This window comes from Heterodontus francisci, chromosome 10, assembly GCF_036365525.1.
Source record: "Heterodontus francisci isolate sHetFra1 chromosome 10, sHetFra1.hap1, whole genome shotgun sequence".
Taxonomy (NCBI): Eukaryota; Metazoa; Chordata; class Chondrichthyes; order Heterodontiformes; family Heterodontidae; genus Heterodontus; species Heterodontus francisci.
Window position 1 is genome coordinate 86,183,373 of NC_090380.1, and position 72,089 is coordinate 86,255,461.

Here is a 72,089-nt window from a genome sequence, read left to right on the forward strand (position 1 = left end):
GGAAAGTCTTCGCTCGAGTCGCTTTAAACAGGCTCCAGAAGCTGGCTGAGCGTGTCTACCCTGAGGCACAGTGTGGCTTTCAAGCAGAGAGATCCACCATTGACATGCTGTTCTCCCTTCGCCAGCTACAGGAGAAATGCCATGAACAACAGATGCCCCTCTACACTGCTTTCATTGATCTCACCAAAGCCTTTGACCTCGTCAGCAGTTGTGGTCTCTTCAGACTACTAGAAAAGATCGGACGTCCACCAAAGCTACTAAGTATCATCACCTCATTCCATAACGAAATGAAAGGCACAATTCAGCATCGCGGCGCCTCATCAGACCCCTTTCCTATCCTGAGTGGCGTGAAACAGGGCTGTGTTCTCGCACCCACACTGTTTGGGATTTTCTTCTCCCTGCTGCTCTCACATGCGTTCAAGTCTTCAGCAGAAGGAATTTTCCTCCTCACAAGATCAGGTGGCAGGTTGTTCAACCTTGTCCATGTAAGAGCGAAGACCAAAGTACGGAAATTCCTCATCAGGGAACTCCTCTTTGCTGACGATGCTGCATTAACATCTCACACTGAAGAGTGTCTGCAGAGACTCATCGACAGGATTGCAGCTGCCTGCAACGAATTTGGCCTAACCATCAGCCTCAAGAAAATGAACATCATGGGACAGGACGTCAGAAATGCTCCATCCATCAATATCGATGACCACTCTGTGGAAGTGGTTCAAGAGCTCACCTACCTAGGCTCAACTATCACCAGTAACCTCTCTCTCGATGCAGAAATCAACAAGCGCATGGGAAAGGCTTCCACTGCTATGTCCAGACTGGCCAAGAGAGTGTGGGAAAATGACGCTCTGACACGGAACACAAAAGTCCGAGTGTATCAAGCCTGTTTCCTCAGTGCCTTGCTCTGCGGCAGCGAGGCCTGGACAATGTATGTCAGCCAAGAGCAACGTCTCAATACATTCCATCTTCGTTGCCTCCAGAGAATCCTTGGCATCAGGTAGCAGGACCGTATCTCCAACACAGAAGTCCTCGACGCGGCCAACATCCCCAGCTTATACACCCTACTGAGCCAGCGGCGCTTGAGATGGCTTGGTCTTGTGAGCCGCATGGAAGATGGCAGGATCCCCAAGGACACATTGTACAGCGAGCTCATCAGTGGCATCAGACTCACCGGCCATCCATGTCTCCGCTTTAAAGATGTCTGCAAACGCGACATGGAGTCCTGTGACATTGGTCACAAGTCATGGGAGTCAGTTGCCAGTGATCGCCAGACCTGGCGGGCAGCCATAAAGGCGGGGCTAAAGTGTGGCGAGTCGAAGAGACATAGCAGTTGGCAGGAAAAAAGACAGAAGTGCAAGGGGAGAGCCCACTGTGTAACAGCCCCGACAACCAATTTTATCTGCAGCACCTGTGGAAGAGTCTGTCACTCGAGAATTGGCCTTTCTAGCCATTCCAGGCGCTGCTTCACAAACCACTGACCACCTCCAGGTGCTTACCCATTATCCCTTGAGACAAGGAGGCCAAAGAAGAAGAAGAAGGAAGAAGAAGATTCCATCTGCCATGTTCTTGCCCACTCTCTACGTTTCTCCAAATCCCCTTGAAGATGCTGTTCTTTACAACGTACATTCCCATCTAGCTTTGTGTTATTCGCGAACTTGGAAATATTACATTTGTTCCCCACATGCAAATCATTGATATATATTATGAACAGCTATGGCCCAAGTACTGATCCCTGCGATACCTTACTAGTCATAGCCTGCCAACGCAGGAATGACCTGTTTATTCCTACTCTTTGTTTTCTGCCTGTTAACCAATCCTCAATCCATGCCACTATATTACATCCTATACCATGTGCTTTATTTATTATTTATTTATTTATTCATGTGCTTTAGTTTTGCTGATCAACCTCCGATGGGGGACTTTATCAAAAGCCTTCTGAAAATCCAAGTCTATTACGTCCACTGATCAATTCTGACAGTAACATCCTCAAAAAAACTCCAACAAGTTTGTCAAACATACGAACATATGAATTTGGAGCAGAAGTAGGCCATTCAGCCCCTCGAGCATGCTCCGCCATTCAATAATATCATGGCTGATCTGTTTGTGTTTAGAATTCCACACTCCCATCTACCCTTGATTCCCTTGCCTAATAAAAAGCTATCTACCTCCGCCTTAAAAATATTAATTGTCCCCACCTCCACCACCTTCTGAGGCAGAGTTCCAAAGTCGCACAACCTCCTAATTTTAAAACAGTGCCCCCTAGTTCTGGACTCACCCACAAGAGGAAACATCCTTTCCACATCCACCTTGTCAAGACCATTCAGGATCTTATTTACTTCAATCAAGTCTCCCCTCACTCTTCTATAGTCCAGTGAAAACAAGCCCAGTCTGTCCATCCTTTCCTCATAAGACAACCCACTCATTCCAGGTATCAATCTAGTAAACCTTCTCTGAACTGCCTCCAATGCATTCACATCCTTCCTTAAATAAGGAAACCAAAATTGTACACAGGATTCGAGATGTGGTCTCACCAATGCCCTGTATAACTGAAGCATAACATCCTTACTTTTATTTTCAATTCCTCTCGTAATAAAGGATAGCATTCCATTAGCCTTCTTTATGATTTGCTGTACCTGCATACTAACTTTTTGTGACTCATGCACTGGATCACCCAGATCCCTCTGCACCTCGGAATTTGCAGTTGTTCCCTGTTTAAGTAATACTCTGCTTTTTTTACTCTTCCTGCCAAAGTGAACAACTTCACATTTTCCCACATTATACTCCCTCTGCCAGATTTTTCTCCACTCACGCAACCTATCTATATTGGTCTGCAACCTTCTTATGTCCTCTTCACAACATACTTTCCTACCTATCTTTGTGTCATCTGCAAATTTAGCTACAATGCCATCACTCCCCTCATCTAAATTTTTAATATAAATTGCAAAAGGTTGAGGCCCCAGCATGGACCCCAGATCCCTTATTATCAGTGCAACACCACCTCCTTTTTCTTTTTACCTGCCCTTCCTAAATGTTGAATATCCTTGAATATTCAGTTCCCAGTCTTGGTCACCCTGTCACCAATTTTCTATAATGGCAATTAGATCATATCCATTTACCTCTATTTGTGACTTTAAATCATCTACCTTGATGTGAATGCTGCATGCATTCAGGTAGAGTGTTATATATTGTTATACTATCTGTAAAGTGTTAGGAACTAATTAGCTAGGAACTAGTTGCTATGTGTAAGTGTTCCAGTGGGGGGGGGGGGGCCACATTTACTGCTGCACCGGGGAGTCATATTATATGTAACACATAAGCAGTTAAACCAGGTTCTCCAGTAGCCAGCATGGTGCTGTAATAAACAGACTGACTCCAGCCTTTTCCAAGTTTAAAGTGTGATCCTTTCCAACATCTGGGACCCAGAAAGACAACATAAAGATGTAACATAGAGTGCTCTTAACTTTGTCTTTTTGACATTATTCTGCATTCTAAACCTAGTTGATGCTTGCCTTTGTTTTGCCTGCCTTCTAACTTTGCTTGCTAATTTTCTACTTCCTGTTACCGGCGTTACTTACTTTCAATTTGAGCTACCCTTCAGGTTCCCATCCTCCTGACAAGCTTGTTTAAACCCTCCCCAACAGCAGTAGCAAATCTCGCTGCGAGGATATTGGACCCGGTCCTGTTAAAGTGTAACCTGTCCATCTTGTGAAGTCCCACCTTCTCCAGAGCCGGTCCCAATGCCTCAAAAATCTGAAACCCTCCCTCTTATATCAACTCTCCAGCCACATGTTCAATTGATCAATCCTCCTATTCCTATGCTCACTAGCATGTGGCACTGGGAGTAATCATGAGATTACTGTCCTTGAGGTCCTGCTTCTTAATTTCCTTCCTAACTCTCTAAAATCTGCTTGCAGAACCTCATCCATCTTCCTACCTATGTCACTGGTACCAATGTGGACCACGGCGGCAGAAGCTTGAGCTCCGCATTTCGGAACTTGAGTATGGCTGGAGTCACAGTTGCACATTTGTGAGGCTGAGGACTATATGGATAGCACATTTAGGGAGATGGTCATGCGAAGTTTAGAAGCATGCAAGCAGAGAGGTGACCGCTAGGCAGTCTAAGAGAATCAGGCAGGTAGTGCAGGAGACCCCTGAATCTAAGGATGAGGCACCAGATGATTCACAGAGCATGAGGTAGCTGGAGAAGTGGGGAGTGGATGAGGATGTGACTTCTTCACAACAAAGGTTGAGAAGGCTGCTTATGGCTGTGGAGTCATGGGACACAGAAATCATGTGTACTAGCATGAAAAGTAAAATGTTTGAGAAACATCGTGCCTCTGTGCCAGATCTCAGGTCATGTGTAGGTATCATCATACAAATTAGAAGCAGGAGTAGGACTCAGTCTCAGAAGTTATGTGGCAACTAACTCTTGAGCCGACAGCTCTCATTTTCAACAACATGCAGAAGCTTCATTGGAATCTGTAGCACACCTAATAATTGACTAAGGAGAAATTTGGTGCTTTCACTTCTAAGGAAGAACAGATTGACAGCTCTGGTGGTGACAGACAGCAGAATAAAGAACAACCTGCAAAGCAGCTTCCGGACCACGGCTGTCATGATGCATGCTGCTTCCCATATTTTTAGTTTGGTATTGGGATGTGAGCGTTATTGGCAAGGCCAGTTTTTATTGCCCATCCCTAATTGCCCTTGAATTGAATGGCTTGCTAGGTCTTTCGCGCAGTTAAGAGTGAACCACATTGCTGTGGGTCTGGAGTCACATGTAGGGCAGACCGGGTAAGGATGGCAAATTCCCTCCTCTGAAGGTCATTAGTGAAACAAATGGGTTTTTACAACAACCTGGTAATTTTATGATCATTACTAATCAGACTGGAGCAACTGATATCAGCAGATTCACTTTGTTCAAACACTATACCTTAACTTCCTGTCATGATTCAAAATAAATAATAAACCACACAACCCACATCTGTCCGTCACCTTGTTTTATTTAAGTTGGAAATCTTCTATCTTAAGAATTTCTACCCTTTTTGCCTCGGTCAAGGTCTTTACAGCTTTCCATTTAACAAATGTGTCAGCCCTTGAGTCTTCTTGTCTCAAAACACTTTCACCCAATTCATGTTCCAGCTTCTACCTATAATTCCTTTCACAAGCAAATAGAAATCAGTTTTCCGGCACCATTGTACTCAATTTTAACTAAAACTCGATTTTAACTCCCTGGACAAAATGCCGTTGAACAAGCAGCCTGTCTATCTGTGACCTACAGCAGGCAGGCTGGTCCGATTTTAATGAATGGAACTGATTTGCATGCTGTTTGCCAAACAAAATGGCTGCAAAGTCAGCAGCAAGTGGCAGTCTTGACATTAAAATCGTGTGGCAATAAGGCAGCACAGGAAATGGTCCCCTGCTCAAAGTAAGTGGATTGATGGGTTTCTGCAGGGTATTTGTTGTCCAGGGTTGGGGGGAGAAGGTGAGCCTGAGGAAAAGGAAGACCAAGGCTTCCTTCTGGAGCTTGGTGAAGCATTCCTGTTGCTCTTCGCCCACAGTAACCAAATAAAATTTCAAACATTATCTTCTGGCACTGGCTGCTGTACCTGGCAATGTTGAGTGACTGGGAAGCTATGACTGCTTTGCCACTCAGACCTTAGGTTAAGTTAGCAGATTGGGGCCAGTTAACATACTCAAAACAAAAACGATAGAAAGAAGAAACCACCGGCTTGGGCCAAGTGTCTTTGTTAAATGAAATTTAAAACTGCAATCAGCCAGATTAGGATAAGAAAGGAGTAAATGAGTTAAAAACAATGCAGCCTGTAGGGGGTCTACATTTGAAAAAAAGTACATTCATTCAAAAAGCATTTCCAGAATTCTTGGAGCTTGGATTGCAAATCATTTCATTCTGTCATCTGATATGGTCCTCATAGTTACCAAGTTAGATCTAAAACAGCATTTAACCCTTTTTCAAAGGACACACATATGAAAGAAACATATCTACTTCATTCTTTATAATGACTTGCCGGGGATGTAATTCATGAGGTAGGTAATGTGCTAGCGTCATCTCCCAGGCATCTACAAATGCCACATTGATGCCCTCAAACATCTTTCTCAGCACTAAATCGAGTTGATAGGAATACCAGTCACTGTTGTAGAGACTGATTCCCTGGTTTAGCCTCTGGACATTCGCAGTCTTAATTACAACCAGTGTATCTGGACTCCTATCCAGTAATCGTAGAATTGACCTGCGGATGTTCTGCAGCCTTCGGATGTATGGTTCAACTGGAAAAGTGTTGAAATGACACCATATGGTGAAGGCTATAACTGTGCTCTTTCCTCCTTTAATGTCATCCAACTTATTTGCAATGAATGGCAGGTCCTGACTCGAAATGGGGGCTATTCGGATTGGTTTGCCATGGGCATAATATTCCACCTTGATCTTATTGTCCATATCCAAAGCGAGATGAGGGCCAACTTTTATGCCATTGCCAAGATCAAACTTCCTCAGACCTAAAACAGAAGATGTCACATAATTTTAGCTTGATAGTGAGTTATAATTGTACAGATAATAATGAACAGGCATGAAATAGATAAATTGTTTAGAAACTCAGTACATCAAATTAGAGTCACTCTCATCCATTATCCTACTCCACTCTAGACCAAACCAGCTCTATATGAGGATGGGATGCCAAGGACAGCAAGCCAGCAGCCGGGACTGGCAGGTTGATAGCTGCACTCGGAAGCATTCAGGGCCAGCAGGCTGGCGAGCTAGTGGGCTGGTTAAGTAATTGAGGTGGAAGTAGCAGTTAAGGGAGGAAGCACTGGGATAAGTGAGTAAACAGAAGGGCTAAGAACCACTTAGGCTGCAACTCAGAAGTTACCGCGCAGGCAGCGCATAAATCGGACTCTTTAAGATACCACATGTGTGTGCTTGTGCAAAAAATTCTAAAGGTTCATAAACTTAAATTAATAGATCACGCAAACCAAAGAAAATTAGAGGTGCTGCTGGTTATCATATTTGATTGTTTGCCATGAAGATAAAATTGATGTGACAATTTTACTGTTAATAATCTTGAGTGCATAGGCATAAATATTAAGATGGGTAAAAATGCCCTTTAGCTCCCTCCAGCAAAACTTTTCCACTTTTCCATTTTCCAGTCATTTAATGTGTGTTGTGTAGAAATGCTGAGCAATGTTTAAGGAAGCACATTTTGCCTGGGGTTCTGGACAAGAATATAGGTAATACTAAAAGTAAATTAGACCAAAATACATAATATTAAAAAATAGCTAAGTTTGACCTGGTACAAATCCCGTCAAATATTCAAACCATTGGCGTATAGTGGAATCTCCAAAAATGTAAACTTTTTTTCCACGAAGACAATCTGTAATATTTGCAGGAGTGTCGAAGTGCCGAATGTCACAGCTTGTTGACATCCACCGATCCTGATAATAAAATCCAGATGGTGATAGCAGAGGCTTTCCAGGGACACATTCTCCAAGACCTGTGCCAGAAAATAAAGAGAAAGGAATTTAGATTCACAAATACCAATGCCCTGCACATTAGATACACAGTATCCAAGGCTTTTTTTTTAATTGGCTAATCACAGTTTCTAGGACAATGGCAAATCCCAGAGAAAGTTAGATAGAAAATACAAGAGAAATAGGGAAATGATAATATCGTGAAAAATATTCTGTCATTACTGCATCCAGTTCTGGTAACCAAAGCATAAGGGAAATTACTAAGCCCGAGAGGTAGTGCACAGAAGAACCACAATTCTGATCCCTAGCATCAGAGGACCATGTAATGAATAAAAGCAAAATAAAAAATAATCTGAAATAAAAACAGATAGTGGTAGAAATACTCAACAGGTCTGGCAGCATCTGTGGAGAGAGAAAAACAGAGTTAACGTTTCAGGTCAGTGACCCTTCATCAAAACTGGTAAAGGTTAGAAATATAATGAAGAAAGGTTGGAAAAATCTCAACATTTCTGGAATCATTGAAAAAGCTGTTAGTTGCTGTGATCGGGGATCACAATGGAAGGATGAACTAGACAGCCAGAATTGCATCCCTCATATTTATGACATATTCTGAACACAATTGACGCAATTAGGGATGGTAGTATTGGTGGTTATGTTACTAGACTAATAAAGAAGAGGTTTGGGTAAAGCCCCCTGCTATGAGTTTAAATCCCACTAACATAGTTAAGAGACTTTAAGTTTAATTAATTATAAATCTGGAACAAAAGTTTAGTCTCTTTAACAAAAATATCATGAACCTACTGGGTTGTTGAAAAAAGATCTGCTTTTTTAATGCTTTTCATGGGAGGATAAAATCTGCTGTCCTTACATGTGACTCTTGACCCACAGCCCTCTGAACTGGCCTAGCAAGCCATTCAGTTCTACTAAACTGCTAAACAAAAGTTGAATGATAATAAAACCAGACAGACTACCTGTCATTGTCCTAGGCACCAGAAGCAACTCTGCAAAGCCCTCCTCATTAACATCTGGAGACTTGTGCCAAAATTGGGAGAGCTGGCCTACAGACGAGTCATATTCACCAAATCATACCTGACAGTCAAAGTGCCAAACTCCTCCATTACTGTCCTGTCCTGCTGGTGGGACAGGATATATCCACCTGATGTGGTGGCACAATGGTATAAAGACCAGTATACAGTAGCCCTGGAGTCCTCAACATTGACTCCGGATCCTATGAAATCTCATGGCAGCAGGTCAAACGTGGGCAATGAAACCTCCTAATGATTGCCACCCTCCCTCAGCAAATGAATCAGTACTCCTCCATGTCGAACACGTTTGGAAGAAGCACTGAGCAAAGCAATGGCACAGAATGTACACTGAGTGGTGGACTTCAATATCCATCACCAGTAACACCACTTGTCTTGCTTCAATTGTATAGAACCTTGGTCAGACTGCACCTGGAGTACTGTGTGAAGTTTTGGTCCCCTTACCTTAGGAAAGATATTATTGCCATAGAGGGAGTGCAACGAAGGTTCATCGGACTTGTTCCCAGGATGGTGGGACTGTCCTATCAAGAGAGGTTGAGGAAACTGGGCCTATATTCTCTAGAGTTTTGAAGAATGAGAGATGATCTCATTGAAACCTACAAAATACTTAAAGGGATAGACAGGGTAGACGCAGCTAAGATGTTGCCCCTTGTTGGGGGGTCTAGAACCAGGGGACACAATTTCAAAATAAGGGGGAAGCCACTTAGGACAGAGAAGAGAAGAAATGTCTTTACTCAGAGGGTTGTGAATCTTTGGAATTCTCTACCCCAGAGGGCTATGGAAGCTCAATCACTGAGTATGTTTAAAGTAGAGTGTTACAACCAGGTGGGAAGGGGTCCAGAGGTTTCCTCTCAGCCTGTGCCTGGTTTAACCATAACAGGGTTTAATGTTAGAAATACTGTGTTTTTAGCTCCTCCTCAGTGAATCCTTGTTCATTGCTCCAATTGTAAGGCAAAGAAATCAAACAGGTTTCTTCAGATTTAAACAAGAAAGGTGGAAGTTTATTAATCTTAAACTCTAATCCAGTTAACGACTATGAATATGCAGCACGACCACGCTAGCATGCATATGTGATAAACACACAAGCAGATAGAGACAGAGAAAGTAGAAAAGAAAAGAGGGGAAAAGTTTGAGGCAATAGGCAATATTGAAATTATAATTACAGTCCTTTGATTTCAATGTGGAGTCTTTTGGTTGCTGGTAAGTCCTGCTGTTCGTTGGGGCCCAGTTCACACTTCAACTTTTTTTGATGGCGGAGTCTTTTCTCTCTTGAGGTTTATGTGTCTTCTGTGGGTCCAGTGGCTAGGGAGAAAGCGAGGGAGAGACCACCAGGAGAGTAACTTTCTTGTTCTAGCTTCAGTTGCAAACTCTTGTCTGTGCCTTTCTGTGCGGCACAATTCAACTCCAAGTTGGCCAGCGGGACAGTCATGTGCATAACTGGCTTAACCACTCCTGCGTTTGTGGATTGTATCATTTTAGCAGTCTTTGGTCGCTTCCTTACACCTTCAGTGTCTGGTGATCTAAGCCATTTGGGTTATTTGGATCAGGGAGTAATGCTTTGTTTTCACAAGCACCGTCTCTTAGTCTGCAAATGTCCTCCAAAGGTCTGCTGAGCTCTTTAGCAAGTCATTTCTCATTTCTTCCTCCAGCAACCATTTAAAATAAATGTTCATATGACAAAATTAATATGCCTCATTCTTGGCAGGTGGGGGACTGCATGACACCTCCACACCCAGTGGAATGAAATGCAAATTTTAAAAAGAGAATTTCATTAAAAGGGACTAGAGAGAAGATAAGGACAGGAAAACACACATGCATCTCTCTCAGTCATTCAGAACCCTAACAATCATTATAGCCTGTCTTTTCTTGGTAGCTGTGCTGCTTTAAACAGACCTTTTTGGCATCTTGCTGAACATATGGTTTTCGGGGAAGTTTTTCAGTTTGCCCATTTCCATGACAGCCTAGGGTCTTTTTGTTCTTGTTGAGGTCTGTAAGGGGAGGGTTAGATTTAATTAGCCCTCGGTGGGAGTTCTGCTCAGGGGTGGCGGCAGTAAGTGTTTCCACTCTGAACTCTCTTTTAGTGCTTTGATGAATCATGCAAGGTCTTTTTATCTTAGAGGATGGTTGGTTCCCTTTTCTCCTGACTGTGGGGCAGAATTATTTGCTAACCTTCCCTTTGTCCTCTGGGATAGTCTTGCTTGCAGCTTTTTGTCCAGATCCTGCTGCACTCTCCTGCAGCACTTTGACCAGGTGAAGCATCACCCTTACGGTTTCTCTGCCCTTTTGGGGACTTTCTTTGTCTCTGTGGGTTCCTGCAAATGCTGTTAGCCAATCTGGTGGGGTGCTTCCAGGGTCCACACTTACATAGCAGGATGTGGGGTCTAATTTTTCAAACATTTCTGAGTTGGCTGACCAGACAGTAGGCATTTCCGTTTGGTATTGTCCCAGACTTCCTTTAACCTGCCCTCTTGGTCCCTTTTTCCACATTCATTTCTAACCTGTTGCCAGCCTTGTGCCTGCCTGTCCCCTTTTGTTCTTGGCGACAGTCCCTTACAGTTCATTAGCCCTCAGCTGGAGGATCCTCCAAACACTGATACAGGACACAGAGGTGCAGATTTCATTGTAGCTTGGGGTTTGCCCTCAACCTGGCACATGTGGCAAGTCCTACAGTACTCTATCACATCTTTGTGGAGTTTTGGCCAGTCAAACTGTTGTCTTATGCAGGCTTTGGTTTTTCATATACCGACATGTACAGCCACTGCAATCTCATGGGCCATTCTTACTATTTCTCTCTGGTACCTCTGCAGCACCACTAACTGGTGAACTACTGTCCACTCCTTGCTCTCAGGTCTGTGAAGAGAACTCCATTTTTTCATCAGTACCTCATTCTTTAAATAATATCGGTCAGGGACTCCCTCTGCTTCAGTTTCAGACTGAGCAGCCTGTGCTAACTTTATCAGTACTGGGTCAGTTCACTGAGCCTCAGTTAGGGAAGATCCATTTAACTCATTCCCTCGGTCTTCTAACTTTCAAAAGAAAGTCTCAGACAGACAGACCTCACAGTCATCTGCCTGCAGTGCCAATTCAGTCTCCTCTGGGGGAACTGGTTTGATTATGGTCTGATCCACTACACATTCAGGGAAACTGCAGGGGACTGTCTCCTACCACTGCCGTATCTCTCTGACCTCCTGCGTTCTCTCTTTCACTACTGCGGAAGCTACCACCTTCGTCCCCACCAGATCATTACCTAGGAGCAGGTCAACCCCAGACACAGGCAAACTAGGGACACTCCCTACAGTCACCGATCCTGAAACTAGGTTGCACTCCAAGTACACCCAGTGTAAAGGTACAGGCATACACTGCCCTCCAATATCATTCACCACCATCTGGAGCTTACTGCACTCTCTGGGGGAAAGGTCAAGCCTTTTCCCAGTAAAAAGGATCTAGTGGCCCCTATGTCCCTAAGGATTACTATGGGCTTGCTTGACCCACTCGAGGGGTATGGGGTTACTCTCCCTTCAGACACAAAACCCTGATAACCTTCAGGAATACTATTACATTTTCCTGTGCTTGCAGCCATAAGCTTCCTTGGTCTCACTCTTACTGCAGTTAAAGCCACAGCTTGTTCTGCTGTGCTTTCCATCAGTGTCACTTCTTCACAGTGAGAGTGCCCTGATTAACTCTACAGGTTTTCCTTTTAGTTTCCAGCAGTCAGCTCTTAGATGCTCTGCTTTATGACAATGGAAGCACACAGGTCTCTGGGTCTCACTTTTTCTCACAGCACCTTCCTTTTTGGCTGGAGGAGGGACCCCTGTGTCTCCTGCTTTTCTTTCCCTCCCAGGACTGCTCGGGCTTCTATCACCTTCCCACCCTTTGTCCTTTTCAGATTTGTGTGGGGTGATTAGGAAAGTTTTTCCCGTGGGAGACTGACTTATAAATGAGAGCAAACTCATCGGCCAGGTTTGCTGCCTGCCAGGCTCTATGAGCCTTCTGTTCCTCTACATGTCTCTTTATGGAGAGTTTTTAAATTCCTCTAACAAAATTACTTCTCTGTGATTCTCATAGCTGAACTGTACTTTAAGAGCCCTCAGCCACTGGTCAAAGCCAGCTGCTTACTTTTCTCAAACTCCAGGTAAGTTTGATCAGCTTACTTCTTGAGGGTTCTAAACTTTTGGCAATAGGCTTCCGGTACCAACTCATATGGCCTGAGGATAGCATTTTTTGTCAGTTCATAATCTGATGAACTCTCATCTGGCAACATGGAATAAACCTCATGGGCCTTTCCTACTAGATTGCTCTGTAACAGCAGAGTCCAAGCCTCAGCTGGCCACTTTAACTGTGTTGCCAGTTTTTCAAAAGACAGAAAAATGCTTCCACATCTCCCTCACTTTATTTTGGGATCAGTTGGGAGAGTTTTAACAATTCTGTACCCAGCCCTGAATTATGCTGCTCCACATTAGCCACACTTTCACTGGAGTTACTCTGTCGCCCCTAGTTAACTCAAGTCACCTTAGCTCTCTCTCTTCGCATTATTTCTGGAAGGTTCTTTCTCTTTCTCTCTCCTCCCTCGCTTTGTCTTTAAATTCTTTCTGGTAGGCTCTTTCTCTCTCTCCTGACTCTCTCCTGACTCTCTCCTGTCTCTCTCTTTTACTCTTTCTTCAAATTCAAATTTCCTCTGTTCCAGTTGTATCTTTGCTAGCAATACCCTGCCGGGGTCTACTTCTAACCCTGTTTCTGCTTCTTCAAATTCAAGGGAAAATTGTTGGCCACTAGTCTTTGGAGTTCAGGCTTCCTAGCCTTGCCATGTACAGTGATCCCACACTGCTCAGCCATTTTCCTCAACTCCTCCATAGATAGTGCTTTTAACTTATCCCAGTTTACTTCACCCTGGCTTGGGAAGCTATTAGCTTCAGTAGCAGACATGTTAGTATTCTAGCGCACACAATCTTTTCTCTTTTTGATTGGGATCAATTTGGTTTCCCACTTCCAATTTCTCATTTGTCTGTGGGTCAAATCCAGGACGCCAGCCCCCAAATTTCTGTTACAACCAAGTGAGAAGGGGTCTAGGAGTTCCCTCTCAGCCTGTGCTTAGTTTAACTGTAAGAGGGTTTAATTTTAGAAACACCATGTTTTTAGCTCCTACTCAGTGAATCCTTGTTCACTGCTCTAATTGTAAGGCAAAGAAATCAAACAGGTTTCCTTAGATTTAAACTAGAAAGGTGGAAGTTTATTAATCTTAAACTCTAATCCGGTTAACAACTACGAATATGTGACGAGACCATGCTAGCATGTATACACAATAAACACATACGCAAATAGAGACAGAAAAAGTAGAAAAGAATAAAGGGGAAAAGTTTGAGTAATATTAAGATTATAATTACAGTTCTTTTTGAGTTCAATGCGGAGTCTTGGGTTGCCAGTAAGTCCTGCTGTCCGTTGGGGCCAAGTTAAGGCTTCAACTTGTTCGATGTCGGAGTCTTTTCTCTCTTGAGGTTTATGTGTTTTCCATGGGTCCAGTGGCTTGGGAGAAAGTGAGAGAGAGACCACCAGGTGAGCAACTTTCTTGTTCCAGCTTGAGTTGCAAACTCATGTCTGTGCCTTTCTGTGTCGCACAATTCAACTCCAAGTTGGCCGGGAGCTCAGTCATGTGAATAACTGGTTTAACCACTCCTGCATTTGTGGATTGTATCATTTTATCAGTCCCAGGAATGTGCTTCTTTACACCTTCAATGACTGGTGTTCAAAAGCCATTTGGGTTAATTGGATCAGGAAATAATGCTTTGTTTCCACAAGCACCGTCTCTTAGTATGCAAATATCCTCCAGTCAAAGGTCTGCTGATCTCTTTAACAAGTCATTTCTTCCTCCAGCAACAGTTTAAAATCAATGTTCATATGAGAAAATTAATCTGCCTCATTCTTGACAGGTGGGGGTCTGCATGACAAGAGATTGACAAATTTCTAAATACCGATGACATAAGGGGATATGAGGATAGTGTGGGAAAAAGGCATTGAAGTGGAAGATCAGCCATGATCATATTGAATGGCAAGGCAGGCTCGATAGGCTGAATAGCCTGCTACTGCTTCTATGTTCCTATGTTCCTGCTACTGGCCAAATCCTGGAGGACATATCTGCTGGACTTGGACTGCAGCAGCTCGTTAGAGAACCAACCAGAGGGAAAAACCTACTTGACCTCACCCTCATCAATCTACCTGTCACAGATGTATTGTCCATGACAGTATTAATAAGAGTGACCATCACACTATCCTTGTGGAGACAAAGTCCCATCTTCACACTGAGCACAACCTGTATTGTGTTGTGCTGCATTAGCACCATGCTAAATGTGATAGACTCAGAACAGATCTAGCAGCTCAAAACTGGGCATCCATAAGAACACAAGACCGTAAGAAATAAGAGTAGGAGTAGGCCATTTGGCCCCTTGTTCCTGCTCCGCCATTCAATAACATCATGGCTGATCTGATTGTGGCCTTAACTCCATTTTCCTGCCTGCCCCCCATAACCCTTGACTTTCTTGTAGATCAAAAATCTGTCTAACACAGCCTTGAATATATTAAAGACCCAGACTCTCTGGGGAAGAGAATGCCAAAGGTTAATGACCCTATGAGAGAAGAATTTTGTCTTCATCTGTGTTTTAAAAGGGAGACCTCTTATTTTGAAACTGTGCCCCCTAGTTATAGATTTCCCCCACGAGAGGCAACATTTTCTCAACATCTAACCTGTCAAACCCCCTCAGAAGCTTTATGTTTCAATCAGATTACTTCTCATTCTTCTCAACTCCAAAGAGTATAGGCCCAACCTGTTCAACCTTTCCTCATAAGACACTCTCTTCATACCAAAACTCAGCCTGGTGAACCTTCTTTGAACTGTTTCTAATGCAAGTATATTCTTCCTTAAATAAGGAGACCAAAGCAGTATGCAGTACTCTAGGTGCAGTCTCATCAATGCCCAGTACAGTTGAAGCAAGACTTCCCCACTTTTATACTCCACCCCACTTGCAATAACTGCCAACATTCCATTTGCCTTCCTAATTACTTGTTGTAACTGCATGCTAACTGCTAACTGAAGTGCTGAGAGCCATCAGCAGCAGCAGAATTGTATTCAAACACAATCTGTAACCTCATGGCCCAAGATATCTCTCCCTCTAGCATTATCATCAAGCCAGGGGACCAATCCTGGTTCAATGAGGAGTATAGGAGCGCACGCCAGGAACAGCACAAGGCATAACTAAAACTGAGATGCAACCCAGTGAGGCTACAGCATAGAACTGCATTTATGCTGAACAGTGGAAGAAACATGCTATGGACAGAGCTAAGTGATATCAACACCAAAGCTCTGCAGTCCTGCCACATCCAGTTGTGAATAATGATGGACAATTAAACAACTAACCAGAGGACGAGGCTTCACAAATATCCACATCCTCAATAATAGGGGAGATCAGCACATCAGTGCAAAAGAAAAGGCTAAAGCATTTGCAACCATCTTTAGCAGAAGTGCTGAGTGGATGATCTTCCTGACGTTCCCACCATCATAGACACCAGTCTTCAGACAATTAATTCATTCTATGTGATATGAAGAAATGGCTGAAGGCACTCAATACTGCAAAGGCTATGGACCCTGACAACATCCCTGCTTCAGAACTCGCTGCATCACGAGCCAGGTTGTTCCAGTACAAATACAACACAGCCATCTAGCTGACAATGTGGAAAATTGCCCTGGTATTTCCTCTCCACAAAAATCAGCACAAATCTAATCCCATCAGTCTACTCTCGATCATCAGCAAAGTGATGGAAGGTGCCAGTGTCAGTGTTATCAAGTGTCACTTACTCAGCAATAGCCTACTCATCAAGACCTCATAACAGCCTTGGTTCAAACATGGACAAAAGAGCTGAATTCAAGATGTGAGCTGACAGTGACTGCCTTTGAGATCAAGGCAGTATTTGACTGAGTGTGACATCAAGGAGCTCTGGCAAAATTGAAGTCAATGGGAATCAGGAAGGAAACAACTCATACCTAGTACAAGAGGAAACTCTTGTGGTTGTTGGAAGCCAATCATCTTCGCCCCAGGACATCACTCTAGGAGTTCCTCAGGATGGTGTCTTAGGCCCCAACATCTTCAGCTGCTTCCTCAATGACCTTGCCTCCAACATAAGGTTAGAAGTGGGGATATTCACTGATGATTGCAAAGTAGCCAGTACCATGCAACTCCTCAGCTACTGAAGCAGTCCGTGCCTGCATGCAGCAAGATCTGGACAAAATTCAGGCTTGGACTGATAAGTGGCAAGTAACATTCATGCCACACAAGTGCCAGGGAATGTCCATCTCCAGCAAGAGAGAATCTAACCATCTCCCATTGATGTTCAACAGCATTAACATTCCGGGGGTTACCATTGGTCAGAAATTTAACCGGACCAGCTAAATAACAGCAGGTCAGAGGCTGGGAACTCTATGGTGAGCAACTCACCTCCTGACTCCCTAAACCCTATCCACCATCTGCAAGTCACATGTCAGGAGTGTGATGGAATAATCTCCACTTGCCTGGATGAGTGCAACTCCAACAACACTCAAGAAGCTCAACACCATCCATGTCAATGAAGCCTGTTTAATTGGCACCTCATCCATTACCTTAAACATTCATTCACTGCACCGCTGCACACCATGGCAGCAGTGTGCACCATCTACAAGATACACTTCAGCAAATTACCAAGGCTCCTTTGACAGCATCTTCAAAACCTGAGACCCCTAGCACCCAGAAGGACAAGGGCAGAGGGCACATGGGACGTAATTTAATTCCACAGGAATGGAGGCCTGGTTGGAGGTGTGTGGGAGTGACATAAAATTGGGACGGATGATATTGGACCAGAAGTCTGACATCATGATGTCTCATTCCCATTTCATCAATGGTGGCAAACATAGAGGGAGCATTGTGGACATTGGCGTGAAGGACACGCAATTAAGTTAGTTAAGAGGCTTATTGACAGAAATTTTTCTCTCAGGTTTAAATTTTAATGATGGCACTCAGGAATCATGGGGCTTCAGAGCCTTGTCTGGTTGAGGGAGGTGACTTAGAGGCAGGAGCTCAATGCTCACTGCAAAGGGAGGCCAGGGTGAAAGGCAGCATCCGTTGCCAGGCAGGGTAGGGAAGGGAGGGCATCGGAAATCACCTGAGTGGGGCAAAGGTACCAGTACTGTGGGGGAACTCTACCAGGGAAGCAACAAGCAAGTGGCACCTCATCAGAGGTGACATGTGGAGGAAAGTGGGCATGGTAGAGGTTGGCAGTGAAGACCTTGCACATAGTAAGAGGCCACCTACTATGGGCCACATTTATCCAGCCTTCGGGGACCCCATGAGGAGGAGGTGCAGCAGAGCAGGAGGGAGGTCAGGGCACCAGAAGTAGCACTGCAGCGACTTGTATGCCCACAGAAGGGTTAACATTGGCCTCCAGATCATGGAGAAGTGTGCAGAGGGGAAAACCAGCAGCCTCCTCTGTGCAGAAGAAGCTACCCTGCAGTGAGAGTCTACCAGTCGAGGCTCAACTACTTGTAGATATCCAAAAGGCAGTACCAATGAAAACTCCGCCTCTCCAGGGAGGCCATCACTGATTTCTGCACTATGATGCAGAATGAACTGTGCCCCAGGGGACTTGCTGGAAATCCAGTGCCGGTGGCCCTGAAGGTCACTGTAGCACTGAATTTTTACGCCTTTTGATCATTCTAGGAATCCACTAGGAACATGTGTGGGATCTCACAGTCAGCGGCAGATCAGTGCATCAAGAAGGTGACCAATTCCCTTCAGAGGAGGGCCGATGACTATGTCGGATCCCAACTCTCAGGCTGAGAGGTCCATCAGGTTCGAGTCGATTGCAGGATTCCTCCAGGTGCAGGGTAACATCGACTTCACACATGTGACCACCAAGGCTCCTGAACACCAACCAGTGGCCTTCTCCAACAGGAAGAGTTTCCAATCCCTCAATGTAGAACTTGTCTATGATCACTGTAAACCGATCCTGCAGGTCAGGAAGTTTCCACGATGTCTACATTTTAAGGCAGTCCCAGGTGTCAGTGTTTCCAGCTCCTTGTGCGCCTTTAGGGATGGATCCTTGGAAACAAAGGCTACCCACTGAGGACATGGCTACTGAGGTCTGTAAGAAACCCATGTATAGATGCAGAGGAGAGGTACAACACATGCCATGTCGAGTGACCATAGAGAAGGCCATTGGTCTGCTCAAGATGAGAGTCAGGTGTGTAGATCGGTCTAGTGGAGCCCTTCAGTATGCAGCAGCGAGGGTCTCACCTAGTGTGGCGGTCTTTTTAAAATTTATTTTTTATTCATTCGTGGGGTGTGGGCGTTGCTTGCTCGACTAGCATTTATTGCCCATCCCTAATTGTTCTTGAGAAAGCTGCCTTCTTGAACCGCTACATTCCACATGGGATAGGTATACCCACACTGCTGTATGGAAAGGAGTTCCAGGTTATTGACCCAGCAACAGTGAAGGAACGGCAATATAGTTCCAAGTCAGGATGGTGTGTGGCTTGGAGTGGAACTTGCAGGTGGTGGTGTTCCCATGAATCTGCTGCCCTTGTTCTTGGTAGAGGCTTGCTTGGTCAGAGGGGCAAATCTCCTCTTCCTGTCCCTTGGGAAGAGGTCCTCCTGTGTTTCCCTGGCAGCCTGGAGAAGGCCCTGGAGGAAGACATCGCTAAAGCCTGAGGCCACCCGGGGTCTTCTTTTGGAATTATTGTGTTGCCTCTCTCCCCTGAAGAAATCATTGCAGTTGCCAATGAAACATTTAATTCAGGGCTGGCAGTGCTTAAAATATGGTGCTAGCACCTGCCCTGGCATCAGCTGATGCTGCCGTCTCTGCCTCTACCCGCAGAACCGTCCATTTCATTGGACAGTCCCCTTGCCTCATTACTCCTAATTGGTTGACTGCTGCATGATTGTGTGCAAACAACCACTCATGGCCCAAACAGAAGCCGCATCCACTCCAGATCCCGACAATGGGACCTGTGGCTTCTGATGAAAATCCGGCCCATTGGAACACCACCACCTGCAAGCTCCCCTCAAAGTCACTCACCACACTGACTTGGAACTATATCACCGTTCCTTCAGAGTTGCTGGGTCAAAATCCTGGAACTCTCTCCCCAACAGCATTGTGGGTTTTCCTACACAACATGAACTGCAGCAGTTCAAGAAGGTGGTTCACAACCACCTTCTCAAGGGCAAGAAGTCATGGTGAAAGTGGAGGTAGTTGATACAATGAATGGGCTAAAAATTGATAATGAGGAGGTATTAGATAGGCTGGCTGTACTTAAAGTTGCTAAGTCACCAGAACTGGATGAAACGCATCCAAGAATACTGAGGGAAATAAGGGTGGAATTTGCAGAGCTACTGGCCATAATCTTCCAATCATCTTTCAGTACAGGTGTAGTGCCAGATGACTGAAGAATTACAAATGTTACACCCTGATTCAAAAAAGGGCGTCAGGGTAGGCCCAGCAATTACAGGCCAATTAGTTTAACCTTGGTGGTGGGAAACAATAATTCGGGACAAAATTAATAATCACTTGCAAATGTGACATTTTGAAAACTCGCACTTCTCATTAAGTGTTAGGCCTTCATCCTGCAAACGATTCAAAACCACTCCGACCCTCAGGTTATGTTCTTCAATGGACTCACCGTGAACTAAGATGTTGTTCATATGGCATATTATACATTCAAGGTCCTGCAGAGTATTCAACATAGTTATTTCGAATATTTCTGGTGCTGATGTGATACCGAATGGTAGATGATTTAAACAAAATCTTCCAAATCAAGTAATGAAAGTTGGTCAATAACCTTGACTTCTTATTCAATGGAACTTGCCAAAAGCCACTATTTGCTTTGTGAAGACGGTACTTTTGGATAACCTTGCCAAGCTTTCATCCACTGAGGATATTGGATTAACTTCTAGTGCCACAGCCTTCTTAAGTTAAGTCTACACAAATACAAAAATCACCATTAGGTTTAGGAACTGGAACCATTCCCGAACACCACACTGCAGGATTAGTAACAGGAGAAATAACTCCCATTCTGGTCATGTCTTCTAGTTAATGTTGGATTTGCTTCATTAGTGGGTGTGGAATCTTTCTAGGCATGAAAAGACATACTGATTTAACACCTTTTCACAATGTAATACTGTATTCAGTCTTCAGTCTCCTGAGACTGGTAAACAATTTCGGGAATTCCTTTTGAAGGTGACTCCGGGATTCTTGTTGCTTAACTTCGTCCATTATCTTTATAAGCTGAAAGTTAATACAAGCTCTTCTACTTCAGAGAGAGAATTCCTGATTTCTTAGAATATATAGTGTTTCTAATATCTGATTTCCCTTGTACTGGAGTGCTGTCTGTACTTCCCCTTTACTTCAAATTCCACCCCTCCTAGGCCATGTAACTGGATTTCTGTTGGTTTCTGAAAATGTGTTGATAACCACGGCTCTTTGTCTGATAAGACCGTTACAATTGCTCCGGCGTCTAGTAAAAAACTAGTGATTTGTCCCATGACATACATATCTGCAGACCAAAATTGATGATTAAAATAATTGATCTTACCAAGAAAGTATTTTGATTGCTCTATTGATGGACATTGTTTAACTTCGGTAACCACTGTATGCTTGAATGCTTGTTCTTTTGAACTGGTGGGAGCAGAGATTTTACTTTGGCATATTTTACCAAAATGCCCTATTTTCTTACAGTTCTGCAATAAGCTTTGTTTGCAGGACACTGTTTGTGCCTGTGGGTACCTTTGGTGCCATATTGCTGGCAGGATTTAATGGCGTCTTTCGCTTTCCCTAAAAGTACCTGTATTTTTGGTGCTTCTTTTACAGCCCTCTGTTTAAGGAACTGTATAGTTGCTGAAGGTTTCCCAAACCAAGGTCATTCTTCACCTCTCAAGATTGCTGTTTTGTTCTTCCAGACCTCAGCTTATCTCACCAGGGTGAGGTCTTCTTTAGACTGCAATAAATCTGATAGGGATTCATCAGAAATAACATTTACAGTGCAGTCTCTTACTAATTCTACATTAAGGTCTCCATATTCACATCCTTCAGCTAGTCTGTAAAGGTCATTGATAAAAGCATTGACTGTTTTGCCTGGTTTCTGGACACTTTTTCTTAAATCTTGCTCATTCTAAAATTTTATTACTTTGCAAGTTGAAACAAAAATCAAAAGCTTTTAAAACTTCATTGAATTTGACAGATGTCTCATTAATGCCTTTTCTTGCAATAACATTATCTGCTATACCACAATAAGATAACTTGCTCTGCTTCAGACTGGCTGTCCTAAATTAGAAGCAATTCTGTATCTCAGAAATCTTTTTCACCAGAGTGACCAATTTTGGGTTTGATTTGGTCCCTCAACGTGTACAAACTTCTCTGGAATTGTGAATGGAAGATACATACCTTCAGTTTGTTTTACTTTCACTTTTGAGTTTTTCCCCTCCAGTATAGGAAGTTTCCCATGCTTTATCAGCCCGCGCTGATTCCTGCTATGGCCAGAATTTCTCCCTTTGAAATCTCAATGCTAAACTTAGAAATAATTTCCTCCTTGTAATCTCACTCCATTTAAATAACATGCTGCTTTACTATTCTTCCTTCCAAAGTGGACAAGTTCATATTTTCCCACTTTATACTCCATTTGCCAAATGTTTGCATACTCATTAAACTATCTATATCCCTTGCAGACTCCTTATGTCCTCTTCACAACTTACTTTCCTACCTATCTTTGTGTCATCATCAAATATAGCAAATATAACTTCGGTCCCTTCATCCAAGTAATTGATATAAATTGTAAATAGTTGAGCTCCCAGCACTGATCCCTGTGGCACTCCACTCATCACATCTTGCCAACCCAAAAATGTCCCATTTATGCCTACTCTCTGTTTCCTGTTAGTTAACCAATCCATGCTAATTTGTTACCCCCAATACATGAGTTCTTATTTTGCTTAGTAACCTTTGATGTGGCACCTTGTCAAATGCCTTCTAGAAATCTAAGTATAGCACATCCACAGGTTCCCCTTTATCCACATTGTTTATTGCTTCCTCAACAAACTCCAATAAGTTAGTCATATATGATTTCCCTTTCATAAAATCATGTTGACTTTGCTTGATTACATTCAAATTTTCTAAGTGCCCAGCTTCCTTACTAATAGATTCCAGCATTTTCCCTATGACAGATGTTTAGCTAACTGGCCTGAGGTTTCCTGCTTTCTGCCTTGCTCCGTTCTTGAATAGAGGAGTCACTTTGCTATTTTCCAATCTGATGGGACCTTACCAGAATCTTGGGAATTTTGGAAAATTAAGACCAATGCATCAATTAACTCTGCAGCCACTTCTTTGAACACCCTTAGATGAAGTTCATCAGGTCCTATGGAATTGTCAGCTTTTAGTTCTAATAACTTTTCAGTGATTGTAATTGTTTTAAGTTCCTCCCTCCCTTTCTCCTCCAGATTCACAATTATTTTTGAGATGTTATTTGTATCCTCTACAGTGAAGGCAGATGCAAAATATCTGTTCTATTCATCTGCCATCTCCTTATTTTTCATTATTCATTTCTCCAGACTCACTCTCCAGAGGACCATTGCTCACTTTACTTACTCTTTTCCTTTTTTAATACCTAAACTCTTATTTATATTTCTAGCCAGCTTTCTCTCCTTCTTTATGAACCTTTTAGTCATTCTTTGCTATTTTTTATATTCTGCCCAATCTTCTGACCTGCCACTCATCTTTGTGGAAATATATGCTTTTACTAACAATTTGATACTACCTTTAACTTCCAGTAAGCCACAGATGGAGCATCCTTCCCTCAGAGTCTTTCTTTCTCACTGGAATGTATCTTTTCTGAGTATTATGAAATATCTCCTTAAACGTCTGCCACTGCATCTCTACTGACCTATCCCTTAACCTAATCTGCTGGTTTACTTTAGCCAACTCTGCCTTCATACCCTCATAAATGCCTTTATTTAAGTTTCAAGCACTAGTCTTAGATTCACCCTTCTCTTCCTCAAACTGAATGCGAAATTTAATCATATTATGATCACTGCTACTTAGTGGTGCTTTCACTATAAGGTTGTTAATTAATTCTGTCTCATTGCACATACCAGATCTAGTATAGCCTGCTCTCTGGTTTGCTCTCGAACATACTGTTCTGAAAACACTCTCTGAACTCATCAGCCAGGCTACCTTTGCCAGTCTGATTCATTCAATCGATATGTAGATTAAAATCACCCATGATTATCATCCGACCTTTCTTGCAAGCCCCATTATTTCATCCTGTAAACCCTGTCCTATAACATAGTTAATGTTAGGGGGCCTATAAGCCACTCCCACAAGTGATTTACCTTTACTCTTTCTCATTGGTGCTGCCAAATCATCTGCTTTGTTATGAATGCATTCAGATACAGAACCTTTAGTTCTGTTTTTTTACAATTTTTCTAACCTCTCGTCTTGTCTGCTGGTGTAGCATGGTAAGAACCATCATTGTTCTCGATCTCACTGCTGATCACCATATTGTATATTTGTTTGGTACGCTGTCAACTTAATATGCTTCATTAGTCTAGCCTAGAGAGATGTCTTAGTCTGGAGTAATTAGAGCATTAATCTTTATTACATTATACATATACAGCTTCACACCAGTCTGTGTGACTCTTCCAAAGCCACGCTGTATCTATCTTCAAGTCTCTTTCACATGCAATCTTGTACATCATCATGGTAGGAGGTATTCTTTACACTCGCTCAGCATTAACCCTTTCAGACCCTTATACTACATTATATTCTATGCTTGGTTAATAAAGGAAAGGATTCCATATGCCACTTAATCAACATAGCAAAATGTCCTGCTACCTTCAGGGATCTGTGGACATTCACTTCAAGGTCCCTCGCTTGCTCTACATCTCTCAGTATCCTCCCATTTATTGTGTATTTCTTTGCCTTGTTTTATCTCCCAAATGTATCGATTATGGCTAGTAGGTCCACAATTTCCACCCTTACTTCCCTCAGCATCCTTGGATCCATTGCATTTGGTCCTGGTGACTTATTCGGCTAGATTTTGCCACAGTGGCAGACATGGGTTAGGAGGTGAGTGTGCCGGCAATTTTGCTTGATTTTTCCGGAGGCGGTATCTTGTGGAGGAGGACTAATGACTGAGAATTGGCGGGACATCAATTCTTGCCAATTATTATTAATATTATTAATCATAATTAATCCAATTGAGTTGTCTTTTCCCTCACAAGTGCAATGTTTCCAATGGTGCACTTCCCTCCTGCTGAAGCTGAAGTCGGCCATTGGCTGGAGGTGGTCACCCAGCAGCAGGCCAGGCGTCCACTGAGGTCTCCTTTAAATCCCCCCCTCCCCACACACACTCCTGGCATCACTCGGATCAGCGGGCCACAGCTGTGGCTGCCTGTTGTGCTGTGGAGGGGTTCCTCCTCCACAATGATGGCCTGGCAGCTGTGGTTCATTTATTTAAAACTTTGGAAGTCTTCAGAGTGCACCTCCACTTTGACTCACTCTCATGGTCCCCTTCATGCATTGGCAATGTGCACCTCTCCTGATGGGGCTGCCGGCCGGCAACAGCCTCAGTGGTCTGATTGACCCTCCTACCTGCACCACCTGCTGGTCATCTCTAATTGGATGGGGCTCCCACAGGCAGCAATTAACAAGCCGCCTCTGGGTAAATTCTGCAGGTGGTTGATACTTTAACAACATCAGGGTCGGGGCTCACCTATGGTCCCAGTATCGTGGTTCTGATGCCTGTTGGAAAATTCAGCCCATCAACTTTAAGTATAGCCAGCCTTTCTAATTCATCCTCTTTATCAATGTTTAGCCCAGCCAGTGTCTCAACTGCCTAGTCTTTCAACATGACACTGGCAACATCTTCTTCCTTAGTAAAGACAAATGCAAAGTACTCATTTAATACCTCAGCCTTGTCCTCTGCCTCCATGCATAAATCACCTTTTTGGTCCCTAATCAGCCCCACTCCTCCTCTTACTACCCTTTTACTATTTATATGCTTATAGAAGAATTTTTGATTCTCATTTATGTTAGCTGCTAGCCTCTTCTTGTGCTCTCTCTTTGTCTCTCTGGTTTCCTTTTTCACTTCCCCGCTGAACTTTCTATATTCATCCTGGTTCACACTTGTATTATCAACCTGACATCTGTCATCTGCACATATTTTCTGCTTCATCTAACTGTCTGGGCGAGATTGTACCAGCAACAACAAAGTCCCGGCGTCAGGACATAAAGTGGGTGGCATGGTCCTGTGGGCAGGGGGCATAAGTAAGAGAGCTATATTGTTGAGGCTGTCCAATTAACAAATGTCAGGTGAGGGAGCCAGCCAGTTCGGTGACACGGGTGGAGGAAGTGCCGGGTAGACACTATATTTAAAATACAGGCATAAAGTGGTTACAAGCAGGAGCACCAGACAACATAGAAAGGGAGTTCTGGCAACTGGTGAGGTTAGGAGATGGCAGCAGCCAGAGCAAGGGTTGCACCCAGGTTTCCTGATGCCTCCCCAGAGATGCTCCTCCAAGCAGCATGGGCTCAGAGGGAAGTCCTTTTCCCTCAGGATGGGAGGAGGAGACCGGCTAGCCAGTGGAAGAGAGAATGGATGGAGATTGCAGAGGATGCGAACAGCTGTGGTGTGGTCCCAGATACGTGGCTGCAGTGTAGGAAAACAATCAATGACCTAATGTGATGGGGCAAGGTGAGTGCAGCACATAATATTAAGCTCACAGCCTTAAATGTGACAAAAGGTGAATATGAAATTAGAGAAGGGAGTGCCCACCAAGTCAGTGGCAATGCCCAGGAAGCATCATTGGATGGGAGTCTCTGTGCGGAGGACACCGGTCAGTCAGAGGTCACTGCTGCACTGCCAGTACTGAAAGGCCACATGCAGGAGGCATCCCTCTGCTGCCATGATGGATAGTTAGGCTGCGAACAACATAGGCATGGTGTGTGTCTCTGATAGAGTCATATGCTGCAAAGAAGGTGGCCATTCAGCCCATCAAGTCCATGCCGGCCCTCTATGAACCGATGCAGTCAGTCCCATTCCATGGCTCGATCCCCATAGCCGTGCAAGTCTATTTCTCTCAGGTGGCCATCCAACCTCCGCATGAAGTCATTGATCATTTCCGCTTCCTCCACTCTGTGGAGGGCGAGTTCCAGATCATGACCATGTGCTGTGTAAAACAACGCTTCCTCATATTCTCCATGCAGCTTTTGCTCCAAATTTTGAATCTGTGGCCCCTAGTCCTTGTACCATTTGTTCAAGGGAACAGTTTTTCCTTATCTAACTATCTCAGCCTGACATAATCTTGTATAGTTCGATGAAATTGCCCCTCAACCTCCTTTGTTCTAAGGAAAACTAACCAGTTTTTCCAACTTAACCTTGTAATTAAAATCCTCCATCCCTGGAACAATTCTGGTAAATCTCCTCCACATCCTCTCATGGACACTCACATCCTTCTGGAAGTGTGGTGATCTGAACTGGACGCAATACCCCAGTTGGGACCTAACCAACACTTTATTAAGGTTTAGCATAACTTCCCTGCTTTTGTATTCAATGCCTCTATTTATGAAGCCCAAGATTCCATATGCTTTAATGCTCTCTCGATGGCCGGAATTTTACAGTGAGCGGACGGGAGCCGGACTCTGATATAAATGTCAGTGGTGAACCCGTTCCTGCTCAACCTGGGGATCCATTCCGTATTTTATGGATCCCCAGGCTTTAAGTGGTCCGAGGCAGGACTTCCACCCACTTGAGGGATGAGGTCACGCCTCAGTGAGCCGGCAGCTCTTAGTCTCAGCACCGGGAGCGGTGGCCACTGCTGGGAATGCAGCCCAGCCAACGCCATAGACCCGAGAGTGTGGGTAAGTTTGGGTTGCCTCATCAGGCAGATCGGTTGTGCCCTGGTGAGGCAACGGTGGTCATTTGGCTCCTGTGGGTGGGTTGGGAGGCAGTGGCGGCCCTTAATTGGGCACCCTGTGCCCGACTGCTATGCCACCGCACCCCCCCCCCCCCCCAGGGCGCGGAAAGACCGGCAGCTATCGCTGGGCGGCCTCTCACGTCCCCAGCACACCAGCTTGCCACAGGTAAAATACCCATGGAGGCGGGTGAGGGCACTTAAGTGGCCGTTAAGTAGTTTTGATTGGCCTTGGGTGGGCGGGTCGTTTCCCACCCTTGCCTGACCTCCGTAGACTTGTCCAGAGGCGGAATCGCCGCTCAATTTTACGTCATCCCCACGCCCCCATCCGACCCACTGGGGCGGCATAAAATTCCGGCCAATATGTCCTGCTACCTTCAAAGATCAAAGCATCTGCGTCCCCAGGTCCCTCTGTTCCTGCACACTCTTTAGAACTGTAGGATTAAGTATATGTTGCCTCTGCCTCTTCCTTTTGTCAAAATGCAACACCTCACACTTGCCAGTATTAAATTCCACCTGCCACCTGTCTGCCCATTCTGCTAACCTATCTATGTCCTGTTGCAGATGGTTCAGATCATCCTCAATGTTTGCCACACCGCCAGGTTTGGTGTTGTCAGCAAATTGTGAGCTTCTACTCTTTACTCCAAGATCCAAATCATTGAAATATAGCAAAAAAAAGCAGTGGTTCCAGCATTGATCCTTGAGGAACACTGTCTACCATTATCTGGAAAACTTCCACTTACTATGACATACTGATGGGGAATAACAATATTAATTTATATGTTTGTAGGAAAAGGGAGATCACAATGTGCATGAGAGAGGAAGGACTGGAGGCGGTGTCAGATCTACGGTGGTCCTGATGCCAATGAAAGAGCAGGCCTTGTAGCTAGGAGTAAAAAGAAAAATTGCTGGAAATACTCAGCAGGTCTGGCAGCATCTGTGGAGAGAGAAGCAGAGTTAACGTTTCAGGTCAGTGACTCTTCGGAACTGGCAAATATTAGAAATGTCAAAGGTTATAAGCAAGTAAAGTGGGGGGGGGGGGGTGGTGGGGCAAGAGATAACAAAGGAGAAGGTGTAGATTGGACAAGGCCACAGAATAGCTAACCAGAAGGTCATGGAGCAAAGGCAAACAATATGTTACTGGTGTGTTGAAAGACAAAGCATTAGTATAGATAGGGTGTTAATGGACTGAAGATTGAACAGCAGCAAGTACAAACATAAAAAAAATAGTGGGTAAGCAAACTGAACAAACTAAGATAAAATGAAATAAACAAACAAAAATAAAATGTAAAAAATGTAAAAAAGCAAAAATAATCCGCAGTATTTTGCTTTTATTCTTGTAGCTAGGAGGCCTTGACACAGTGCAAGTTATCACTGATGGTGAGATGGGTGATGAGCCCCCAGACAGTAAATGCCCTAATGGATGGTGACAATAGACCCTCTGGTGAATAATAAACATAGCGCCCATGAGCCATCCCTCGTCACATGGAGCTACGGATGATGCGTAACCAGAAGGATGCGGTGGTACATGCATTGTCCTCTCATCACTCTTGTCTCTCTTGCAGGTCATGTACAAGAAGAGACAGCTGCAGAGCCTTTTGGATTGCCTTCCACCTCTGAGGAAGAGGAAGAGACATCCGAGAATGCAGCATCACATCGTTCCCCCACATCCTCCACAAATACTCTAACGCCAGCGGACAGTTGTCTGTGTGTAGCAAAGGGGTCACAATCTGCTGAGTGCTTCAAAAATGCACCTGAGCAGCTGTTGGAAGCAGTGGCAGTTATGACTACTCACACTTGGAACACTGTGGGAGGGCACGATGTAGCTCACCTTCAGGTCTCTGGAGTCATTAACCAGGTGGCAGAAGTTGGAGCTCCAACATGAGGTGTGTGAATATCTAATGACCTTCCAACGGCCTTGTGTACCCATGTACGAACAATGGAGCAGTCCATCCAGGTCATGAGTGCAGTCATTTCTCTGGCGTATGCACGCATGGCATCCTCCATTGATAGAGTAGCCACCTTCATGGAGAGCAATATCCAGCAAACCATACAGTGGATGCTGGAGATATGCGCAGATCTGTCTGCACTCACCTGGAGACAGTCGGAGAGTCGATGACCGAGCAGCGGACCCAGGCTCACCTGGAGACAGTCGGAGAGTCGATGGCAGAGCGGCAGACCCAGGCTCACCTGGAGACAGTCGAAGAGTCGATGGTAGAGCAGCAGACCCAGGCTCACCTGGAGACAGTCAGAGAATCGATGGCAGAGCGGCAGACCCAGGTTCACCTGGAGACAGTTGGACAGTCGATGGCCGAGCGGCGGACCCAGGCTCACCTGGAGACAGTCAGAGAGTCGATGGCAGAGCGGCGGACCCAGGCTCATGTGGAGACAGTCGGAGAGTCAATGGTAGAGCGGCGGACCCAGGCTCACCTGGAGACAGTGGACAGTCGATGGCAGAGCGGCGGACCCAGGCTCACCTGGAGACAGTCGGAGAGTCGATGGCAGAGCGGCGGACCCAGGCTCACCTGGAGACAGTCGGAGAGTCGATGGCAGAGCGGCGGACCCAGGCTCTCCTGGAGACAGTCGGAGAGTCGATGGCAGAGCGGCGGACCCAGGCTCTCCTGGAGACAGTCGGAGAGTCGATGGCAGAGCGGCGGACCCAGGCTCACCTGGAGACAGTCGGAGAGTCGATGGCAGAGCGCATCACTTACCTCAACAGTCAGTGCGCACTGACTGAGCTTGAGAAAGAAACAGTGACATCACAGAAAAGATGTAAGGTGATTGGTTGGTGAGTAACTGTTGTTAGGGAATGTCTGTAAATAATTAGGTTTGTACACTGTTGTTAGGATGTGTGTGTTTTCATAGCTGGAAATTAGAAAAATGTAAAAAAAATTTCAATAACCCTTAATTAGTTACAAGCTGGAACGTCAGAACTATGTGTCCTGGCCTGTCTGAAGACCGTACACAAATCAACGATTCTCGGAAGACCGCCATCATTAACAACGAGCTCAGTAGACTCAATGTAGACATTGCAGCACTTCAGGAGACACGCCACCCCGTGAGTGGATCTCTAGCAGAGCAAGACTACACCTTCTTCTCGCAGGGCAGGGATCCTGAAGAACCAAGACAGCATGGAGTGGACTTCGCCATCAGAAACTCTTTGCTCAGCATGATAGAGCCTCCCCTAAATGGCTCGGAACGCATACTGTCCATCCGACTGCTCACCACCTCTGGTCCAGTACACCTACTCAGCATCTATGCTCCAACACTCTGCTCCCCACCTAAGCTAAAGACCAGTTCTACGAGGAACTCCATAACATTATTAGCAGCATCCTCAACACCGAACACCTATTCCTGCTGGGGGACTTTAATGCCAGGGTTGGGGCCGACCATGACTCATGGCCCTCCTGCCTTGGATGCTATGGCGTTGGAAGGATGAATGAGAACGGGCAGAGACTGCTTGAGTTGTGTACCTATCATAACCTCTGCATCACCAACTCGTTCTTTCACACTAAACCCTGTCACCAGGTTTCATGGAGGCACCCAAGATCGCGTTGTTGGCACCAGCTAGACCTCATTGTCACAAGGTGAGCCTCCTTAAACAGTGTTCAAATTACACGCAGCTTCCACAGTGCGGACTGCGACACCGACCACTCCCTGGTGTGCAGCAAGGTTAGACTCAGACCAAAGAAGTTGCATCATTCCAAGCAGAAGGGCCACCCGCGCATCAACACGAGCAGAATTTCTCACCCACAGCTGTTACAAAAATTTCTAAATTCACTTGTAACAGCCCTTCAAAACAATCCCATAGGGGATGATGAGACCAAGTGGGCCCACATCAGAGACGCCATCTATGAGTCAGCTTTGACCACCTACGGCAAAAGTGCGAAGAGAAATGCAGACTGGTTTCAATCTCATAATGAAGAGCTGGAACCTGTCATAACCGCTAAGCGCATTGCACTGTTGAACTACAAGAAAGCCCCCAGTGAGTTAACATCCGTAGCACTTAAAGCAGCCAGAAACACTACACAAAGAATAGCCAGGCGCTGCGCAAACGACTACTGGCAACACCTATGCAGTCATATTCAGCTGGCCTCAGACACCGGAAACATCAGAGGAATGTATGATGGCATTAAGAGAGCTCTTGGGCCAACCATCAAGAAGATCGCCCCCCTCAAATCTAAATCAGGGGACATAATCACTGACCAACGCAAACAGATGGACCGCTGGGTTGAGCACTACCTAGAACTGTACTCCAGGGAGAATGTTGTCACTGACACTGCCCTCAATGCAGCCCAGCCTCTTCCAGTCATGGATGAGCTGGACATACAGCCAACAAAATCGGAACTCAGTGATGCCATTGATTCTCTAGCCAGCGGAAAAGCCCCTGGGAAGGACAGCATTACTCCTGAAATAATTAGGAGTGCCAAGCCTGCTATACTCTCAGCACTACATGAACTGCTATGCCTGTGCTGGGACGAGGGAGCAGTACCTCAGGACATGCGCGATGCCAATATCATCACCCTCTATAAAAACAAAGGTGACCGCGGTGACTGCAACAACTACCGTGGAATCTCCCTGCTCAGCATAGTGGGGAAAGTCTTTGCTCGAGTCGCTGTAAACAGGCTCCAGAAGCTGGCCGAGCACGTCTAGCCTGAGGCACAGTGTGGCTTTCGTGCAGAGAGATCGACCGTTGACATGCTGTTCTCCCTTCGTAAGATACAGGAGAAATGCCGCGAACAACAGATGCCCCTCTACATTGCTTTCATTGATCTCACCAAAGCCTTTGACCTCGTCAGCAGACGTGGTCTCTTCAGACTACTCGAAAAGATTGGACGTCCACCAAAGCTACTAAGTATCATCACCTCATTCCATGACAATATGAAAGGCACAATTCAACATGGTGGCTCCTCATCAGACCCCTCTCCTATCCTGAGTGGCGTGAAACAGGGCTGTGTTCTCGCACCCACACTTTTTGGGATTTTCTTCTCCCTGCTGCTTTCACGTGCGTTCAAGTCCTCTGAAGAAGGAATTTTCCTCCACACAAGATCAGGGGGCAGGTTGTTCAACCCTGCCCGTCTAAGAGCGAAGTCCAAAGTACGAAAAGTCCTCATCAGGGAACTCCTCTTTGCTGACGATGCTGCATTAACATCTCACAATGAAGAGTGCCTGCAGAGTCTCATCGACAGGTTTGCGGCTGCCTGCAATGAATTTGGCCTAACCATCAGCCTCAAGAAAACGAACATCATGGGGCAGGACGTCAGAAATGCTCCATCCATCAATATTGGCGACCACACTCTGGAAGTGGTTCAAGAGTTCACCTACCTAGGCTCAACTATCACCAGTAACCTGTCTCTAGATGCAGAAATCAACAAGCGCATGGGAAAGGCTTCCACTGCTATGTCCAGACTGGCCAAGAGAGTGTGGGAAAATGGCGCACTGACACGGAACACAAAAGTCAGAGTGTATCAAGCCTGTGTCCTCAGTACCTTGCTCTACGGCAACGAGGCCTGGACAACGTATGTCAGCCAAGAGCAACGTCTCAATTCATTCCATCTTCGCTGCCTCCGGAGAATACTTGGCATCAGGTGGCAGGACCGTATGTCCAACACAGAAGTCCTCGACACGGCCAACATCCCCAGCTTATACACACTACTGAGTCAGCGGCGCTTGAGATGGCTTGGCCATGTGAGCCGCATGGAAGATGGCAGGATCCCCAAAGACATATTGTACAGCGAGCTCGCCACTGGTATCAGACCCACCGGCCGTCCATGTCTCCGCTATAAAGACGTCTGCAAACGTGACATGAAGTCCTGTGACATTGATCACAAGTCGTGGGAGTCAGTTGCCAGCGTTCGCCAGAGCTGGCGGGCAGCCATAAAGACAGGGCTAAAGTATGGCGAGTCGAAGAGACTTAGCAGTTGGCAGGAAAATAGACAGAGGCGCAAGGGGAGAGCCAACTGTGTAACACCCCCGACAAACACATTTTTCTGCAGCACCTGTGGAAGAGCCTGTCACTCTAGAATTGGCCTTGATAGCCACTCCAGGCGCTGCTCCACACACCACTGACCACCTCCAGGCGCTTACCCATTGTCTCTCGAGATAAGGAGGCCAAAGAAAGATTAATTAAGAGACGCAAGCGAAAGAGAAGAAGCTGGTGAGTCGATTGTTTTTATTAGTTTTTGTTTAGTTTTAGATGTCATTGTATTACACAGATTGAAATTAGAACATTAAGTGGTGATGAGGAAAGGCATTAATTTAAGAAAGTAATTAATTCATTATTGAAATGCAATAAGGATGGCAGGTGAGGGAATGTGTTGCAGCTGCTGTATGAGAGAGTTCATGGACACCAGTGTGATCCAAGGCAATCACATCTGCGGTGTCTATAGCTCGAGGAGCTTCAGCTCAGAGTTGATGAGCTGGAAGTTGAGCTACAGGGAGGGGGAAAGCTATCTGGAAATTTTGTTTCAGGAGGCAGTCACACCCCTTAGGTGAGCGCCTTCTGATTTGGTCAGCGGTCAGGGACAGCGGGTGTGACTGCAAGTGAGGTAGATATGGAGATCGAGAAGGAAGAAGTGGAGGATCCTCTGCTCTTGCAATTATCCAACAGGTTTGACAATCATGATACATAGTATTTTAAATGGTACATCAGAGGTAAATCTCTCAGTTTGTGCCATGTGATACAGACACCAGACAACGTGTGTGCAAAATTGTCGAGCAAAGTTACCATAACCTTCTTCCCAATACCAGCAAATCTCTTCTGTATTTGCAATGGATCCAAAGGATCTCGGTGTCTGTATTGACTTGGTTGGCAAATGCCCTCCATGCAACTGGCAATTGTGTTTTTACTGGAGTTCAAAACAGGGCCACCCTCCTGCAATTTGCCTCCAAACCCAAAGGTGTTGCTGCTGTGCCATTGAGAACAAATAGTTGACTGTTCACTTACTGCTATAGTTTCCCCTTTTATAACGAGCCAAAGCTTTAGAGCATAATACGGTATTTGCAGCAAAGAATTACACCAACATTCTTCATATCTGTCCTCCCTCTAGCATAATAAAACTCTAATCTGCTAGTTAGTGCAATAATTTATATTTCACTTACCTGTACGAGGTGAAGGCTCAACAGTGACATAACCTGGACCACTGGGTAATATGGGTTTCTTGATATTGACCCCACTGAAAATATATTATTCTATGTTAAGCCATTGCGTCTATGAATTGTAACAAGTGAAAATTTCATATGCAAGAATCTTAGCAATACAAAGGTGTATTTTTCCATTTTGGAGCACGGTCTGTGGCTCACAAGGATCTCCTGGACCCTCTCCCCGTGACATACCTGAGACCAAGGACCAGTCCTTTTGTCTATCATTATGCTCTCACCCGGTGGTCAGCTGCCTTGTCCTGCCAGTTTTGGGTGGTAAACCAAGCTGGCTATGTACATGAGCCTCAAACCCTGCCCCACCAATTTATAATTGGAGCTTCTTTCATCACCAAAAGAGGAATTTTAACTCTCTCAGCTTGACAGACATCAGGCCTGAGCTCCTTATTTCCCACCTGCGGCTATTTAACACTGCAGTTCTCCGAAGCAGCAGTCTGAAATATTTGCAAGTTGCCATCCTACTGCATAGGTAGGGCTATGATTCAGTTTTAATTGCATATTGAGTACAGCATTGCCGCAGATGACTAAATCAGTAAAACCTGAAGAAAACACCCTTATAAAGCAAGTGTTAAATTTAATTCTGCAGCCGGGTCTTACCTTTCACAAAATCTCAAGGTAAAGAACGAGATAGTAGTCAACATATTCCAGATTGGAGGTGGGAGCCAAGATTGGTTGAGACAGGCTGTCTGGAGTGGTGTGCCAGTGAGTGAAAAGCTGGGAATTGAGGCAGGGAGGAAGGTAGAAGTGGGGAGCTTTTAGTTAACGTCTGGAATATAGATGGTGGAGGCAGCAGGGAATTTGGGTGCATAGTAGGCTGCCTGCAGCATGGAAGCAGTGGGATGCTGAGGTCGAGTAGCTCTTGACACAAGTCAGAGTGTTTGAGGTGGAGTGACAAACCCTGGGGGTTCTGCAGTATTGAGTATGATCTGGCAGCATGAGGGTGTTGGGGGAGTCTTGTGTTTAAGACAGGGAGTTCTGGGGTCTGATGGTCTCAAGGCAGGCTGGGAACTGACTGTGTTAGGAAGAAATTCTGGGTCTGGCAGCACTCATGGAGATTTCGGGATTGACAGCACTCAGGTTGGAGACTGGGAACTGGCAGCAGTCAGGAAAAGGTGTCTTTGAGGCTTAAAATGAGCTAAGCCCGGGCACAGGACATCATTTTAAAAATCCAAGCAGAGGATGGACCGATAGTCTCCTGAATCTGCAGCTAAGGCTGCAACATTGTCATGCTCAATCTCCAACCTATTACCCCTCCAGGTGCATTGGAACATGAGTTTGGTGAATTTTTCCATGTCTCACATAATCCAAGTTCGCAGATGTATAGAAAAGGAAAGCAAATATGTAAATGAGACTGTTAAGTGACATACCTTCGAAAATAATGCTCTTCTTCTCCTATTAGGAGTTTCTGTTCATATCCTCCCATCATATGGTTGATACGAGCAGTGCAGGGAAGTTTCTTTGATTTGTAACAGAACCAGGGCTCCCCAGTCCTGAGATCAGTAAAGTTACAGAGTGGTTTAGTTTGAGGCAAACAAAGATTACATACAGTGGTCTCTGAGGTATCTCCATATTTGAAGGTACTTTTAAAATACACTCTCCCTGGCCGTTCCTTGCGTAACCTTTCAAGTACTTGGATCCCTTCACTGGGATGAACCAAGGAAACAGACACTTCAACTTTCCCTGGCCAAGATAAATTGAAATTTATATAGTAAAATCCATTTTGGTTATCTATAACTGTTCCTGCTGAACCAGCTTTTAAAGCTGGGGTGTGGATCCGGGCTTGGAGATAGTCACCCCCATATTGCTTTGGGCGTTCTTCAAAATCATTCATTCGCAGAATCACTTGTAACTGATCTCCAACATAGAAAGTCTTTGCAGAATTTAAAATAACAAAGCGAACATGTGTTGGGTCGCTGCTTTTCAGGAAGGGCATAGAAGGGCTGGGTGGTTTTGGCCATTCGAGCATTTTCATAAGGAATGTTCCCTCTGACCTTTCTTCAGGAGTAAAGCTGTGATTCTGGTAGCCACATTGCAACAGTCTGTGTGTCCAAAGAGGCTCTTTTTCCTCCTTTGATTGTTGTTTTATGGGATAAAACTTTGGAGCTGGATAACTCTTCCCATTTGTCTCTGTTCCAGAGAATGAATTTTCATTATACTGTGGAAAGGAATAACTGTTTAAAATAATAAATATAGTTTTACTTCAGATTAATTTTCTAAAACAGACTGACCTCCAGCCAAGAAAGAAGCAGGGATTTAAAAAAGAAGAAATACAACCGAGGAGAGTTGTTCCTGATCTTGCTGGATTGGAACATGTTGCAAATTGTTCAAGAAAGGAACAGATACCTGGGCAATACCCTAGTGAGGGTTTCGGTGTAGAAGGATTGATGTCCATATTGAAACGGAGATGATTGGGTCAGAGAGCCTGAAATTGTCAAGTGACAGAGAAGAAACTAGCAAAAAAATCAGTTTTTTCAGTGAGTAGAGGCTGCAAAAGGAGAGAAAGATTGAGTCAAGTTCCCAGGAGACTAAAATAGCAGTACAAAACAAGCTGAAATATTAATTTTTGGAATCATCCTGCTGTGCTCCTTGGTGAACAGACTTAGTTAAAATGATGGATCAGATGAAGGATGATGTGGAACTGGGAGCCAGAATAGCAACAATAAAGATGGAACTAGATTCTTGACCACATCCATCACAATTCCCAAGCCCATATTTCATCCCCCATCTCTCCTCTCATATCAACAGGAATACCTCAGTTTTACCTTCCACCACACCAGCTTCCACCATGGAAAACTATTTTATACCACTTTTGTCATCCCAAGAATATAATCCTGCCTTCCAACTGCCCCTTCCCACTCTAACCCTGAAACCATAGGAGTTGGAAGAATTATTAATTCACCTAGTCCCACACTATGTTTAGGCCACCAATTACTGCAATTTACATGTATGTTGACTGTTTTAATAAATTATATTCACTTGATTACATGCAGAAAATAAAACCCAGTTTGAGTAATTACATTTTTGAACATCTTCTTTCTGTCTTCAAGAATCAGTCATATTTCCCTTTGCTCATTACTTCCAAATCTTCCTCCCATTCCTACTCAGATCTTTCTGGCATTCCCCCTTACATTGTTCCAAACATGTCCAATGCAACTTTCAGGAACTGATGGGCCCTCTGGTATGACATGACTTTAGGACCATCAGCCTTTAACTATTTTAATCTCATTTACTTCTCCCATTTTCTGAGATGTAGGGGATGCATTAGGGTCTGGGGGAAGCATAGGAAGTTAGGATTACCAGTGTTTACCCTTTGTTGGAACATGATTCGGGCAGGATGACCTGTCTTCCTGCAGGTTTGTCCTTTCTTTGTTTGGGAGCTGGCTGCCTGCTGTCTGTTCCTAGTATTTTCAGGCAGCTTTGCCTCTGCCTTCTTTTGCTTTATGTTCGAAGGTCCCGACATATGTGGAAGTGAACATCCATAGGAACATACGAATTAGGAGCAGAAGTAGGATACTCAGCCCTTGAGCCTGCTCCGCAATTCACCAAGATCATGACTGATCTGATTGTAACCTCAACTCCACATTCCCGCCTGCCCCCAATAACTTTTCATCCCCTTGCTTATCAAGAATCTATCTACCTCCGCCTTAAAAGACTCTGCACCTTTTGAGCAAGGGAGTTCCAAAGACACATGACAATCTGAGAGAAAAAAATGGAAACAGAAGCAATTGCGGTTGGGGGAGGGGAGGGGAAACAAGGATCAGGTGAGGATAAAGGTGCACTCCTGCTCCGTCTGGCCACCTAGAAACCTGAAAAAAAACTCACTTTTTCTGTCCTTCTCTGGGCCTTCTGCTCCTTCACTTCAGGTTTTCCTGGTGATCACAAATTCCCTGTTAAATTGCTCTCATATTTTAGGGCAACTCCCAGGCATCCCCAGGAATTCTGTTTAAAGTATCCTGATCCAGGGCAACCTGATGGCTAACAAGGGGCCTTAAGTACCAATGACAATTCACAATTGATGCAAGGATTGATTGCCATTTCTAAAAGAGCACCTTGAAATTATCCTGTCCCCTTGATTTGGGATGAGATCTGTGGCAAGTTAGCTGGTGGAAGCTCCAGTTTCTGCACTTCGGTGGGCCTGAATCTGCCACAGAGTTTCTTTCCCAATATCTCTATATCTCTATATCTGAGTGGTGCTGATTAACTGACCTCAGCTGGGCAGCAGTAAAGGAGTTACAGTTGATCTCTGTATATGTGGCTTAAGAAGGGAAGACAATCAGCCAAGGTGTCCAGCAAGCCTTGTAGGAAGTGTGCACCTCAGCTGCGGACATGCTTGGCCTTAGCTGGAGTAATCTTTGTTTTCACAGCTTGTCAACACTCACTGTCAAGGCTCAAACATGAACAGCAGCTATTTGAGCGGGGTACAGGAGGTCAACAGGTGCCAGTGGAATTATAATAAAAGCAAAATACTGCGGATGGTGGAAATCTGTAATAAAAACAAGAAATGGTGGAACCACTCAGCAGGTCTGGCAGCATCTGTGGGAAGAAAAGCAGAGTTAACGTTTCAGGTCAGTGACCCCTCTTCAGAACTGACAAATATTAGAAATGTAAAAGGTTATAAGCAAGTGATGTGGGGGTGGGGCAAGAGATAACAAAGGAGAAGGTGTAGATTGGCAAGGGCACATAGCTGACCAAAAGGTCATGGAGCAAAGGCAAACAATATGCTAATGGTGTGTTGAAAGACAAAGCATTAGTACAGATAAGGTGTTAACGGACTGAAGATGAACAGCAGCAAGTGCAAACATGAAAAAAAACAGTGGCTAAGCAAACTGAACAAACTAAGATGAAATGAAATAAATGCAAAAAAAAGATTGTAAAAAATGGAAAAGAAAAAAAGAATAACTAAAAATGAAAGTAAAATGGGGGGCTCTCATGCTCTGAAATTATTGAACTCAATGTTCAGTCCGGCAGGCTGTAGTGTGCCTAATCGGTAGATGAGATGCTGTTCCTCGAGCTTGCGTTGATGTTCACTGGAACACTGCAGCAATCCCAGGACAGAGATGTGAGCATGAGAGCTGTGGGGAGTGTTGAAATGGCAAGCAACCGGAAGCTCAGGGTCCTGCTTGCGGACTGAGCGGAATTATATTGCTGCGGTAGTGTTAATGGTGTCAGGAGAGGATAAAAGGGGAGACAATGGGAATGGAAAGTTAAAGAGGCAAATTATGTAAAAAGCTAAAAAATAAACAGCATGATGCTTTCTATTTGCAGCACACAGTCAGCAAACACACACATTACATTTTTAAACTTTGAGACGTAGAGTCTTGTTTAACATCTCAGTTCATTATGAGCACACTATTTTATTATTCTACACACCTTTATGTGACGAATGTTTAGAATCATCATCAGCAATGCTATCAGAATCAACAACCCCAAAAGAAACTGGGATCTGGAGCAGAAATGTTTTGTGGGGTGTTCATCCATGCTGGGAGCTCACTGTGCACCAGAATTATCAGGCTGATGACTTCCCGATTCTTAAATCTGCTTAAATAGGAAGAAAGAAAGAACTTGTGTTTCACAGCACCTTTCACAATGTCAGAACATCCTGAAGTGCTTCATCATCATCAGTGAGAATGGTGATTATAAACCTCTACCTACCAATAGTGCAAATTAAAAAGTGCAAAGAACAATTTAAAACTATGTACAACAGCTCGAATGTGGTTATTTCAGTCCATATCCATAAATCCACAGTACTATTATAATCTAGGAACACAGCAGCAAATTTGCTCAGAGTAACATCCCACAAACAGCAATGTGACAATGAATAATCTGTTTTCGTGATGCTGGTTGAGGGATAAATATTGGCCAGGACACCAGGGATAACTCCACTGTTTGTCAAAATAATGTCAAGGGCAGATGAGACCTTGGTTTAACATCTTATCTGAAAGGCAACACCTCCAACACTTGCCCAGTGCTGCACTGGTGTGCCTGCCAAGATATTGTGCTTGGGTCTCTGGAACAGGACTTGAAACCACATCCTTCTGGCTCGGAGTTGTGAGTCCTGCCTGAGCCTGGCTGACAGCACAAAATAGTGCAATAAAGAAAATACTAAAAATACCTGAGGGCATTCTTCTCATCATAATTCACATACAGATTTTAAACTTATTTTTATAGCAACACCTTATCAAACAAACATTCAAGCAGCTATGAAACTTAATAATAACTAGAAGAGACTTTAAGCTGTTTGAAAATCAGTAATTGCTGCATCAATGCCGAAGAAATAAAATGGAAAGATTGAAGGCAATATCTGAAGAGTTTTTGTTATGGGTCTTTGAGCTCACTGTAGAATCCTTGCTAGTAGGTAGGTCTTGCTTTTCACTGGGGCCCAGTATTCTTCTTAAACCTTGTTCACTGTAGGAGACTTTTCTCTCTTGGAGTACCTGTGTCTTTAGTGGGTTTTTGGAGTTCCCTGAGAAAGAGTTGGGGGCAGGCGGACAGGCAGGAGGTCTTTTTCAGTCCAAGAGCAAAGAGTTTTCTGCCCAAACTGTTTGTAAAAATTCAAAATACTCAAGTTGCCCAGTAGATTAGTCATGTGACTAGCTGGTTTAACCATGTCCGTTTGTGTATTGTATTGGAGCAGGGGACTGCTTCTTTGTTCCCAAACACTGTCTGTTAATATGCAAAAATTTCTTTCCAGCCAGAAGCATGGCAACCCCTTGTCACAGGCCTTCTCTTCTTCCCAGCAACAATTTGAAATTTAATATCCATGTGGCAAAATTAGTGTGCCTCATTCTTGGCAGGTGGGGGCCTGCATGACACTCACCAAAGGAGTAACACTGCTGGTTGTTATTTCCGCATTTATATTAGACAGGTTCAGCAACATAACTATTTATTTCCCATCTGTTCTTAATAATAGATTACTGCAACAGAGTATCAAAGTGCATACAAAACAGTAGATCCACAGCTAGATGCACATAAATGTAATCTTACTGGCATTTCATAATGTTTTGCAATATTTGGCAGGTAAACAGCCAACATCAGTATAAACACAGGGAATAGAAAAGCATCAATATTAGGCAATAACTCAATGCCACTGACTTCTGCAATATAGTTTAGTGATAACAGATCCACATTCTCAGGACAGAGTTTCCACTTCAATATTAGAAATTAAACTATGGTTTAAAATAGCAAAGTCTTAATCACAACATAAATGCATAATGGATTCAACAGCTCAGGAGTCTGCCCCACACATTCATCCTAAATCCCTTCTCTGCCTCATGCACATGCTCCCCTTTGATAATATTATCACTAGAAATGGTAGCAGTATTCACACGCACACCAATGATACCCAATTCTATGTCTCCATCAACTCTCTCGACTTAAAAGCAAAATACTGCAGATGCTAGAAATCTAAAAAAAAAAACAAGAAATGCTGGAAATTCTCAACTGGTCTGGCAGCATCTGTGGAGAAAGAAGCAGAGTTAACTTTTCGGGTTAGTGACCCTTCATCAGAATTGACAAATATTAGAAATATAATAGATTTTAAGCAAATAAAGCAGGTTGGGGCAAGAAATAACAAAAGAGAAGGTGTTGGTAGGACAAGGTCACAGAGAATAACTGACAAGAGGGTCCTGGAGCAAAAGAAAAATATATGTTATAAAAACAAGAAATGCTGGAACCACTCAGCAGGTCTGGCAGCATCTGTGGAATGAGAAGCAGAGTTAACGTTTCGGGTCAGTGACCCTTCTTTGGAGTATTTTGCTTTTATTTTAGTGAAAAATATATGTTAATGGTGTGGTGAAAGACAAAGTGTTAGTACAGAGACGGTGCTAATTGACAGAAAAATGAACAGCCCTGGCCCAAAGCACAAATATAAAAAAGTGGATAGGCACAGAAGAAACAAACTAAACAAACTAAAATAAAACAAATAAAAAATAAAAATGAAAAAATAATGAAAAATAACAAGTATAAAAAGGGGCCCATCATGCTCTGAAATTATTGAATTCAATGTTCAGTCCGGCAGACTATAATGTGCCTAATCGGTAAATGAGATGCTGTTCCTTGAGCTTGCATTGATGTTCACTGGAACACTGCAACAATCCCAGGACAGAGATGTGGGCATGAGAGCAGTGGGGTGTGTTGAAATGTTCAGCAACTGGAAGCTCGGGGTCATGCATTCGGACTGAGCGGAGGTGTTCTGCAAAGCGGTCACCCAGTCTGCGTTTGGTCTTCCCAATGTAGAGGAGACCACATTGTGAACAATAAAAACAGTATACTAAATTGAAAGAAGTACAAGTAAATTGCTGCTTCACCTGAAAGGAGTGTTTGGGACCTTGGATAGGGAGGAGAGAGGAGGTAAAAGGGCAAGTATTACACCTCCTGCAATTGCATGGGAAGGTGCCGTGGGAAAAGGACGAGGTTGTGGGGATAATGGAGATGTGGACCAGGGTGTCACAACGGGATGCTGACAGGGGAGGGGAGGGGAAAATATGTTTGGTAGCAAACGTAGCCCTGTCAACCCTGTAAATTCTTCCTTATTAACAGCTGGAGGTTTGTGCCAGAATTGGAAGAGCTGTCCCACAGATTAGTCAAGCAACAGCCTGAAATAGTCATACTCACAGAATCATACGTTACAATGTGTGATTGACAACATTGTCACCATCCCTGGGTATGTCCTATCCTACTGGCAATACAGACCCCAGAAGAGGTGGCGGCACAGTAGTGTACAGTCAGGAAGGAGTTGCCTTGGGAGTCCTCAACATTGACTCTGGCCCCACGAAGTCTCATGACATCTGGTCAATCGTGGGCAAGGAAACCTCCTGCTTATTACTAACTACCGCCCCCCTTGGCTGATCAATCACTGTTTTTCCATGTTAAACACCATTTGGAAGAAGTAATGAGGGGAACAAGGGCACATCATTTACTCTGGGCGGGGTACTTCAATGTCTATCACCAAGAGTGTCTTAGTAGTACCACTACTGACTTGGGTGGCCGAGTCCTAAAGAACATAACTGCCAGACTGGGTTTGCGACAGGTGGTGAGGGAATCAACAAAAGGGAAAAACCTACTTGACCTCGTCCTCACCAAACAACCTGTCACAGATGCATCTGTCAATGACAGTACTGGTAGGAGTGACCACCGCACAGTCAGATTGAGGATACCCTCCATCGTGTTGTGTGGCACTATCACTGTGCTAATTGGGATAGATTTCAAACAGATTTGCAACTCAAAACTTGGCATCCATGAGGTACTGTGGGCCATCAGCAGCAGCAGCAGACTTGTATTCAACCACAATCTCTAACCTCATGGCCATCAAGTGGGGGGATCAGTCTTGATTCAATGAAGAGTGCAGGAGGGCATGCCAGGAACAGCACCAGGCGTACCTAGAAATGAGATGTCAGCCTGATGAAACTACAACACAGGGCCACTTGCATGCCAAACAGCAGAAGCAGCATGCGATAGATAGTGCTAAGCGATCCCACAAACAGCGGATCAGACCGAAGCTCTGCAGTCCTGCCACATCCAGCCGTGAATGGTGTTGGACAATTAAACAATTGATAGGAGGAGAAGCCTCCACAAATATCCCCATCCTCAATGATGGGGGAGCCCAGCACATCAATGCAACAGGCAAGGCTGAAGCATTTGCAACTGTCATCAGCCAGATGTGCCGAGTAGATGATCCATCTTGGCCTCCTCCTGAGGTCTCCAGCATCACAGATGTCAGTCTTCAGCCAATCTAATTCACGTCATGTGAATTGAAGAAACGGTCGAAGGCACTGGATACTGCAAAGGCTATGGGCTCTGACAACATTCCAGCAATAGTATTGAAGACTTATTCTCCAGAACTAGCCACGCCACTAGCCAAGCTGTTCTAGTACAGCTACAACACTGGCATCTACCCAGAAATGTGGAAAATTGCCCAGGTATATCCTGTCCACAAAAAGCAGGACAAATCCAACCCAGCCCATTATTGCCCTATCAGTCTACTCTCAATCATCAGTAAAGTGATGGAAGGGGTCATCGACAGTGCTATCAAGCAGCACTTACTCAGCAATAACCTGCTCACTGCTGCACAGTTTGGGTTCCGCCAGGGCCACGCAGCTCCTGAACTCATTACAGCCTTGGTCCAAACATGGACAAAACAGCTGAACTCCAGAGGTCAGGTGAGAGTGACTGCCCTTGTCATCAAGGCAGCATTTGAACAAGTATGGCATCAAGGAGCCCTAGCAAAACTGGAGTCAATGGGAATCAGGAGAAAAACTCTCCACCGGTTGCAATTGTACCCAGCACACAGGAAGACGATTGTGGCTGTTGGATGTCAATCATTGAGCTCCAGGACGTCACTGCAGCAGTTCCTCAGGGTAGTGTCCTAGATCCAACCATCTTCAGCTGCTTCATCAATGACCTTCCCTCCATCATAAGGTCAGAACTGGGTATGTTTGCTGATGATTGCACACTGTCCATCAACATTCGTGACTCCTCAGATACTGAAGCAGCCCATGTCCAGGTGCAGCAAGACTGGGACAACATCCAGGCTTGAGTTGATAAGTGGCAAGTAACATTCGCGCTACACAAGTACCAGGCAATGACCATTTCAAACAAGAGAGAATCTAACCATTTCCCCTTGATGTTCAATAGCGGTATCATTGCTGAATCCCCCACTATCAACATCCTGCATGTTATCATTGACCAGAAACTGAACTGGAGTAGCCACATAAATGCTGTGGCTACAAGAGCAGCTCAGAGGCTGGGAATTCTGCAGCGAGTAACTCAGCTCCTGTCTCCCCAAAGCCTGTTCACCATCTACACGGCACAAGTCAGGAGTGTGATGGAATACTCTCCACTTGCCTGGATGGATGCAGCTCCAACAACACTCAAGAAGCTCAACACCATCCAGGACAAAGCAGCCTGCTTGATTGGCAACCCATTCACAACCTTCAACATTTACTCCCTTCACCAGCGACACACAGTGGCAACAGTGTGTACCATCTACAAAATGCACTGCAGCAACTCACCAAGTCTTCTTAGACAGCACCTTCCAAGCCCTTACCTCTTCCACCTAGAAGGACAAGGGTTGCAGATGCATGGGAACACCACCACCTGCAAGTTTCCCTCCAAGTCACACACCATCCTGAACAGGAAATATATTGACGTTTCTTCATTGTTGCTGGATCAAAATCCCAGAACGCCCGTTCCATCAGCGCTGTTGGTGAGCCAGCACCAGATGGACTGCAGCAGTTCTCAACATCACCTTCTCAGAGCAATTAGGGATGGGCAACAAATGCTGGCCTTACCAGCAATGCCACATAACCTGAGACAAATAATTAAAAACCTTCCTCCTTTCTTGCTTCCTGGATTGCCCCTCCCCCATTCACCTCACAACCTGGAACTAAACACATGGGATAATAGGACCAAACTCTTATCATTGCATGATTCAAGGCACTGATACAACACTGCACTATGCCACTGGGTCACCTGTTAATAAGGTGAGACACAAAATACATACAGTGAATGAATTTGTTACATGTTACATCCCATAATAACAAGAACACTGCAACGTTGACACAAAGTACTTACACTCACATTAAAATCACATCTGAGCTTGTTAATTTTTGGGGATAACTATAGTTTTCTATGAAACCACAAATAACAATCAGGTTACACAGAATCCGCCTGGGCTCTTGCTTCTCTCCTGTCTTGTAGTTCATGTAGATTGTTATCTATTTTCAAACTGTCTGCCCCGAAACCATGGGAGGCCTGTGAAGGAATCATAGCAGATCCACGAGATCTTCAAATTTCTGTCCTTAATTAGATCCGTTGACTTACTTGAAAATTATTCACATAGCTGTACACTAACAAAATATATTTTCCACCATAATTGTATCATTCTCCGTTGAATAGATGACCCTGGGTCACAGAATCCAGGACAAGGGACATTTCAATACTTAGAGATTTCCAGCAACTGTGTTCAGATTGACAGGAGACCCCCAGACAGAAACATTTGAAAACCGCTGCTGTATTCGAGAATCTTTGTTACCTCCCAGACTCTGATCACCGAACTGCACCACCTACCAGGAAGTTTAGTTTAGTGATACAGCACTGAAACAGGCCCTTCGGTCCACCAAGTCTGTGCCGACCATCAACCACCCATTTTCATACTAATCCTACACTAATTCCATATTCCTACCACATCCCCACCTGTCCCTATATTTCCCTACCACCTACCTATACTAGGGGCAATTGCTAATGGCCAATTTACCTATCAACCTGCAAGTCTTTGGCATGTGGGAAGAAACCAGAGCACCCGGAGGAAATCCACGCAGACACAGGGAGAACTTGCAAACTCCACACAGGCAGTACGCAGAATTGAACCCAGGTCACTGGAGCTGTGAGGCTGCGGTGCTAACCACTGCGCCACTGTGCTGCCATTGTTCAATTTTAAAATTATCAATAATGAAACAAAAAAGCTCAGACCTTGTCTTAAAATATTAGTAGTTAATGTCTGGATTCAAAAGGAGAATTTTAAACAGGTGGATTAAGGTCAGAAGCAATGTTAAAACAATAAAAATCTGAATCCTGCCTCCAACCCACCCACGTCCAGTTTTAACCGAGGTTGACGGCGGGGTGGGGGTGGGGGTGGGGGGAAATCTCTGACCTCTCTCCCTGCAAAAGCTTTTGATCTTCGCCCATGATCTTCACACTCCCCTTTGGACATATTTTATAAACACATTAAAAAATAATTAAAACTTTACCTTTTTAACATAGAAGCCTGAACAGTGAGTCCCCGGCAGTATTGAATCATCTATAATTTGAAATCATTTCCCTTTCATCGTTGTCCCAGATCAGTTCAGTTCGAACAATGTTTGAAATAGATAAGGATTTATGTTCTGACGTGTCTCGCCACACCCTTCCAGAACAACCTTCGAGCAATAAGACATACTTCTTATGTCACATCAGAAAATAAACACCTCAGTATTTCTGAGCCATAAGGAGCAATGTTTTTAATAATCTGATTGATTGCCAGTAATTAACAATTAGTGAGTGTAACACATAGCGATGCAACAATAGTTTCCAGCAAATAATGTTCTTGGGTCTGATCAGATTTGTGTATTATTGGCCATTTATTCACACAGATAAGTGGAGACATTCAGCGTATTACTGCAATCACTACAACATGACATTGGTTTTCAAGCAAATGAAAATAAATTGTGTGGTTTTTATTAATCCAGGAAATTAATTGAAGTTGCTTCTTGATTTCTGAGAGAGAAATAGAGGAGGTGATTTTGTACGAATATTTTAGGCACTAAAAAGGTGGGAAAGATGGGTTCTTAATCTGTAACTCCAGTTTAGCCCATGCTCAGTGCAAGACGATATCCTGGTAAAGGAGTTGGAACCAGCACTAAGAACAGCTGCTTGGAGGATCATTGAGGGGCTGATTGACAATTAAATTGCCTGCTAGTGCTGATTAAAGAGGCTGCACTTCATTTTACACCTTACAGGAGCCACCAGCTGAAAACAGAATGGGCACCTTGCTCAGGGTTCCTCTTGCTCTCCATGATGATTTGGAGGCGGAGGTGATGATGCCAGGCAGAGCAGCACCAGCTGAGAAGGGTGGTGAGAAGGGCAAGGCGTGGTCTCAGTCGGAGGCCCTATCCACCCAGGGTATTCAGAAAGCAGGAGTGTTACATTCACATGACAGAAGATCAGTGCGTGAGGAGGCTGCACTTTACCAAGGAGACCACTACAGAGATCTATAGCCTCATGGAATGAAGACTCAGACATTGCAGCAAGGCCAGGACTGCATTGCCTGTGACAGCCAAGGTCACAGTTGCATTTAATTTTTATGTGACTGGAACCTTTCAGGTTGCCACAAGTGATATCAGTCACATCTCACAATTCTCTGTGCCCTCTGTATAAGGGAGGTGTCTACAGCTCTATTTTTTTATTTGTTCATGTGATGTGAGCGTTGCTGGCAAGGCCAGGATTTATTCACCATCCCTAATTGCCCTTGAGAAGATGGTGGTGAGCCGCCTTCTTGAACCACTAGAGTCCATGTGATGTACGTACACAACAGGAGTGGGAGTGGAGGCATGGGGGGGGGGCTGAAAAATTGGAGTGGGCACATGCTCACCTGGAAACCCGATGTCATGACGTTGGTTCTGGATTTTGTCAGCAGTAGGAAAGCTCCAAGACGGTGTTTCCACCACAACGCGGCAGGGCTGCAATTTGAATTGATGAGCAGCGAGGAGGCTTGTATTTTCATTGAATTAAAGCCAGCTTTATTGGGGGGTTTCAGATTTAGTCAACGGCATACGGACACCATGTGCCTTCAGATCCCTGGAAGTTTAAACGTGCCAGCATTGAGGCGAGGCCTCAGTAACACTGCAGGAAGGCAGCCATGGTGAGCAGTGGATAAGGGAAGAGTGGGGAGTAGAGGCCATTGTTGATCTGTGATGCTGGGTTCTCTGCATGAGTGGGCACTGAGGGGCATTAGCACATATTCAGAGGGGAGTAGCAACATGAAGGTCCCAAAGCAAGTTTGTCTCTGTGGAACAGTGCACGGGCGGGGTAAATATCAGCTGGTATGGGTCTCATACACCCCGTCTTTGTGGATCCCTGTGCAGCACAGGCGGCTCCTAGGAAGGGAGGGCCAAGATCTGGCTGGGCCCACCCAAGAAACTCTAATAGGGCAGTGACAGCAGTCGGCCACATCTGTGTCAAAGAGCGTACCAGACTCACCTCAACTACTTCCAAATATCCAAGCAGCAGTCTCAGCAAAGACTGCAACTCTCTAGGGAGGCCATTACCAACTTAAACACTGTGCTGTAGGACGAGCTGCAATCCATGGGCTTCAGTAGACACCCAATGCCTATGGCCCTGGAGATAACTGTGGCACTCAACTTCTACACGTCACATTCTTTCCAGGGATCCACTGGGGACATGTGTGGTGTCTCCCAGGTAGCAGCCCACTGCTGCATCAAGGAGGTGATCAATGCCATATTCATGAGGGACAGTGACTATGTGCATTACCGGACCGGTCCTGACAGTCAGGCGGAGAGAACAATCGACTCCGGAACTATTGCTGGATTCCCCCAGGCACAAGGTGTCATCGACTGCACTCATGTGGCCATCATGGCTCCCACAGAGCAGCCAGCCGCCTTCATTAATAGGAAGAGTGCCATTCCTTCAACGTAAAACTGGTCTGCAACCACCAGAAGTGCATCCTGCAGGTGTGTGCCCACTTCCTGGGAAATAGCCATGAAGCCTGCATACTGTCACAGTTTTTCCGGCCCCCCCCCACTCACTTTCAGGGACGGATTCTCAGGGGACAAAGGCTACCCATTGCAGATATGGCTACTCATGCCTGTGAGGTACCCTCACATTGCAGTAGAGGAGAGATACAAAACCTACCAGAGGCCCACCTGAGTGACCATCAAGCAGGCCATTGGGGTGCTGAAGATGAGAATCCAGTTCTTCGATCGGTTCGGTGGAGCCCTGCAGTATGCCCAAGCTAGGGTCTTGTGTATTGTGGTGGTCTGCTGTGCTCTGCATAATCTAACACAGGAGAGAGGGGAGGGTTTACATGAAGAGGACATGATTGATCACCAGTCCTCATCCGACAAGGACTGAGCAGGCAGTGCTGGATCTTGCTTTGCTTGCTCTGGAGTCCAAGGCCATTGAGAGACGCATAAGGGAGCCACGACAGAAACTCATATACACCTGCTTTCTGACACCATGTTGGTCTCTCAAAATAAAGACTCATCTCACTGTTTTCCGCCTGTCGCCACCTTCCTATCTCACTGCAGTGCTGAGTGCGCAGCTTCAACATGCGCTCTGACACATCTGAGATGCTGACCAAACACGGTCTGTGCCTACACTGGCAGATATTGAGAGAGCGAGGGTGAAGGCTGCATCTCACAAGTCAGCAATGAAAGCAAGAGCTATTTACAGCAATGAATCTGACCCCCTATTTATTACAACAATTAAAGAAACAATGCAAAGGCCACAATTAATACACCTGTGAAGCTCCAGGTGCATTGAGGTGTTCTTCTTTATACACTTTTGTGTGTTTCTACATGGTGTGACCTGTGCACTGGCAGCTGAAGTGGAGGCAGGCTGCTGATCGGGCTGTCCCCTGGCCTGGGATGCCGTTAGCGGGTGTCCTCTGGCTGCCTGAGGCCTGGAGGTCCCCGGCGGACTGCGGGGTTCTTGTACAGGTGCAGGATCCGCCCTCAATCATCATGACTACTGCAGCTGGGGTCACTCAATGAGGGGCTGAGGAGCTTCTGCCCACACTCAGAGTGTCCTGAGGGGAGACCCGAGCTATGGAGTTCAGCTTCTCCTCCTCTCTTTCAAGGTTCACTTGCAGCTCCCTGCTAACCTGAGACAGATGAGGACCTGGAGGAGACTCCAGGCGCCCCATCACTCTTCACTTTGCCACTGCTGCGTTGAGCTCATGGCCAAGGTGATGGTGCAGGTGCAGGTCTGTGCGCATTTGTGGAATGTGGATCTCCATGAAGTTCGCCAACTTCTCGATGGAGGAAGCCATGCGCTCACATGCCTGATTCATGACAGCACTCATGACAAAGATGGACTCCTCCCTTGACCGTTCATGGCTGCACATTGCCTCTGGCATCTTCGCCAAATGTTCCCTGCAACTTCAGCAGGTTCTGTGCTGTCGACACCAGAGGCTCGTCAACAAGCTGGGGCTCAGCCTGGGCCTGGGCATCCACAGTCCTCCGACTGTCAGTGGCCTCAGCTGTCACAGTCTCTGTCAGCTGTTCAGGCACATGTGTGGTGCTCGCACCAGCTTGTGACCCTGAATCTAAGTCTGAGCACACACCCACCGACATGATAGTATCTGCAATGTTGGAGGGTGCAGGGGAATGTGATGGTGCATCTTCTGACTGTTCCTCCTCCTCCTCAGAGGTCGACTGCAGGTCCCCTGTCCCAGCAGCTGAACTTGTCTCCAAAGTGCCATGACCTGCATGAGAGAACACAAACATCTGTGTTAGGATTTTCAGATTTCCTTATGATCTCCATGCATGATGTGGATCTCCAGAAGTGTGCTGGAGGACACATGAACACAATGTCTCCTCGCTCTCTTGTGCAGAGACTCCAATCTCACCATTCGTGATTGCTCGGCCGTCCTGGGCTCCCGCTAGCTTCAGAGCTTCCTCTTCTGCCGACATCAGAGGACACACATCAGGGATCCGACCACCAGTTCTCAATGTCTCCTTGGTGTTATGGTTCCGTTTCTTACACTAGTGGCAGCCCCTCATCCTCTGATGGGGTCTCGCACATGGCTCCTCCCCACGTCTGCTCTCAGGGGTCGTAATAGGGTGAGATCTGAAAGAAGGTGGCCTATCGCTGAGATGGAACTGAGCATCTGACAGAATGTGGTGATGCCTAACCACCTTGCCACCGCCTTTGTGGTCACTCTCTCCCTGTGTAACACTCCCTCCTACATAGCCACATGCAAGCCCCAAAGAGCAAATAGGTATGGAGTACTCACCTTGGCGGAGCAAAGGATGTCATTGACCCTCTTGTGGTACTGGACTCAGTTCCGGGGGGGAGGCTGGTGGGGGGGTGGGGGTGACCCCATGGCTGCTGATCTCCTTTGCGATCTCCATCCAGGCTTGCTTGGTCAGGTGGGAGGATCTCTTCTGTCCATCCCCTGGAAAAAGGATGTCCTGCCTTCCCCGTGTAGTCTGGAGGAGAATCTCCAAGGAGGCATCGCTAAACAGTGGGGCCACCCAGTATCTTGCATTGGACATGGTTTCCTCCGGCTTGGTCCGATCAGTCCGCATTCTTGGTGTAGAGGAGCAGGAATTGCAGCAGCAGCAGCAGCAGAGGGGGGTCCAGGAGTTACAGCAGCTGCAGAGGGGTCCAGCAGCACTCCATGTTCACTGCTTCAGTGAAAAGCATCAGTAGAAGCAAGGCTGGCAGTGCTTTAAAAATGGCACCAGCACCTGCAGTCTGGTCATCTGACATCGCCATCAGTGACTCATAGCCTGCCCCCATCCCACGATAGAACAGGCTCCACACCTTGGTTTTATTAATTAGCTAGCCGCCACGGTAATCGCAATTGGCTGGCCTCACATGTGACATGCGGTGACGGCACCTGATTCCAGTGCCGCCGTTGGGACCAGCAACGTGCTGCTAAGAAGGGAGTTCCAGGATTTTGCCATTCCTTCACTGCTGTGGAGTCAAAATCCTGGAACTGCCTACCTAACAGCACTGTGGGTGATCAACACCACGCGGACAGCCGCAGTTCAAGAGGCAGATCATCACCACTTTCTCAAGGGCAATTAGGGATGGGCAATAAACGTTGGTATTGCCAGCGATGCCCACATCCCATGAATGAATAAACAAAAAGGAGCCACAAGAGGAGGAGCGGGAAGATATAAAGGAGGAGAAAGAGAGGGACCAGAGGGAGCACCAAAGGCTTCCAGGTATATAGGCTGCACCTGGGAGGGATGCTCACCACCACTTGATTGAAGAGCGTTTTTAAGAATCCTGCTTCACGTCAGTATCCAGAGCATTGATGCAAGTGAAGGGTGGTGAGTGGGTGGGGTTTGGAAGGTTGCATCATCAGAACCATGTGCCTGTTTTTCATATGGACAAAACTGCTCATTATTCTATTATTAACACTCTCTCTGGGCTAATGCTAATGCTCACCACGAGCATTAACACACTCTTTGCCTTTGTCCCAGGACAGCTTTGTTATTTAATCTCTCCTGCCCTCTGTCCTATCACACACCTTCCCTTTTGTTCTCTTTCCCACAGCCTCATGTGATGATGGCTCCAGGAAAATGGTAAGGGCAATCAAGGGAATGATAACAGGTCTGCAGAAGATAGAAGATTTATTGGATTGACTGGGTGTTTACATAAGGCTAATGTGAGATGCACATCAGGAAAAAAGACAGAGGCGCAAGGGGAGAGCCAACTGTGCAACAGCCCCAACAAACAAATTTCTCTGCAGCACCTGTGGAAGAGCCTGTCACTCCAGAATTGGCCTTTATAGCCACTCCAGGCGCTGCTTCACAAACCACTGACCACCTCCAGGCGCGTATCCATTGTCTCTCGAGATAAGGAGGCCCAAAAGAAAGAAATGTGAGATGCACCTGCCTTGCTTGTATCACATGTCTCCTTGACTGTTGTCTCTCAGGATCTCCATCCTGTTGTGCCTAGTCAGCACCCCCTCCATATCCTCATTGTTGGACAAGGCATCATGATTCACAAGATGCTCATTATTCAAAGTTTCTCCCCTTTCTAGCACCAGGTTATGCAGAGCACAGCACACCATCACAATATTCGAGTACCTTAATGGGCCATATTGAAGGGGCTACCAATTCTATCAAGGCATTGGAGCTGCATTTTCAGAAGGCTCGATGGCCACTCGAATTGTGTCATGGTAAATGTATTTTTCATCTACATCTGTGCAGGCGGCAGGCAGCAGATTTTTGGTTGACTTCCTGTTGCACTGCACTTAAGTCGGGGACGGGAAAGGCCGAAGACAGCCTTTCAGCCCAGAGGCCAATTCAGGCCCTTAGGTGGCTATAGTATATATTGTTATATTATCGGTTAAGTAATGAGCTAGGAACTAATTGTTATGCTTAAGTGTTCCAAGGTGGCCACATTCACAGCTGCATGAGAGAGTCATGTGACATGTAACAGGACACCAGCCTAGAACAGTCCTTACCAGACAGCATGGAAGCTGAATGGAATAAACAAAGAGCTCCAGCCTTTCCAAGTCTGAAGTGTGATTAGTTCTAACATATTGGAACCAGAAGACAACCAGGAGACATCATATGGTGGCAGCGAGTGTCTGTGAGTAAACCTAAAACATTTTAAACAAATTTAATGCTGAATTATTGGGACAAATTGACTCAAATTAGTGTCAGAGAGAGAAAAAGAAAAAACTGCGTGAATCGTGGGAAAACAAAAAATGAAATGTCACCTGGCACAGCAATGAATATACAGCTACAGCCCATAATGAATTGGGAAGCTGATAATGTCGTAGAGGTATTTGAGAAGTTTAAACAAAAGCGCAGATTGACATTTAGTTTCTTAAAAGGCACTAGTGAATAGGAGAGGGTCAGCTATATCCTTCTGTGGGCAGGAGATAAAGGATTAAATTTATTTAACATCAGGTACTGAATGAAAAGGACAGCAGAAACCCAGGTAAGATTTTTGCAAGATTCAGCACCCATCTCCAGCCAAAATCAAATCATCAGATATACCGATCTGATTTACCTCAGATAAAACTAGGTGAGCCTATTGACAATTTTGTAACAAGATTAAAAATGCAGCCAGAAAATGTAAATTTAAGGACACAGATGAAAAGCTGATAGATCAGTTAATTTGGGGTTCTGCACATCCTGAAGTATAGAAAGCACTAATTGGAAAGGACAAGCTCACAATATCGCGAGCTATAGACACTGTCAGAGCACATGAAGCCATGAGCAGACAGATGAAAACACTGTATACCCAAACCTTCAGTTTAGCCAAGAGAAAGGCAGCAGGGTTGATGCAGTGAAAGAACAACAAAAGAATGTACACCGAACAGAGAGGAAGACATGTAGGAGATGTGGATGACAACATGAATTTGCAGACAGTAGGAAATGTCCCGCATATGGATCAATCTGCAGAGCTTGTGGAAAGAGAGGGACACAGCCCAAGGAGCGGAGCAGGGGAAAAACTGAAAAATAACATCAGAGTGATGTCACAATCATCAGAGAGAGCAGGGAAGAAGCTACCTGTTTGGTGAGTATCTGGTAAGTGATTAATGTCCATTCTAATCCTAACGTTTAGAATAGTAAAGGAACCGGTGGTAAGCTTACTAAAATATATTAAAGAAAAGGAAAATAAAACAAATAATTGAATAAAATAATTAAGTAGTCAATTAAAACACATTAATGATGGCAGGACAGGTGATGTGGCATGGCTGCAGCATGTGGGAGCTCCTGGATGCCAGTGTGATCCAGGGCAAACACTTCATCATTAAGTGTTTGTGGTTCTAAGAGCTTCGGCTCAAAGTCATTGAACTGGAGTCCGAGCTGCAGACACTGTGACACATCAGGAAGGGGGAAAGTTACCTGGACATTTTGTACCAGGAGGCGGTCACAACCCTTGGGATAGTGTCTTCTGCTTTGGTCAGTGGTCAGGGACAGGAGAGTGTTGCTGCAGCTGAGGCAGGGAAGCGGACCCAGAGGGCAGGAGTACAGTAGCCTCAGCCTTTGCAATTGTCCAACAGGTTTGACTCTCTTTCAGCTTGTTGGATGAGAGTGGGGGCTTGTTGGATGAGAGTGGGGGCTGCAGGGTGGATGAGCAACCTGACCATAGTATCATGGTACAGGAAGCCATCCAAGTGAAGGGAGAAAAAAGGAATGTAGTGGTAGTAGGGGACAGTATAGTTAGGGGGATTGAAACTGTTTAGTTTAGTTTAGTTTAGTTTAGTTTAGAGATACAGCACTGAAACAGGCCCTTCGGCCCACCGAGTCTGTGCCGACCATCAACCACCCATTTATACTAATCCTACACTAATTCCATATTCCTACCACATCCCCACCTGTCCCTATATTTCCCTACCACCTACCTATACTAGGGGCAATTTATAATGGCCAATTAACCTATCACCCTGCAAGTCTTTTGGCATGTGGGAGGAAACAGGAGCACCCGGAGGAAACCCACGCAGACACAGGGAGAACTTGCAAACTCCACACAGGCAGTACCCAGAATTGAACCCGGGTCGCTGTAGCTGTGAGGCTGCGGTGCTAACCACTGTGCCACTCGTGTTCTCTGCAATAAAGAGTGAGAGTCCAGATGGCTGTGTTGCCTGCCCGGTATCAGGGTTCGCGACATCTGTTCAGGGCTAGAGAGAAACTTACAGTGGGTGGTGGAGGATCTAGTTGTCGTGGTCCATGTAGGTACCAACGACAGAGGCAGGACAAGGAAAGAGGTTCTGCATAGTCAGTATGAGGAACTAGGCACCAAATTAAGAAGCAGAACCTCAAAGATAAAAATCTCTGGATTATTACCTGAGCCATCTGCAAATTGGCATAGGACAAATAAGATTAGAGAAATGAATGTGTGGCTCAAAGACTGGTGTGGTAGACGTGGGTTCTGGTTCATGAGGCACTGGCACCAGTACTGGGGAAAGTGGTGGCTGTACCGTTGGGACAGTCTACACCTGAATCGTGCTGGGGCCAGTATTCTAGCCAGCCGCATACCTAGGGAAGTAGAGAGAGTTTTAAACTGAGTAGTGGGGGCAAGGGATCAAATTTGGAAAAATATGGTAAATCAAGGAGTAGAGACAAGGCAAGAGAGAAAGGTATTAATATGGGAAATGATAAACAGATTGTGACAGAAAGGGACAAAGCATACAAATCTAAGAGTAAATGAACAGATAAGGCTAGACGTTACAAAAATAGAAAAAGGACACAACTAAAGACGCTGTATCTGAATGCACGTCGCATTCGAAACAAAACAGATGAATTGAAAGTGCAAATAGAAATAAATAAGTATGATCAGATGGCCATTACAGAGACATGGCTGCAGGACAACATAGATTGGGACCTGAATATTGAAGGAAACATGGCATTTAGGAAGGACAGGAAGCTAGGAAATTGTAGAGGGGTAGCTCTGTTAATTTATGATGGTATTGGCGCAATAGAGAGGGATGACCTAAGTTCAGGAGACCAGGATGTAGAAGCGGTTTGGGTAGAGATGAGAAATCATAAAGGCAAGAAGTCACTTGTAGGAGTCATGTACAGGCCACCTAACATTAACCACACTGCGGGATGGGTATAAAGGAAGAAATAATGGCAGCTTGTCAGAAAGGTACAGTGATAATTATGGAGGATTTTAATCTACATACAGACTGGAAAAATCAGATGGGCAGAGGCAGCCTAGATGAGGAGTACATAGAATGTTTTCAGGATAATTTATTGGAACAATATGTTCTGGAGCCAAGCAGAGAGCAGGTTAGACTAGACCTGGTATTGTGCAACGAGATAGGAATGATTAATGACCTCATAGTTAAGGCACCCCTAGGTAGCAGCGATCATAGTATGATTGAATTTTACATTCCATTTGAGGGAGAGAGGAGTGGGTCCAAGACTAGTATTTTAAACTTAAATAAGGGCAATTATGAGGGCATGAAAGCTGAACTAGCTAAAGTGAACTGGCAAATCAGGTTAAGGGATAGGCCAATAGAGATGCAGTGGCAGGCATTTAAGGGGATATTTCAGAATACACAGAATAGATACATTTCAACGAGAAAGAAAAATTCCAAGGGTGAGACCCATCATCCATGGTTAACTAAAACAGTTAAAGGTAGTATTGAAGAAAAAGCCGATAATTTCACAAAGATGGGCAGGTCAGAAGATTGGACAGAATATAAAAAAACAGGGAAGAAGGACTAAAAGATTGATAAGGAAGGTAAAATTAGCGTACAAATGAAAGTTAGCTAGAAATATAAAGACAGATATTAAGAGCTTCTATAGATAATTTAAAAAAGAAGAGTTAACAAAGTGAGTGTTGGTCCTATAAAAAGTGTGTCTCGGGAATGAATGATGGATAATAAGGAGATGGCAGATGAATTGAACAGATATTTTGCATCGCTCTTCACTACTGAGGATACAAGTAACATCCCAGTATTAGCTGTAAGTCAGGAAATGGAAGGCAGGGAGGAACTCAGGAAAATTACAATCACCAGGGAAGTGGTACTGAACAAATTGTTGGAGCTGCTGGCTGACAAGTCCCCGGGTCTTGATGGACTTCATCCAAGGGTCTTAAAAGAAGTGGCTAGTGAGATAGTTGATGCGTTAGTTTTAATTTTCCAAAATTCCCTAGATTCGGGGATGGTTCCTTTAGATTGGAAAATAGCGAATGTAACTACTTTATTCAAAAAGGGAGGGAGACAGAAAGCAGGAAACTACAGGCCAGTTAGCTTAACATCTGTCTGAGGGAAAATGTTAGAAGCTATTATTAAAGATGTTATAGCAGGGCATTTACAAAAATTCAAGGTAATCAGGCAGAGTCAACATGGTTTTGTGAAAGGGAAATCATGTTTAACCATTTTATTGGAGTTCTTTGCGGGAGTTACATGTGCTGTGGGTAAAGGGGATGTATTGTACTTAGATTTCCAGAAGGCATTTCATAAGGTACCACATCAAAGGTTATTGCAGAAAACCATTCAGATCAGGAAGAATGTAAGAAATAATCCCACAATGATGTAACAAGTAGTATGCCACAGGGATCTGTGCTGGGGCCTCAACTTTTTACAATTTATATAAATTACTTTGATGAAGAGACCGAAGATAAGGTTGCTAAATTTGCTGATGACACGAAGATAGGTAGGAAAGTAACTCGTGAAGAGGACATAAGGAGACTACAAAGGGATATAGATAGGTTAAGTGAGTGGGGAAAGACCTGGCAAATGGAGTATAATGTGGGAAAGTGTGAAATTGTCCACTTTGGCAGGAAGAATAAAAAAGCATATTATCTAAATGGTGAGAGATTGCAGAGCTCTGAGATACAGAGGGATTTGGATGTCCTAGTGTATCAATCATAAAAGGTTAGTATGTAGGTACAGCACGTAATTTGGACAGCTAATAGAATGTTATCATTTATCGCGAGGGGAATTGAATACAAAAGTAGGGAGGTTATGCTTCAGCTATACAGGGCATTGGTGAGACCACATCTGGAGTATTGTGTACAGTACTGGTCTCCTTATTTAAGGAAGGATTTAAATACGTTGGAGGCAGTACGGAGACGGTTTACAAGACTAATACCTGGAATGGGTGGGCTGTCTTATGAGGCGAAAGCCGGAACATGGGGCAAAAGCTGGAACAGGCTACTGAGTTGGATGATCAGCCATGATCATAATGAATGGCGGAGCAGGCTCAAAGGACCGAATGGCCTACTCCTGCTACTATTTTCTATGTTTCTATGAAAGATTGGACAGGCTAGGCTTGTATCCATTGGAATTTAGAAGAGTAAGAGGTGACTTGATTGAAACATATAAAATCCTGAGGATTCTTGACAGGGTGGATGTGGAAAGGATGTTTCCCCTTGTTAGAGAATCTCGAGCTAGGGGTCACTGTTTAAAAATAAGGGGTCACCCATTTAAGACAGAGATGAGGAGAAATTTTTTCTCTCAGATGTTGTGAGTCTTTGGAATTCTCCTCCTCAAAAGGCAGTGGAAGCAGAGTCTTTGAATATTTTTAAGGCCGAGGTAGATAGATTCTTGATAAGCAAGCGGGTGTAAGGTTATAGACAATAGGTGGAAATGTGCGTAATCAGTTCAGCCATGAATTTATTGAATGGTGGAGCAGGCTCGAGGTGTTGAGTGGCCTATTCCTGCTCCTAATTTGTATGTTTGTCACCAACTCGTTCTTTCACACTAAACCCTGTCACCAGGTTTCATGGAGGCACCCAAGATCACGTCGTTGGCACCAGCTAGACCTCATTGTCACAAGGCGAGCCGCCTTAAACAGTGTTCAAATCACACGCAGCTTCCACAGTGCGGACTGCGACACCGACCACTCCCTGGTGTGCAGCAAGGTTAGACTCAGACCAAAGAAGTTGCATCATTCCAAGCAGAAGGGCCACCCGCGCATCAACACGGGCAGAATTTCTCACCCACAGCTGTTACAAAAATTTCTAAATTCACTTGTAACAGCCCTTCAAAACACTCCCACAGGGGATGCTGAGACCAAGTGGGCCCACATCAGAGACGCCATCTATGAGTCAGCTTTGACCACCTACGGCAAAAGTGCGAAGAGAAATGCAGACTGGTTTCAATCTCATAATGAAGAGCTGGAACCTGTCATAGCCGCTAAGCGCATTGCACTGTTGAACTACAAGAAAGCCCCCAGCGATTTAACATCCGCAGCACTTAAAGCAGCCAGAAGTACTGCACAAAGAACAGCTAGGCGTTGCGCAAACGACTACTGGCAACACCTATGCAGCCATATTCAGCTGGCCTCAGACACCGGAAACATCAGAGGAATGTATGATGGCATGAAGAGAGCTCTTGGGCCAACCATCAAGAAGATCACCCCCCTCAAATCTAAATCGGGGGACATAATCACTGACCAACGCAAACAGATGGACCGCTGGGTTGAGCACTACCTAGAACTGTACTCCAGGGAGAATGCTGTCACTGAGACTGCCCTCAATGCAGCCCAGCCTCTACCAGTCATGGATGAGCTGGACATACAGCCAACCAAATCGGAACTCAGTGATGCCATTGATTCCCTAGCCAGCGGAAAAGCCCCTGGGAAGGACAGCATTACCCCTGAAATAATCAAGAGTGCCAAGCCTGCTATACTCTCAGCACTACATGAACTGCTATGCCTGTGCTGGGACGAGGGAGCAGTACCCCAGGACATGCGCGATGCCAACATCATCACCCTCTATAAAAACAAAGGTGACCGCGGTGACTGCAACAACTACCGTGGAATCTCCCTGCTCAGCATAGTGGGGAAAGTCTTTGCTCGAGTCACTCTGAACAGGCTCCAGAAGCTGGCCGAGCGCGTCTACCCTGAGGCACAGTGTGGCTTTCGTGCAGAGAGATCGACTATTGACATGCTGTTCTCCCTTCGTCAGATACAGGAGAAATGCCGTGAACAACAGATGCCCCTCTACATTGCTTTCATTGATCTCACCAAAGCCTTTGACCTCGTCAGCAGACGTGGTCTCTTCAGACTACTAGAAAAGATCGGATGTCCACCAAAGCTACTAAGTATCATCACCTCATTCCATGACAATATGAAAGGCACAATTCAACATGGTGGCTCCTCATCAGAGCCCTTTCCTATCCTGAGTGGTGTGAAACAGGGCTGTGTTCTCGCACCCACACTTTTTGGGATTTTCTTCTCCCTGCTGCTTTCACATGCGTTCAAATCCTCTGAAGAAGGAATTTTCCTCCACACAAGATCAGGGGGCAGGTTGTTCAACCTTGCCCGTCTAAGAGCGAAGTCCAAAGTATGGAAAGTCCTCATCAGAGAACTCCTCTTTGCTGACGATGCTGCTTTAACATCTCACACTGAAGAATGCCTGCAGAGTCTCATCGACAGGTTTGCGTCTGCTTGCAATGAATTTGGCCTAACCATCAGCCTCAAGAAAACGAACATCATGGGGCAGGATGTCAGAAATGCTCCATCCATCAATATTGGTGACCACGCTCTGGAAGTGGTTCAAGAGTTCACCTACCTAGGCTCAACTATCACCAGTAACCTGTCTCTAGATGCAGAAATCAACAAGCGCATGGGTAAGGCTTCCACTGCTATGTCCAGACTGGCCAAGAGAGTGTGGGAAAATGGCGCACTGACACGGAACACAAAAGTCCGAGTGTATCAGGCCTGTGTCCTCAGTACCTTGCTCTACGGCAGCGAGGCCTGGACAACGTATGCCAGCCAAGAGCGACGTCTCAATTCATTCCATCTTCGCTGCCTTCGGAGAATACCTGGCATCAGGTGGCAGGACTATATCTCCAACACAGAAGTCCTTGAAGCGGCCAACATCCCCAGCTTATACACACTACTGAGTCAGCGGCGCTTGAGATGGCTTGGCCATGTGAGCCGCATGGAAGATGGCAGGATCCCCAAAGACACATTGTACAGCGAGCTCGCCACTGGTATCAGACCCACCGGCCGTCCATGTCTCCGTTATAAAGACGTCTGCAAACGCGACATGAAATCGTGTGACATTGATCACAAGTCGTGGGAGTCAGTTGCCAGCATTCGCCAGAGCTGGCGGGCAGCCATAAAGACAGGGCTAAATTGTGGCGAGTCGAAGAGACTTAGTAGTTGGCAGGAAAAAAGACAGAGGCGCAAGGGGAGAGCCAACTGTGCAACAGCCCCAACAAACAAATTTCTCTGCAGCACCTGTGGAAGAGCCTGTCACTCCAGAATTGGCCTTTATAGCCACTCCAGGCGCTGCTTCACAAACCACTGACCACCTCCAGGCGCGTATCCATTGTCTCTCGAGATAAGGAGGCCCAAAGAAAGAATGTTCATATAAAGACCAATCACTGGGAAATGATGTGCAGAACTAGGCAAGACGAGTCAGCAGAGCCAGAGTAATAGGGTCAATGAGTAGTAAAAGAAACCAAAACATCCATATCCTGGAAAATGGCGATGGGTTTGACAACATGATAGACATAGAAACCATACAATTGTACGAAATGTCTGGATGTGACAGTTCTTGAAGAGTCAATGGCCTGAAACGTTAACTCTGCTTCTTTCTCCACAGATGCTTCCAGACCTGCTGAGTATTTCCAGCATTTCTTGTTTTTATTTCAGATTTCCAGCATCTGCAGTATTTTACTTTTATTACAAGAAGAGAAATGATGTTGGCAGATGCCTTATCTCGGTTGTCGCTATAGGAGAAACACGAGAAAGAAGATCTAGGTTTAAAGATTCATCACCTAGTAAATGTAACACCACTGAAACGGAGTCAAATTAGAGATGAGACCAGCAAAGACAAGGAGTTAGAGATGTTGTCTCAGCAAGTGATCGAGGGATGACCTAATAAGATACAGCAAACACAGCCAGCAATACAGCAGTACTGGTCTATCAGAGATGACATCTCACTGGAAGATGGTGTTCTGATAGCTGGATCCAGAATAATCAAACCCAAAACAGTGCAAGAAGAACTTCTCCAAACGTTACATGAAGGCCACATGGGAATGGAGAAGTGTAAGCTCAGAGCCAGATCAGCTGTGTACTGGATAGGCATATGACAAAGATATCAAAAATAAGGGGGTTAAATTTATGTTGCTGCCGTGGTGATCTCGGCAGCGGCCGTAAACAACGGTGGCCCTCATGTGCAGGCCGAGTTTTGTGGAGCCAATGTGGCGGCTCATTTAAATGGCCAGGGCGGACACCCCCAACCCCGATGAAGTGTAGGGAGTGGGCGGTCTGTCCCTGGCAACAGTGTCAGGCGCCACAGCGCAGTCGCTGATGCCATTTTTAAAGGACCAAACCCTACATTTTAATTTAAATATTTAAAGATATGCACATTTTAAAATTATTTTAAAAAAGTAAATAAATGTTTCTAGCCCCTCTCCCACGCTGCCCCCCACCCCCCCAATAACCATACAGTTCATCCCTTGCTCTCTTCCCAACAAATAAATACTTACCTTGTGTCCTGACCTTCCCTCCCAAAACTTCATAAACTTTTAAATTCAACCCCTTCCCATTATTCCCTACACCAATCAGATGCACTGAAATACTTACCTGCTCCCCCTCCCCACCAGTGTCCCTCATCGGATCTCTGGACAGAGATCCGAAGGCACAGGAGTGCCGGCCACTGACACCAATATCGGCACAGAATGGACGCCGGGAGCAGCTAAGTAATTAATTTGTTAATTTGCATCGTTTTAAATATGTATATTCTTCTCCCATCACCAGGCGGTGGCAGGGAGGCGCCTCGAGGCCTTGCTGCCCCAGGCAATATCGGGCCAGGCCGTCCCAGTGTTGAGGCACGTGGCGAGCCTCTGCTGGAGGCATTTTCCGGGCCCCCCCCCGCCACGACCCCTGACAGCGGGGGGTGGAGGTGGGGAGGGGGGGCGGGTGGGCGGTGGGTGCTGTAAAATTTGCCCATGGTGTCTACATGCAATGTATGCCAGATGTGCTGAAATAAACAGCAGTAGGAGAAGATGATAGTTACCAAAGCACCACCTAGACCATGGTGTACTGTTGGAGCCAATTAAATCACATACTGTCAAGAATGGTATGTCACAGTCGTAGATTTTTACTCAAAGTTCCCTTTCATCTGGAAGGTGAAAGATTTGAGAGCCACAATAATAATCTCAGCAGTACATGTTCTATTGCTATGCAAGGGATCCCTGAAAGATTCGCATGTGACAATGGCACCCAATTCTCCTCCAGAAGATTTAAGGAATTCGCTGATCAGTATGGGTTTAACACCATCACCTCATCACCACACTACCCACGGGCACATGGGTTTATAGAAAGATACGTCCAGACAGTCAAAAGAAGTCTTGAGAAATGCCAAGAGACAAAGTAAGACCCAAACCTCGCCTTATTGTAACTCCAATTCACACCTCTCAAGGCTGACATGAAATCACTGTGCCCGCTCTTGGCTAATCTTGCCAATCGTCTTCCTGCTGTCCAACTCATCCATCCCACTGCTGAATCTGTTGACTCTGCCAGTGGATCAGCTCTCACCACCCCTCCATACATCCCTCCAGAATATCCATTCATTTGTCCACAAGGCCATTGCCACCCATGAACGTATTGTGGATGATTTCATTGACATCATGGTCTTAATGGAAACCTGGCTGAGGGGTGATGACACCTTGACCATTAATGAAGCCTCCCCTCTTGGCTATATCTTCCACCACTTCCCACACCAAGACTGTCATGGTGGCAGTGTGGCACATCACCAGATCACACCTTGGTCTGACTCTCTATTCCTCTGACACTTCCTTCTCTTTCAAGCATCTCACTCACCTTGTTCCCCCCCTCTAACCTCTCTTTCAAAATCATCGTTCTCTACCAAGTACAATAAAAATTTCAGCACTGAGATATCTTCACTGCTTTCCTCCTTCAGCCTCTGCACCAAATGACTGATCATCCTCAGTGATTTCAATCTCAATCTCAACTCACCATGTTCTCTCTCCTCTAAGTTCACAGCCCTTTTATCCTCCCCAAATCTCTCCCTGAAGGTTAACTCCCCAACCCATATTCACAGCCACCCCCTCAACCCTGATGTTAATTTATCTAGTATTTGTGGCTGCACCTTCAGTTGGTACCCTCCCTACACCATTCTGCCTGTCCACCTTGCTTTCCTCCTTTTAGACAGTCCTTAAAACCTACTTCTTTGAACAAGATTTTGGTCATCTGACCTAATATCGCCTTTTGTGGTTCAATGGCATACTTTGTTTTATAATGCTCCACTGAAGCCCCTTGAGACGTTTTATTACGTTAAACGCACTATATAAATGTAAGTTGTTGTTGTTGCAGTGGTATCCGCAAGAGCCAGTGTTGGGGTCTCAACTATTCACTGTACTAATTAATGCCTTAGATGATAGGATAGAAAGCCACGTATCCAAATTTGTAATGACACAAAGATAGGCAGCATTGTAAGTAGTGTACGAGGTCCATCATCTCAGTCCCAGGACATCACTGCAGGAGTTCCTCAGGATAGTGTCCCAGGCCCAACCATCTTCAGCTGCTTCATCAATGATCTTCCATCCATCATAAGGTCAGAAGTGGGACGTTCACTGATGATTGCACAATGTTCAGCACCATTCATGACTCCTCAGATACTGAAGCAGTCCATGCGCAGATGTAACAAGTCCTGGAGAACATCCAGGCTTGGGCTGATAAGTGGCAAGAAACATTCACGCCACACAAGTCCCAGGCAATGACCATCTCCAACAAAAGAGAATCCAACCATCTCCCCTTGGCATTCAATGGCATTACGATCATTGAATCCCCTGCTATCAACATCCTGGGGGTCCATTGACCATTAACTGAACTGGACCAGCCATATAAATACTGTGACTACAAGAACAGGTCAGAGGCTGGGAATTCTGCCACCTCCTGATACCCCAAAGCCTGTCCACCTTCTACAAAGCACAAGTCAGGAGTTTAATGGGATACTCTCCACTTGGCTGGATGAGTGCAGCTCCAACAACATTCAAGAAGCTCGACACCATCCAGGACAAAACAGACAGCTTGATTGGCACATACAAACATAATATCCAGAAGCAGGAGCAGGTCACTCGGCCCTTCGAGCTTCCTCCGCCATTCAACAAGATCATGGCTGATTTGATTGTCACCTCAACTCCACATTCCTGCCCACCCTCAATAATCTTTCACCCCCTTGCTTATCAAGAACCTAACTAGATCTGCTTTAAATATTCAAAGACTCTGCTTCCTCCACCATTTGAGGAAGAGAGTTCCAAAGACTCACGACTCTCAGAGAAAGAAATTTTCCTCATCCATGTCTTAAATGTACAACCCCTTATTTTTAAACAGTTCTAGATCTTCCCACAAGAGGAAACATCCTTTCCACATCCACCCAGTTGAGACCCCTCAGTATCTTATATATTTCAATCAAGTCGCCTCTTACTCTTCTAAACTCCAGAGGATACAATCCTAACCTGTCCAACTTTTCATCATAAGACAACCTGCCCAAATCAGGTATTAGTCTAGTAAACCTTCTCTAAACAGCTTCCAATACATTTACATCCTTCCTTAAATAAGGAGACCAAAACTGTACAAAGTACTCCAGATATGGTCTCACCAATGCCCTGTATAGCTGAAGCATAACCGTCCTACTTTTGTATTTAATTCCCCTGGCAATAAACAATAACATTCTATTAGCTTTCCTAATTACTTGCTCACCCTGTATACTAACCTTTTATGATTCATGCACTAGGAGACCCAAATCCCTCTGCATCTCAGAGCTCTGCAATCTCACACCATTTAGATAATATGCTTCTTTTTTATTCTCCCTGACAAAGTGGACAATTTCACATTTTCCCACAGTATAGTCCATTTTCCAGATCTTCGCCCACTCACTTAACCTATGTATATCCTTTTGTAGCCTCCTTAAATCCACTCGACAATTTACTTTCCTACCTATCTTTGTGTCATCAGCAAATTTAGCAACCATAACTTCAGTCCCTTCATCCAAGTAATTTATATAAATTGTAAAAAGTTGGGGCCCCATCACCGATCCCTGTGGCACACCATTCGTTACATTTAGCCAACCAGAAAATGACCCATTTATGCCTAATCAGTTTTCTGTTAGCGAACCAACCCTCTATCCATGCCAATATGTTACCCCATACAACATGAACTTTTATTTTCCGCATTAACCTTTGATGTGGCACCTTATCAAATGTCTTCTGGAAATCTAAGTACAGTACATCCACAGGTTCCCCTTTATCCACAGCACATGTTACTTCTTCAAAGAACTCCAATAAATTGGTTAAACATGACTTCCTTTTCACAAACCATGTTAACTCTGCTTGTTTACCTTGCATTTTTCTAAGTGCCATGCTATAACATCTTTAATAATAGCTTCTAACATTTTCCCAATGACAGATGTTAAGCTAACTGATCTGTAGTTTTCTGCTTTCCGTCCTTCCCTTTTTGAATAAAGGAGTTACATCCGCACTCCATATACCACCTTCAGCATTTACTCCCTTCACCACCGACACACAGTGGCAGCATTATTTACCATCTATGAGATGCAATGTAGCAATTCACCAAATCTCCTTTGACAGCACCTTCCAAACCCTCAACCTCTGCCACCTAGAAGGACAAGGGTAGCAGATGCATGGGAACACCACTATCTGCAAGATCCCTTCCAAGCCACATACTATCCTGACTTGGAACTATATCGCCGTTCCTTCACTGTCGCTGGGTCACAATCCTGGAACTGCCTTCCTAACAGCACTGTGGGTGTACCTACTCCAAATGGACTGGAGCAGTTCAAGATTGCAGCTCACCACCACCTTCTCAAGGCAATTAGGGATGGGCAATAAATTCTGGCCTAGCCTGCGACGTCCAAATTTGTCTCCCTTCCTTTACCTCCATCACTTTTAACAAAGTGAAATTACTGTTGCATCCTGTTTCCCTTTTTCAGAGCTGTTATTACTGTCAAAAGGACATGTAAAACACAGTTCCTTAGAATATTTTCAGCTTTGGCTGTTTTCCTCAGGTAGGTGACCATTGATGAACACCAATCTAGTTCAGAGGTCACACTTTCACAGTATACAATTCCCAAGAGAAGTGTCAACACACTCTTCATCACTTCCTACTTTTCCATTATATTTCTGAAAAATTAAAATGAACAAAGATTTTCTCTGCATTGACCCCTACTACACTCTCCAGACTGCGTAAATCTGATTGATTAAATAGCAACTTATTTGTTTAAACAGTTTACATGCATGTCCTTGGTATTTATAACTTCTCAATTTGTATTTCCGGCCTCTAGGGCTGGCACACTCTGGCTTCTTTCCCTTCCTATTGGCACCTCCTGTTGTCATTTTTCAGGGGGCTTGGACTGACACTGGTGGCCCTTATGTTTGTCCCTGTGGTTGTATCACCAGAGGTGCACTCTCATCTTCCATTGTACCCCATTTTATCATACTCATAACAGTCCCTCCCACTCTCTGTTGTTTATTTTGGGGTTTTGTACAGTTTCATTTGCTTGATGTGGAGCCATTTTACCTTCTCAGAAGTTGTGCCGCATATACAATCAGGCTCGCCTTTTCCAATACAATATAGGGTCCCTTATATAGTGGACAAACACTCTCACCTAAACATAATTCCTGATCGTCACCTGATCCCCTAAGTCCCATTCATGTGAGTTGTTTGGTTCTAAGTATATTTTATTTGTTTGATATTTTCTGCCAATATTCCATGCAGCTTGCCCACAGAACTCCTCTAATTGTCTCTCACAAATCTGTCTCAAGTTACTTCCTTCTCCTGTCTTTCAGTCAAAACAGGTACCAACAAGTGTACTGGTGTTCTCAGGGGTCTCCCTCGGATCAACTCATGAGATGAACACACTGTTGTATGAGAGGTATCCGCCCTAAATATTCATCAAGACTAGTGGTAATCCTTCATCCCATTTCTTCTTTTGTTCATCCAGTTCTTTCCTAAGTCTTCCTTTTAGGGTTCGATTCCTGCACTTTACAATTCCTGAAGCAGCAGATTATGACTTGCATTACTTGCTCAGTAAAGTGATCTGATTCCACAATCCATGGTAGTTCCCACCTAGAGAATACCTCCTTCAACAGGATTTTTGAAGTAGTTGGGGAGGTAGATGCCATATATGGAAATGTCTCAACCCATTTGGTGAAGTTTTCTACCAGAACAAAACAGTACTTATTCTCTTTTCTGGAATCTGGGAGAAATCCTCGAAAATCTATCTGCACACACTGCTAAGTCCCCTCTGATCATTGGGTGTACCCAAAAGATGCCTTTCTCCTCTGTGTGTCTGGATTATTGGCCGCACAATTCAGACAATTGTGACAAAAATCCTCCACATCCTTTCTCTGATCAGGCCACCATCCCACCGCATTCACTCTTTTCCATGTACTTGGATGTCCAGTATTTAGAAGTTTATTGGGGGCCATTTTCACCTTGGCAAATCCTGCTAGTTGTGAATCAGCCACATGTTATCGATGTCAGCAGAAATGGAAATCAGGTTGGGTGTATGATGGGTGGCTGATCCACGACTGCCCGTTTTCTGTTACTGCTGAAAGTGAAAATCATCCCCAAGGAGTCTGTGCCTGGGGAGCAGGTATGTGGAACATCGGCAGGACAGCACCAAAGTTACTGTTAACAGTCCCTCAGTAGTTCAGGGAAGGTGTTCAATTGTATGGACTGCAACTTCAGTTTGGTATTTTGCTAAACATTTGGAATCCATTGCTCCTGTTGCTAATCAGATCTGGGTATGTGCATTCAGAACATAGAACATAACTTGAGCTGTAAAAGACAGTTGTGGTTCCTCAAAAATAAACAGACAGGAAGATACAGCCGGGTTTTGGATTGAATAGATAATTATGAATAGTTGATACTCTATAGCAAGGATAACAGGTTAGCAGCATCTTTCCTAAACTAATCTCTATTCTCAGAGAGAGTGGAGGAGACTTAACAAGAAGCTAATTCAAAGAAGACAATATTTAGGTTAGGTATTATTTATAATTTTCATTCTTTATTTCCATCCTATTTTCAGGATCTGTTTTAGTTGACAGCCATAGATACAAAAGGCTGTACTTAGTGGGATATGAGCATATGGCCCACATAATGTCTTATGTAGCAACCCCACTACCACCCCACTGAGATGAGCTATCCCAGTACAGACCAAAGATAAAAGTGGGACCTTCTCACCTAGATAGCTCAGTGCCACCCCAGGTGCTGCATTTACCCATTGACACAACATTGTTCAGAAAACTGCCTGGATCATTTTTCTCATTGTGTATGTACTTTCTCTGCCAACAGCTAATGGTTCTGCTGGGATGTGTCATTGCCATTGAAATTGTGATGCGCCATTGAAAATGTATTGATAATTTAAGATATAGTCCATCACAATTCCTGTTTCTTGTTTCTTTTTATTTTCAGCCACAGCCCTCGGAGAATGTGTCCCAGGAAAGCTTTTGGTATCATCATCTGGCTTTTATTATAAGGACCAGTGGATGTCAAAGACCTGCAATATTCACCGCTTTGACACTCCTGCAAAAATTACTGATTGTCTTCAGCGAAAAATAGTCTGTTTGGAGATTCCACTATACGTCAGTGGTTCGAATATTTGGTTCAATTTGTTCCAGGTTAGGTTGGTTAGCCAGTCTATCTATTTATCAAACAACCTGTATCTAGCATGTAGCATGGATAACACATTAAACACAAATGTGACACTTGACATTTGTCAATTACGCTTTTATAATTAACTCAAGTACAAATCTGAACCAGGCAAAGCAGTTAGACAATTACTGATTTCAGGATTTATGAAAATAACTAATCTTAAATAAACCTACCAATAAAAGAAATGAAAAGGTGAACTGATGAAATAAATCAAAATATTCCGAGAAAATTGTTTCCATCTGCCATTTTGCTCTCATAATCCACTGATAGGGCTTAAAAATAAACATGAAATGTAAAAAAAATACATATTACAAAATAAATTTTAAACAGAACTTGGACTTAATCTGGTACATGTTTTTTGCCCCTTGTACTGAGGAAAACAGCATTTCCCTGGGTGCAGAGGGCAGGATAAATGGGTGGATATCTGCTTTGAAAGCTCTATGGTCCTGTTAATTGCCTCAGGTTTCGAGGGATTCCCTGGTGAGAGGAGCTGGGTCTGTGCCTGCAGTAATGCACAGCAGCAATGTGTCTGCAAACGAAGTGGGAGACAGGATTCCAGCCTCCCCTTCACTTTGATGGAGGAACAGTCACTTGGCACCCAGTGAAAGATGGGGCTAACGTTTGCCTCCATCCTACTGAACCCTGTCCCCAAGCCAGGTCAAAGGCAGGTAGGTAAGTTTCAGTTCCTCAGGTTTCGCATATCCCAGGATTTTTTGTGTCCTCTGATGTCTTTGTCAGCAGTGAGAAGGCCTGGACTTTGCAACCTGATACACAGCTACAGGCCTGAGATGTGGGCCTGCCTGAGGTGGGGACTGTGGATCATGTTCCTGGCTCAGGACCATAAATACCAGCAGTGCTGGGTCTGGGCAGGAGCAGTGCATTCCGAGAATTACAGTTTTCACAGAATAATGAACAGAATTGTGGAGTTTAATCCTGAGAGTATCAGCGAAAGTCCAGAATACCATGGAATAAAAATATAATTTGACTTACTCAGTCCCCAGGAATGAGTGTCCATGATGGTACATTATTTGTTACATGGCATTGGAAGCAGCCAAAATAGCTCATGCAAGTTG

At 44.9% G+C, this 72,089-nt stretch overlaps 1 protein-coding gene across 1 annotated transcript; it reads right to left on the reverse strand.

Moving 5' to 3' along the window:
* Nucleotides 1-5,277: 5,277 nt before the first annotated feature.
* LOC137374209 (NXPE family member 3-like) lies at nt 5,278-40,132 on the reverse strand. Its single transcript, XM_068039996.1, has 6 exons — nt 40,025-40,132; nt 36,022-36,809; nt 34,598-34,671; nt 19,547-19,552; nt 7,302-7,505; nt 5,278-6,513 (listed from the first exon to the last, which is right to left on the reverse strand). Exons 1-6 carry the CDS (start codon nt 40,130-40,132, stop codon nt 5,960-5,962), a joined length of 1,734 nt encoding a protein of 577 aa, XP_067896097.1. The 3' UTR covers nt 5,278-5,959.
* Between the last annotated feature and the right edge of the window lie 31,957 nt (nt 40,133-72,089).

Bases quoted from the DNA above. Each gene is read 5' to 3' on its own strand.
- LOC137374209 (XM_068039996.1), bottom strand. From the start codon at position 40,132: ATGGATGAACACCCCACAAAACATTTCTGCTCCAGATCCCAGTTTCTT. The intron at 36,810-40,024 runs GTGTGTAGAATA...TCCTTTCCACAG, and splicing joins TAAACATTCGTCACATAAAG to TATAATGAAAATTCATTCTC. The intron at 34,672-36,021 runs GTATGTCACTTA...ATATATTTTCAG, and splicing joins GAAGAGCATTATTTTCGAAG to TGGGGTCAATATCAAGAAAC.